General features: G+C 45.4%; 1 protein-coding gene across 1 annotated transcript; it reads left to right on the forward strand.

Moving 5' to 3' along the window:
- Positions 1-31,512: 31,512 nt before the first annotated feature.
- LOC123058896 (heat shock protein 81-3-like) lies at positions 31,513-33,604 on the forward strand. The gene is made up of 3 exons (XM_044481567.1): positions 31,513-31,559; positions 32,389-32,422; positions 33,347-33,604. The coding sequence occupies exons 1-3, from the start codon at positions 31,513-31,515 to the stop codon at positions 33,602-33,604; spliced, it is 339 nt and encodes a 112-aa protein (XP_044337502.1).
- The last annotated feature ends 38,485 nt before the right edge of the window (positions 33,605-72,089 follow it).

Below are 72,089 nucleotides of genomic sequence, written 5' to 3' on the forward strand. Positions count from 1 at the left end.
GCTCAAGAACACCTCTCGCGAGACTGTTCTTCCCTTGTACTATTCATCATCAGCCCCTGAGGCAATCCACCACACCACACACTGGAGTAGGGTATTACACCACAACGGTGGCCCGAACTAGTATAAACCTCATGTCCCTTGTGTTGTTCGTTGTCTCCAGCTTAGATCACGCGAGGAGATTGGACGTAGATCGGTAGGGGAGAGATCTCTGCACGCACCCCAGTGTTCGAACCTCAAGGGTCTGCTGGAACCCAGAATCCGACATTTGGCGCACCAAGTAGGGGTGCGCCGGAATCCTTCTTCCTCCGCATCACGTTCCATCGCCTCGCCGTTCAGATGCCAGGCGACCCGACTGCCAACGCCGACCGCTGGGCAGCGTGGCCCGCCCACGCCGTGGCACCAGCCCAGGGCGACCTCAACCTTGCGCCTCAGGCAGCCCGCACTCCGCAGGGTGCTGCGGGGCGCGGGCGACGCGGCTAGATGCCGCCTGCCCTCACGCCACGACAGGTGCGGGTCGCAGCAAGGGCCTCAGACCACGCCGCGGACACAGCACCGTACACCCGACAGGAGCAAGCGAATTCCAGGGCCGCGCTCATGGTGGCCCGAGACCTGCTACGGTGCCGACTGCTGGAGGGCGGCCGCGACATGTTGTTGGAGTGAGTAGCCGAGCTCTTGGACGCCGCCGCCTCAGGAATACCTCCTTTCTGCGTCCAGCTGCCACCCCAGACCCAAGGCGGGCCGCATGGTGGCATCGTGCGCACGCGCGCAACTTCCAGCGGACTCCAGGGCCCGTCCAGCGCCAACACCTCTGCCGGCACCGGGCGACAAGTCACGTTGGCCCCCTCTCAGGCCAGCGAAGGGGTGCATGCCGTGGCCTTCAGCTTCGGCGGACCGCCGCACCATCACCCCCAAGACGGCACTCCAAGCCAGGCTGCATGGCATACGGGATGCTACGGCGAGGCGCACAGGGCGGTGGCCCCAGAAGCTTATGTGCCCCGCATGGTGGATCAGGGGTGCGCACTGGAAGAAGATCATGACTCATTCCTCGGGCCAGGCTGGGGCAAGGAGACGCCAAGAGCTGAGCTCTTTCAGGAACCCCAGGAGAACCTCGACGACCGCACCGTCGGCGGTAACTATCGGGTACCACTCATCCCTCAGGAGCAAGCTTATGCTAACCATGGGTCGTAGGATATACAGGTCGCCGCAGAAGGTGGCTGCCCCAATTCTGCAGCCTCATACCCCTCGAGAGGAGGGCGCATGGGGCTGCAGGAAAGGGGACAAAATTCGGGTTCGTCCCCGAGGCGGTCAGAGCAAGGCGTTCTCAGGAGGTAGGCCCCCTGCCGGGGAGGTGCCCCAGGGCCTGCCCCCGGCAGGGGACCTGTGGTCGTCGGGGGAACCGCTGTCGACCGCTCTGCCTCATTGGCGCCGTCCTGGTTTCCGGTCACCGTCGATGGCGGCAGAGTGAGGCGCAAGGCGGGGCCCTCGTCTGGCGATATGAAGCAAGGCCAATACCTGTGAAGAAGGCCCACTGCCTGTGAAGCTCGCCGCCCGTGACACTCTCACGTAATAATGAGTGGGGCTGTACACGCCCCAGAGTCTCCGGAGAGCCGCCCTCGGGCCTCAGGGGCTCCCGCCCACGTGTAGTGGCAGCACTTAGCTCCGCGCTGGTGAGAAGACGTCGAAGACTAGACTAGGTGCCAGACGCGGCCTTTTGCTTTTGCCTTTACTTGTTGACAAAGTTCTTCGATTTGGATTTAAGTTGGATTTGAGCTCGATGCTTGCGTGTGTTTGGGGGAAGGGGTGTTTAGTCTCGTTCGAGCAATCTCTCGCGTTCTGGTTTTGGCTTTGCATCCAAAGTTAGCATCGACTGCCCCCCCCCCTCGCGAGCCCCTCACGAGCCGGGCCGGGCCAGGCACGTTTTATAGCCGGGACCGCTGTTGCTGCACCCTCTCTGGAGGTCCTCGTCGCGGAATCTACAAATTAATCAGGCGACAGCCGAGGTACGGCGGCCCCCGCAGGCCCGCTCAGGACTCGTCGGGGTCGGAAGGTACACAAGTCAGCTGACTCATCACCAGGCCAGCTGCTAAGCTCACAGGCAACGTTATACTTACTAGGGTACTAATTGTAAACATTTACATGAGGGGCTACCCCTCCCAAAATGCTCTTACATTCTTCAGGGCCAAGCCCGAACCTTCTTCGTGCAGGATAAACAGTAGTGACATGCGGTCAGTCGGACATATCACTCACCGCGTCTTCTTGGGCATCCTCGGAGGCATCGCTGGCGTCGTTGACATTGCCGCCGCCGCCAGCGTTTCCGTCAGCGCCAGGATCGTCCACAACACCGCCTTCATTGCGGCCACGACCTCCTATCATCATCAGACGCAAAGGCCCTGACGAGGGCGTCCACATTGTCCTCCACCCATCGCGCCAGGGCACCCCGGACGGCTATGGGCACGAGTGCGATGGCAGCGTCGAAGTCAAAGTGGGGGTCCTATCAAGGGAGGCATGGGATGCAGGCCAGACCGTGGTCCTGCCACACTCGTTGAAGATAGTGGCAAGGGCGGAGTGGACCTTGTTCAAAGCTTCTGGATTGAGTATGATCGACCGGGCGATGGCGGGGGTCGCCGCCAGAGGTGTGCGGGGCGAAGGCGCGGGCTTCTTTCCCCTTCCTTTCTTCGTCGGCGCCATGGCGGTGAAGAGGAGGAAGAACTCGAGCCAGATTGGCGGCGGAGGCTGGAGCTCAAAGAAGAAGTAAAGGTAGGAGGCAAGCGAGCAGCGGAAAGGAGGAACAACTGTGTGCAACTACGGGTCCGCTTAGCCGGGCGTGTAACAAGGCGTCATGGGGAAGCGCAGACGTCCACGTCGAATCAATCACCACACGGCGCCCGAGGCCGCAGGCTTTTTCGGCCCGCGGCGCTTCGCGCTTACCTCTTCGCTCCCCAGCTAGGCCAAGCCCGGGCGCGCCTTGGGCCCGGGGGCTACTGTCAGTGTTTTGGGAACGGGGGTCCCCAGACTTGCCTGCCTGCGGCCTGCGGCGTGGCTCAAGTGGGGGCCCAGCGCGGCCCATCTTCATTAGGTCAAGCTCAAGACCCTCGCGAGGGGCGAAGCCTCGCGGGGCGGACGACCGAAAGCTTCCTCAGAGGCAGCCTCATCTGGCAGGCTCGCGGGGAGGCGGAGAGATCAAGGCGGGGTACCTCGCGAGGAGCCCGTGACGCAAGCCATGACGTTCGAGACCAGGCGGGCGCCGACCTGCGCAGTGTCCTTGTTTCCCCTTTGGTGCAAAGGGGGCAAGCACAGGCCAAGGCATCGGGCAAAGGTTACCATTCCGGTGCAACGAGACCAAGACCAGCAGAGCGGCTGGACAGAGGTCACCGTGGAGCCCAAGACAGGATCATCACTAGTACATTTGTCAGCCGAAGACCACCTTTGGTCAGGATAACTTGTACTAGATGACCCCCTTCAAAATGGCCAATTGTTGGCACCCTCCCCGCTCATTTTTGGGAGAGGACCAGGGCCTCTATAAATAGAGCTAGCCACCACAGAGTAGAGGGACGGCAAGAGATCTGGTAGGACCCCAGCAGAGAGAGAGAGGCGACTGAACTCACCCTAGCAGTTCATCGCACCAGCTCAAGAACACCTCTCGTGAGACTGTTCTTCCCTTGTACTATTCATCATCAGCCCCTGAGGCAATCCACCACACCACACACTGGAGTAGGGTATTACACCACAACGGTGGCCCGAACCAGTATAAACCTCGTGTCCCTTGTGTTGTTCGTTGTTTCTAGCTTAGATCGTGCGAGGAGATTGGACGTAGATCGGTAGGGGAGAGATCTCCATGTGCACCCCAGTGGTCGAACCTCAAGGGTCTGCCGGAACCCGAAATCCGACAGTGGTCGTTCCCGCTTCTCCGGTTTTCAGGCAAAAGAGATATAGCATTAAAACAGATTCAATTTTGTCTCTGTGTCTTCTGCTTAGAGAAGACAATTGATAGATTCAATAGAATGCATATGATTTGGATAGATATAATCTGAGGTAGAAGCATAGAGGGGGTTAGGGTCCGATCACATTCACTAAGGTCAAAATATTCGAACTTGAAGTAGCTATAAGTGAATGTTGTAGAGGACAGAACACTAATATAAGTATATACCAATATGATACCAAATCAACATTGTGAAGATAAACACGAAGACGAATAAATGTTGAAGACAAACCAAATGTGAAGACTATGCAAATGAGACGTCAAATGAAAAACACTTCAAATGGGAGTTTGGTGGTGGCGTTACCCATCGTATAGGAAGTCTTAGACCCAGACACGGCGCACAATTATTGTGGCGCTCCGAATTCAATTTCTGCATTAATGTATTCACACTTAGAGTGTATGTTACTTCGTGTGTTGCACATCTAAGTCATCACATGCATAAGCGTTAGGATGTGTGTCCTATTACAGGACATTTGAGGATTCTAAGATATTTAGCTCGCACCGCAACTTGCAAAACCTTTTCTCATCCAAGGGCTTTGTGAAGATATCTGCCAATTGCTCTTCAGTGTTGACGTGAATGATATCAATATCTTCCTTCATGACATGATCTCTGAGAAAGTGATGACGGATCTGAATGTGCTTTGTCTTTGAATGCTAAACTAGGTTGTTGGAAATCTTGATGGCGCTTTCATTGTCGCAATAGAGTGGCACATGCTTCAGATGGATGCCATAGTCCTTGAGAGTTTGCTTCATCCACAGAAGTTGAGCGCAGCAAGATCCAGTAGCAATGTATTCAGATTCAACAGTGCAGAGAGAAACATAGTTTTGCTTCTTTGAAGACCAACAGACAAGAGATCGTCCAAGAAAGTGACATGTGCCTGATGTAGACTTGTGATCAACCTTGTCACCAGCATAATCAGCATCTGAGAATCAGACTAGATCAAACTTTGAGCCCTTTGGATACCATAATCCTAGTGTTGGGGTGTAAGCCAAATATCAAAGAATTCGCTTCACGGCTAAGTGATGCGACTCCTTTGGTGCCGCTTGGAATCGGGCACACATGCAAACACTAAGCATGATATCTGGCCTAGATGCACATAAATAGAGTAAAGAACCAATCATGGAGCGGTATACCTTTTGATCGAACTCTTTACCATTGTCGTCAGGGCCCAGATGACTTTTTGTTGGCATTGGCGTCATGTATCCCTTGCAGTCTTGCATTCTGATGACCCACAAGTATAGGGGATCTATCGTAGTCCTTCCGATAAGTAAGAGTGTCGAACCCAACGAGGAGCAGAAGGAAATGATAAGCGGTTTCCAGCAAGGTATTCTCTGCAAGTACTGAAATAAGTGGTAACATATAGTTTTGTGATAGGATAATTTGTAACGAGCAACAAGTAACAAAAGTAAATAAAGTGCAGCAAGGTGGCCCAATCCTTTTGTAGCAAAGGACAAGCCTGGACAAACTCTTATATGATGTGAAGCTCTCCCGAGGACACATGGGAATATCGTCAAGCTAGGTTTCATCACGTTCATATGATTCGCGTTCGGTACTTTGATAATTTGGTATGTGGGTGGACCGGTGCTTGGGTGCTGCCCTTACTTGGACAAGCATCCCACTTATGATTAACCTCTATTGCAAGTATCCGCAACTACAACAAAAGTATTAAGGTAAACCTAACCATAGCATGAAACATATGGATCCAAATCAGCCCCTTACGAAGCAACGCATAAACTAGGGTTGAAGCTTCTGTCACTCTAGCAACCCATCATCTACTTATTACCTCCCAATGCCTTCCTCTAGGCCCAACTAATGGTGAAGTGTCAAGTAGTTGACGTATACATAATACCACTAGAGGGGAGACAACATACATCTCATCAAAATATCGAACGAATACCAAATTCACATGACTACTAATAGCAAGACTTCTCCCATGTCCTCAAGAACAAAAGTAACTACTCACAAAGCATAAACATGTTCATAATTAGAGGGGTATTAATATGCATATAGGATCTGAACATATGATCTTCCACCAATTAAACGAACTAGCATCAACTACAAGGAGTAATTAACACTACTAGCAACCTACTAGCACCAATCCCGGACTTAGAGACAAGAATTGGATACAAGAGATGAACTAGGGTTTTGAGATGAGATGGTGCTGATGAAGATGTTGATGGAGATCGCCCTCTCCTGATGAGAGGAGCGTTGCTGATGATGATGGCAATGATTTCCCCCTCCGGGAGGGAAGTTACCCTGGCAGAACAGCTCCGCCAGAGCCCTAGATTGGTTCCGCCAAGGTTCCGCCTCGTGGCGGCGGAGTTTCATCCGAGAAGATGGCTTGTGATTTTTTCCCATCGAAAGACTCCATATAGCAGAAGATGGCCACCGGAGGGCCACCAGGGGGCCCACGAGGTAGGGGGTGTGCCCAGGGGGGTAGGGCGCGCCCCCCACCCTCGTGGGCAGGGTGTGCCCCCCTGGTGAAGTTCTTGCTCTCAGTATTTTTTATATATTTGGAAAACATCTTCCATGAAGTTTCAGGAATTTTGGGGCTGTGCAGAATAGGTCTCTAATATTTGCTCCTTTTCCAGCCCAGAATCCCAGCTGCCAGCATTCTCCCTCTTTATGTAAACCTTGTAAAATAAGAGAGAATAGGCATAAGTATTGTGACATAATGTGTAATAACAGCCCATAATGCAATAAATATTGATATAAAAGCATGATGCAAAATGGACGTATCAACTCCCCCAAGCTTAGACCTCGCTTGTCCTCAAGCGGAAAGCCGAAATCGAAAAATATGTCCACATGTTTAGAGATAGAGGTGTCGATAAAAATAAAATACGGACACGAGGGCATCATGATCATTCTTAGAACAGCAACTCGTATAATTCTTTATCATATAATCTCTAATGCTAGAGTAATAAATCAATCACAATATTAAGTATGGATCGTAAACTTCATTGAAAACTAACAAACTACAATCTCAGTCATTGAAGCAATTGCAATTTATCATAACATAGGAAAGAGTCAATGTATAAGAGCTTTTCAGCAAGTCCACATACTCAACTATCATATAGTCTTTCACAATTGCTGACACTCATGTGATACTTATGGGTATGGAGTTTTAATCGGACACAGAGAAAGATAGGGGCTTATAGTTTTGCCTCCCAATGTTTTACCTCAAGGGTAATGTCAACAGTAATATTTCATGAAAACTCACATCCAATTAGCCATATATACCAGGATCTTTCCAACATATTGTGCTTGCCAAAGGATAAAGTGTAAAAAGGAAGGGTGAAAATCACCATGACTCTGATGCAATGTAGGAGATAAAAGTAAAAGATAGGCCCTTCGCAGAGGGAAGCATAGGTTGTCATGCGCTTTTATGGTTGGATGCACAAAATCTTAATGCGAAAGAACGTCACTTTATATTGCCCCTTGCGATATGGACCTTTATTATGCAGTCTGTCGCTTTTATTACTTCCATATCACACAATCGTATAAAGCTTATTTCCTCCACACCAATCAATCATACATATTTAAAGAGCAATTTTTATTGCTTTGCACCGATGACAACTTACTTGAAGGATCTTATTCAATCCATAGGTAGATATGGTGGACTCGTATGGCAAGATCGGTTTAAGGGTATTTGAAAGCACACGTAGTATCTCTACTTGGTGCAATGAATTTGGCTAGCATGAGGGGGAAAGGCAAGCTCATCATGTTGGAAGATCCAAGACAATATAATTTATTTCAGATGTAAGAAAACATAACCCATTACGTTGTCTTCCTTGTCCAATGTTAGCTCTTTAGCATGTCATATTTTAATGAGTGCTCACAATCATAAAAGATGTCCAAGATAGTATATTTATATGTGAATACCTCTCTTTCTTTATTACTTCCTATTAATTGCAACGATGACCAAAACTGTGTTTGTCAACCCTCAACAACTTTTATTCATCATACTCTTTCTATGTGAGCTCATTACTCTCCATAAGACTCATATGATCTCTTTGTTTCTTTTTACTTCTTCCTCTTTTCTTTTATTCACTTAGGATCATGGCAAAATAATCAAGCCCTTGACTCAACACTAATCTTCATTATATAGCTCATGGACTCGATTACATAGAAGGATAATAAAACAAAACTCACGACTAGATCATACTAAGAACTTTTATTCTACTAGATCAAGATATTACCAAAAGGATCGAACTAAGAAAAACGGTAAAGATAAAGTGATGGTGATACGATAACGGGGCACTCCCCTAAGCTTGGAAGTTGCCAAGTGGAGTGCCCATACTAGATACTCAATTCTTTTTTGTTGATGGAGACGGTGGTGATTTTGTTGATGGCGTAGGCTTGTCGTCCTTCTTCAAAGGCATAGGCTCACCATCATAGAAAGATGACCGAGTCTCAGGGATCCTCAAATCTGCAGCCAAACTCATCCTTTTAAATCTATATTCATACTCACAGTTTTGGTTTTGCAGGTCATAAATTTGAGCTTGAAGATGCTCAATTTTCTCGTGAAGCTTGAAGATGGTCTCCCCGATGTTGTGGGCATCCAGCTTGTGTTTGTTGGTGAATTCTGCGATCATCATGTGGTTGGAGTTGAGTCCACGCTCGACCATCCCCTGACACTTGAAAACTTGTTGCTCCATTGCTTCAAGCCTCGTCTCCACGCTTTCGGTCCCCTTTGGTCCCTCAGCATCATGGATGTGCAGCAACCCATCACGCATCTCAATGGTTTGAGGGTGTCGCTGCACCTCCGCGAGGTAAGGGTTGATGACCTTCTCAAAGAACTTGTCCTTGGGAGCACTTGGAGACGCCATGATAATATAGATCTGTCAGAAAAACAGTTCGAAACAAGGAAAGGAGATTTTTGCGTGATACGGGAGTCAAAACCCCCGGGAGATTATATAATGAATTTTTACCGACCAAAATACGCGTCGTGTACGAAAACGGAGTCCGGAGAGCACACGAGGTACCCACGAGGTAGGGGGGCGCGCCCAGTAGGGTAGGGCGCGCCCTCCACCCTCGTGGAGCCCTCGTGTCCTTCCTGGACTGCTGCTTATTTTTCTATTTTTCTAAATATTCCAAAACGGAGAAATATTGCCTTAAAACTGTTTTGGAGTCGGTTTACTTACCGTACCACATACCTATTCCTTTTCGGAGTCTGAAACGTTCCGGAAAGTGTCCCTTATGTATTCCTCCGGGGTTACGGTTTCAATAACATTGGTTTCAACATTTATGGGATTACCTGAGATATAATGTTTGATTCTTTGGCCGTTCACCACCTTCGGATTTGTGCCTTCGAAGTTGTTGATTTTTATGGCACCGGAACGGTAGACCCCTCGATAACGTAAGGACCTTCCCATTTAGAGAGAAGTTTTCCTGCAAAAAATCTTAAACGAGAGTTGTATAGCAATACATAATCACCTACATTAAACTCATGCTTTTGTATCCTTTTGTCATGCCATCTTTTAACTTTTTCTTTAAACAACTTGGCATTTTCGTAGGCTTGGGTTCTCCATTCATCAAGTGAGCTAATAACAAATAACCTCTTCTCACCGACAAGTTTAAAATCATAATTAAGTTCTTTAATAGCCCAATAAGCCTTGTGTTCTAGTTCGAGAGGTAAGTGACATGCTTTTCCATAGACCATTTTAAACGGAGACATACCCATAGGATTTTTATATGCAGTTCTATAGGCCCATAATGCATCATCAAGTTTCTTGGACCAATTCTTTCTAGACCTATTATCAGTCTTTTGCAAAATTAATTTGAGTTCTCTATTACTCAATTCTACTTCACCACTAGACTGAGGGTGATAAGGAGATGCAATTATATGATTAACATCATATTTAGCAAGCATTTTACGGAAAGCACCATGAATAAAATGTGAACCACCATAAGTCATTAAATATCTAGGGACTCCAAATCTTGGAAAAATAACTTCTTTAAGCATTTTAATAGAAGTGTTATGATCAGCACTACTAGTTGGAATAGCTTCTACCCACTTAGTAACATAATCAACATCAACTAAAATATGTGTATACCCATTAGAGGAAGGAAAATGTCCCATATAGTCAAAGCCCCAAACATCAAATGGTTCAATAACAAGTGAATAATTCATAGGCATTTCTTGACGTCTACTAATATTACCAATTCTTTGACATTCATCACAAGATAAGACAAACTTACGGGCATCCTTGAAGAGAGTAGGCCAATCAAAACTAGATTGCGGTACCTGATGTGTAGTTCTATCTCCAGCATGGTGTCCTCCATAAGCTTCGGAGTGACACTTGCGTAGGATCTGTTCCTGTTCATGCTCAGGTACACAACGTCTAATAACACCATCTACTCCTTCTTTATAAAGATGTGGGTCATCCCAAAAGTAATGCCTCAAATCATAGAAGAACTTTTTCTTTTGCGGGTATGTGAAACTAGGTGGTATAAACTTAGCAACAATGTAATTAGCATAATCAGCATACTATGGAGCAGTATGAGAAGCATTTGTGACATCTAATTGCTCATCAGGAAAGCTATCATCAATAGGTAGTGGGTCATCAAGCACATTTTCTAACCTAGACAAGTTGTCTGCAATGGGGTTCTTAGCTCCTTTTCTATCAACAATATGCAAATCAAATTCTTGTAGCAAGAGAACCCATCTAATAAGTCTAGGTTTAGCATCATTCTTTCCCATAAGATATTTAATAGCAGCATGATCAGTGTGAGTAGTTACTTTAGAATCAACAATATAAGGTCTAAACTTATCACAAGCAAATACAACTCCTAAGAATTCCTTTTCAGTGGTAGCATAATTTCTTTGAGCATTGTCAAGGGTTTTACTAGCATATTGAATAAAATTTAGTTTCTTATCAACTCTTTGTCCTAGAACATCACCTACAGCATAATCACTAGCATCACACATAATTTCAAAGGGTAAATTCCAATCAGGAGGTTGAACAATAGGTGCAGAAATCAATGCTTTCTTAAGTATTTCAAATGCTTCTCCACAATCATCATCAAAGACGGACGGTATATCTTTTTTGTAATAAATTAGTCAGAGGCCGAGAAATTTTTGAGAAGTCCTTAATGAACCTCCTATAAAAACTGGCATGACCAAGGACAATTCTTATACCTTTAATGTCCTTGGGACATGGCATCTTTTCAATAGCATCAACCTTGGCTTTGTCAACTTCAATACTTCTTTCAAAAACTTTATGCCCCAAGACAATACCTTCATTAACCATAAAGTGGCACTTTTCCCAATTCAAGACAAGATTAGTTTCTTCACATCTCTGCAAAACTCAATCAAGGTTGCTCAAGCAATCATCAAAAGAAGATCCATAGACGGAAAAGTCGTCCATGAAAACCTCACAAATCTTTTCACAAAAGTGAAAGAATATAGCCATCATGCATCTTTGAAAGGTAGCAGGTGCATTACATAAACCAAAAGGCATACGTCTATAAGCAAAAGTACCAAAAGGGCATGTATAAGTAGTCTTTGATTGATCTTTGGCTGACACAGGTATTTGAGAGAAACCAGAATAACCATCTAGAAAGCAAAAATGTGTATGTTTGGACAATCTTTCCAGCATTTGATCGATAAAAGGTAAGTGGTAATGATCTTTTTTAGTAGCCTTATTTAATTTGCGGAAATCAATTACCATCCTATAACCTGTAATAATTCTTTGAGGAATCAATTCATCTTTATCATTAGGAACAACAGTAATACCTCCCTTCTTAGGGACACAATGGACAGGGCTTACCCACTGACTATCAGCAAGGGGATAAATTATACCTGCCTCAAGGAGCTTTAGTATCTCCTTTCTTACCACTTCTTTCATTTTAGGATTCAGCCGACGTTGATGATCACGAACTGGTTTAGCATCTTCTTCCAAATTAATTTTATGTTGACATAGAGTGGGACTAATGCCCTTAAGATCATCAAGAGTATACCCAATAGCAGCGCGGTGCTTCTTCAGAGTTTTCAATAATCTCTCTTCCTCATGCTCTGAAAGGTTAGCACTAATAATAACAGGATATATCTTTTTCTCATCAAGATAAGCATATTTAAAAGTATCAGGCAACGGTTTAAGCTCGAACACGGGATCACCCTTGGGTGGAGGAGGATCCCCTAGGATTTCAACACGTAAATTGTTTTTTAGAATAGGTTCCTGTTTAAAGAATACTTCATCTAATTCCCTTCTTTCATTCATAAACATGTCATTTTCATGGTCTAGCAAATATTGTTCTAAAGGATCACTAGGAGGTACGGCAATAGAAGCAAGACCAATAATTTCATCCTTACTAGGAATCTTCTTCGCGGTGTTGTCTACTAAATTTAGAAAAATTAAATTCATGAGTCTTATCATCTAAACTGATAGTAACAACATCTCTTTTGCAATCTATGGTAGCATTAACAGTGTTCAAGAAGGGTCTACCAAATATAATGGGACAAAAGCTATCTTGTGGGGAACCAAGAACAAGAAAATCAGCAGGATAATTAGTTTTCCCACACAAGACTTCAACATCTCTAACAATTCCCATCAGTGAAATAGTATCTCTATTGGCAAGTTTAATTGTGACATCAATATCTTCCATCTCAGCAGGTGCAATATCATGCATAACTTCTTGGTATAAGGAATAAGGTATTGCACTAGCACTAGCACCCATATCACATAAGCCATGATAACAATGATCTCCTATTTTAACAGAAATAACATGCATGCCTACCACAGGTCTAGGTTTATCTTTATCACGGGGTTTAGCAATTCTAGTAGTTTCATTACAGAAATAAATAACATGCCATCTATATTATCAGACAAGAGATCTTTAACAATAGCAATATTAGTTTCAACTTTAACTTGCTCAGGAGGTGTATATGTCTTAATATTGCTTTTATGAACCACAATTGAAGTTTAGCATGATCCTTTATCCTAACAGGGAAAGGTGGTTTCTCAACATAAGAAGTAGGAACAACAGGATCATTATAAGTGATAGTCTTTTCTTCAACTTTAATAGGTGCAGCTACTTTTACTTCTATGGGAGGATGATATTTAAACCACTTCTCCTTGGGGAGATCAACATAGGTAGCAAAAGATTCATAGAAAGAAGCTACTATCTCAGAGTCAAGTCCATATTTAGTGCTAAATTTACGAAAAATATTGGTATCCATAAAAGATTTAACACAATCAAAACTAGGTGTCATACCCGACTCCTTACCATTGTCGAGGTCCCAATCTTCAGAGTTGCATTTAATTCTTTCCAATAAATCCCATTTGAATTCAATAGTCTTCATCATAAAAGAGCCGACACAAGAAGTATCAAGCATGGTGCGATTGTTACCAGAAAGCCGAGCATAAATTTTTTGAATAATCATTTCTCTTGAGAGCTCATGATTGGGCATGAATATAACATTGATTTAAGCCTCCCCCAAGCTTGAGCGATGCTTTCTCCTTCGCGAGGCCAAAAGTTATATATATAATTGCGATCACGATGAACAAGATGCATAGGATAAAACTTCTGATGAAATTCCAATTTCAATCGTTTGTAATTCCAAGACCTCATATCATCACATAGCCTATACCATGTCGATGCATCTCCCCTCAAAGATAAGGGGAAGACCTTCTTCTTAACAACATCTCCGGGTACACCTACAAGCTTAAATAATCCACAAACTTCATCCACATATATCAGATGTTCATCAGGATCTTTTGTTCCATCTCCTAAAAAAGTATTAGCTAGCAGTTTTTCTATCATACTCGCAGGAACTTCAAAGCAAGCATTTTCATTTTCATTTTCATTTTCAGTAGGTTCAGTAGGTTGAGGAGCAACTCTTTGCTCTACTGGTCGGGGTGAAGATACCCTGAACAAGCCCCTCAGAGGATTACTTTCCATAGTAGCAAGTGACAGTAAATTTCAGCACACTATATAAATTTTTCCTTACCAAATTCCACCTACCAAAGGCGCTTCACTCCCCGGCAACGGCGCCAGAAAAGAGTCTTGATGACCCACAAGTATAGGAGATCTATCGTAGTCCTTTCTATAAGTAAGAGTGTCAAACCCAACGAGGAGCAGAAGGAAATGATAAGCGGTTTCTAGCAAGGTATTCTCTACAAGTACTGAAATAAGTGGTAACAGATAGTTTTGTGATAGGATAATTTGTAACGAGCAACAAGTAACAAAAGTAAATAAAATGCAGCAAGGTGGCCCAATCCTTTTGTAGCAAAGTACAAGCCTAAACTCTTATATGATGTAAAGCGCTCCCGTGGACACATGGGAATATAGTCAAGCTAGGTTTCATCACGTTCATATGATTCGCGTTCGGTACTTTGATAATTTGGTATGTGGGTGGACCAGTGCTTGGGTGCTGCCCTTACTTGGACAAGCATCCCATTTATACCTCTATTGCAAGCATCCGCAACTACCACAAAAGTATTAAGGTAAACCTAACCATAGCATGAAACATATGGATACAAATCAGCCCCTTACGAAGCAATGCATAAACTAGGGTTTAAGCTTCTGTCACTCTAGCAACCCATCATCTACTTGTTACCTCCCAATGCCTTCCTCTAGGCCCAAATAATGGTGAAGTGTCATGTAGTCGATGTTCACATAACACCACTAGAGGGGAGACAACATACATCTCATCAAAATATCGAACGAATACCAAATTCACATGACTACTAATAGCAAGACTTCTCCCATGTCCTCAGGAACAAAAGTAACTACTCACAAAGCATAAACATGTTAATAATCAGAGGGGTATTAATATGCATATAGGATCTGAACATATGATCTTCCACCAATTAAACCAACTAGCATCAACTACAAGGAGTAATTAACACTACTAGCAACCTACTAGCACCAATCTCGGACTTAGAGACAAGAATTGGATACAAGAGATGAACTAGGGTTTTGAGATGAGATGGTGCTGATGAAGATGTTGATGGAGATTGCCCTCTCCCGATGAGAGGAGCGTTGGTGATGATGATGGCGATGATTTCCCCCTCCAGGAGGGATGTTTCCCCTGCAGAACAGCTCTGCCAAAGCCCTATATTGGTTCCTCCTCGTGGCCGTGGAGTTTCGTCCGAGAAGATGGCTTGTGATTTTTTTCCCATCGAAAGACTCCATATAGCAGAAGATGGCCACCGGAGGGCCACCAGGATGCCCACGAGGTAGGGGGCGTGCCCAGGGGGGTAGGGCGCACTCCCCACCCTTGTGGGCAGGGTGTCCCCCCTGGTGAAGTTCTTGCTCTCAGTATTTTTTATATATTTGGAAAACATCTTCCGTGAAGTTTCAGGACTTTTGGAGCTGTGCAGAATAGGTCTCTAATATTTTCTCCTTTTCCAGCCCAGAATCCCAGCTGCCGGCATTCTCCCTCTTTATGTAAACCTTGTAAAATAAGAGAGAATAGGCATAAGTATTGTGACATAATGTGTAATAACAGCCCATAATGTAATAAATATTGATATAAAAGCATGATGCAAAATGGACGTATCACATTCCAAACTTCTTCAGGCGGTCTTTGAGGTATTTCTCTTGAGATATGAAGATGCCATTGCTTTGCTGACGAATTTGAAGACCAAGAAAGAACTTCAGCTCACCCATCATGGACATCTGATATTGCTCTTGCATCATGTGTCCAAACTCCTCACTGTATCTTTTGTTAGTGCAGCCAAAGATAATGTCATCCACATAGATCTGGCACACAAACAGTCAACCATCGTATGTCTTCGTGAAGAGAGTGGGATCCAGTGAACCAGGTTTGAAGCCTTTGCTCTTCAGGAAGTCTTTGGGTGTGTCATACCAAGCACGAGGGGCTTGTTTGAGGCCATATAGTGCCTTGTTGAGCTTGTAAACCATGCAGGATGTTTTGGATCTTCAAAGCCAGGTGGTTGTGCAACATACACTTCTTCTTCAATCTTGCCATTGAGAAAAGCACTCTTCACATCCATTTGATACAGGAGGATGTTGTGATGGTTGGCATAGGCTACCAGAATGTGAATGGCTTCAAGCCTAGCCACCGGAGTGAATGTTTCATCGAAGTCAATTCCTTCCACTTGAGTATATCCTTGAGCAACGAGACGAGCCTTGTTTCTAACAACTTGACTATGCTCATCTTGTTTGTTGCGATAGATCCATTTTGTGCCTATGATATTGTGCTTGCAAGGATCAGGACGCTTGACCAATTCCCGCACATTGTTCAGTTCAAACTGTTGAAGCTCTTCTTGCATGGCTTGAATCCACTCAGGTTCCATGAAAGACTTCAACAACTTTCTTGGGTTCAGATATAGAGATAAATGCAAAGTGCCCACAGAAATTTGCTAGTTGCGTTGCTCTTGACCGAGTAAGGGGACTAGGTGCATTGATGCTATCAATTATCTTCTCAATTTGTACTTCATTCGCAACACAAGGATGAACTGCACGAAGACTTTGCTCTTGCTTCCTCTTCAGCCTGTGCCTCTGAAGGTATGATTTCTCCAGTACCCATGAGCTTGATGGATTCACTAGGTGGAACTTCATCTAGCACATTTGGCAGGTGCTCTCTTTGCGAGCCCTTAGTCTCACTGAATCGCACATCCACAGTTTCAACCACTTTATAGTGAAAGAGGTTGAATACTCTGTAGGAGTGTGAATCCTTCCTGTAACCAAGCATAAAACCTTCATGTGCTTTCGGTGCAAATTTTGAAGTGTGATGTGGATCATTGATCCAGCACCTTGCACCAAATACTCTGAAGTAGCTTACGTTTGGCTTCTTACCAGTCAGTAGTTCATATGATGTCTTCTTTAGAAGCTTGTGAAGATAAACACGGTTGATGACATGTCATGCAGTATCAATAGCTTCAGGCTAGAACTTCCTTGGAGTCTTATATTCATCAAGCATCGTACGAGCCATCTCAATGAGTGTTCTGTTCTTGCGCTCCATGATGCCATTATGGGGACCCCGACTCATAAGTCGTGATCACCGAATGCACGTGTATAGTGATCCCAGAGATCAATGCTCATTGAACACACAAAAGCTGAATAACAAGAGTCTTACATCCATACATATCGTCTTACACAAATTATGACCATTATGGTCAAGTCTTACATAGATAAAGCCACAAGGGCTGAATACCAAATAAACTTAAGCAGCGGAAATCTTCATCGATAAGTAGAACCCATGCCATCTGCCTTAACCCTACAGGCATTCTGGCTGGGAAACGTCCTAGTTCGCATGTTCGTCTCCAAAGAACTCTTCATCGAACTCCTATTCTTCCATGCCTGGCCAATTAAATAACCAGTGGCAAGCCAATGAGTACTTTGAATGTACTCGCAAGCAACCCATGTTTTGGCTCAAGATACAACAATGCATGACATAGGTAAATTTTTGCAGAAAGCAAATTTTGTTGCGTTATGACATGTCCAATAATTGGTAAATCATGCATCGTATGAATTCAAGTAACCATAGGGACTGGTTACATATATCAACATAAAGGGAGTGGGCTCCAACCCAACTCATCCATATCAAGTCCTTTGACTTGACCCAAGTAGTTCTTCCCACACACACTGGTTTGTAAACAAGTGGACGTAGCCCAAGAGCGGTTACCCAACTATCCTTGACCGTGGACACGGCTATTCGAATAGTTTTACACTCTGCAGAGGTTGCACACTTTACCCACAAGATCCGGGGAACTTCCGTGTCATCCACGACCCGCGGTACCTCAAGTACCCGGGGTAAGCACACGATCACTATCTTTCCCTAGACGACACTAACATAGAGTCCACTCGATTGGTAGTAACCCCCGTGCCCAACATTATCACATAACACTTCCGTGGAGCCATGCTCCATAATCATCTCACATCACAAGCACGGGGTACCAACGGTGTGTCCGGTGCCCTGTGAAAACAGTCATGGCCGCCCTACCTGGCACGACCCCATCCCGAGAGAGCGCAACAACAACTCTCCCGTCACTAGTAATGCAGGCTCCAAGCTAGTATCGACCTAGGTAATCAATAATGCTCTTTCCCATATAAGGGTAGAGTGGTTGCGCATGTAAGGTTGGAATAACGGTCGCAACTTAAACCAATCCGTTTTAGAAACAACACACACACTTGCCTCGGTACACCACTTCTTCATCAAGAGGTTACCCAACTCATTATCTCCTTCGGTCATAAGTTGCACCCGACAGGGTTTTCGAAAAGTCTTTTGAAAACAATCTTGCTCCCATCACCATGCATATTCCTGTCCCTTTTTGCGTAGCAACTACTTTAGCATCCTATCTACTCCCACCGGCATAACCCTCATAGGAAGGTAGGGTCATGCATAATGCAAGTATCAACAAGGAAGTAACAGAGGTAACCCATCAAGGTGGTTACAACCTCATCATGATTCCGTTGCAACAACAATATGGTGCTATATGACATGCATAAAAAGGGTTTCTTAGACATGGTCAAAGGGCTGCTTGCCTGGTTCATCAGAGTCTTCAAATCTTCTAGTCCATCTTCGAGTATTCCGTCTACTTTTCAACTAACGTCGGAAACAAACATAGTAAGCAACACAACAAGGCAGAAAATAAAAGTGCTCCAAAAATATTAATTGGACTTTTCTAGGATACCTTTGGTCATATGAGGAATGACCAAAGTGGTTTCATTGGGATTGGGTCAGTGGATATTTCTGAACATTTCAATATGATGGAATCAATGGATTTATGGATTTGCAAGAAGTGTACAGAAATATATTTTTGAAAAATGAGCAGAGGCACCCATTTAACAAAGGATTATTTTAGAAGCATCTAGGATTTGGTTTCACTAGATTTGGAGTCAAAATGAATATTCTATGGATTTGCAAAGTTGACAAACATGAAGAAATGGCTCATTATTTTGTAGGGCACATAAAGTATTAATAAAAATGTTCATAACCTAAGTTATGAACTTAGATATATCTGCAAATTTGAATCATGGCATTTAGATCAAATTTGAGCTCTCTGTGATTTTCTAAAGTTCATCACAGAAATGAAAAATGGGGTTTAAATAAATATTTCTGAAGAGAAAGTTTCTGAAAAAATGTGCAAATAGCACCATGTGATAGATCAGGATTTATGGATCCCCTAGAATTTTGAATCATCAAATTTGGAGTTAATTTGAATATTTGGGAGATTTTACAAATTTCTGGAAAAAGAAAAAGACAAAGGAAGTGGGGGTTATACCTATACCGCGCACCAAGCGCAGCATAGCACCTCAGCGCACTAGGCCGGCCCAGCGGCTCGGCCACGCGGACGACAGGGCAACATCGAAGGCGCCCAGGCGGAGTACGCCTTCGCTGCGGGGACCTGGGAGAAGCCGAACACGCCTCCACTTGCCAGCGTGGCCCGGTGGCTGGGCCACTGACGAGCGGGGCCTGCCTGCAGGTTCATCCTCAACCTCCCGCACAGGCGCGAAGGGAGACAGAGGAGGCGTTCGACACCGGCCGCTGGCGCTACAGGGCGTCTCCGGCGATGCTCCGCCCACCGGCGTGCTCAGCGGAGAGACACGAGCCAGGGAGACCCCACCACAGGTGCATACGTCACCGGATGGGAGTAGGGCTTCACCTGCGGCGGACAGTGGTGTCGGGCGAGAGGGGTTTTGGGGTTGCGGGGCACTAGAGGAGGTAAAAGGCGGAGGAGCCTCGCCGGTGTGTGGTGGCTCTTCCAAAGAAGGGGAGGGGAGGCTTCGGTTTGCGGGAATTTGGGCGGAGAGTGATGGCGGCACTCCGGCCATGGAGGGAGTAGGACGGCACGAGAGGAGGTGCAGGTTGGTCCAGGGGGTGCACGGGAGAGAGAGAGAGAGAGAGAGAGAGAGCAAAGGAGCTCCATAGGGATGTCAGGGGCGGCCTTATATGGTGGGGCCACGGCTCACCATGGACGCGGCCTACGGGCACCCGCGAAAATGGCCGTTGTGGCCACAGGAGGAGGCTCGGGTTTGTTTGTGGTGCTCGTAGGCGTGGTCCAAGTCAGGGAAGAAGCAAAGGGGGAGCGGGGCGTGCTCTAGGAGGGTCCCGAGCTCGTGCACCCATTGGCCGAGCCGGGCGGCGTTGAGCACGGGCAGCAGGGGGTGAGAGAGAGGGGAAGAGGAGGGGGCCTGCATGGCTGTTGTGTTGCGGACGTCGAGGACCTCGACTGGCGTGAGGGGGAGGCTCGAGGTGGTCGGGGGATGCGGCGTCAACAGTCGGGAGCGCGATGACGTACTCTAGAGCGCGTCTTTAGCCGGCGTCCGCGGCTTTTTCGCGCGCACCAGCGCGTCCACTTGTGTCTGGCAGCTGCATGGGGGAGTAAACAATGTTGAAATGGCATCGGATGCCCTGGGGATCCACTAGAGGAGAGAGGGGGTTGAGAGAGAGTGGGAATGATGATGTCCAGAGAAGAAAAATGGGTCTCTGCCCCCCCCCCCCAATCATTTCTCCTTGGGCAGCAAGGCATGCAGGAGGTAGGGGAGGAGCAGGTGAGGCCGTGGGAAAAGCTTCAGCTCATGTAGATTAGTGGAAGGGGTTGAAACTTGCATTTTGAAATTCTGCCAGAAGGTGTTTGATGTAGGTTTGGGCAAGAAATTTAATTTCACTTGACATGAAACTTAACAGGATGAAATGGTACATAGAAGTAGAGTGTTCCACCAAGTTTGAGCTCATTTGGGCAAAGTAGCCAATGTAGCTTTGGTAAAACCTGGAAATCAGCAGAAATGGCTTTACCAAGATTTAGTCATGCAAATCTATTCTCCTTGATGCACCGTTTGGTGTAGTGTCATCATTTGAGGACTTGAACATGTCCACAAAAATTCAGATCACAAGGACACACTTGGCAATGTAGAGTTGTTCAAATTTGGTTCTGGGCAGAAAGGGTTTTAGAACACTTTGATCATGATATCCTTCTCTCCAACTTGTGCCATTTGGTCTAGATGCATTATTACACCATTTGAGCATGTGCACCAAGTTTGAGAGCATTTGGACATGTTTGGTAGTGCAAAGTTGTTCAAACTTGAAAAAGGACGGAAATGGTTTTGAGAGGGTTTGGTGGGGCTATATTGTTCTACATGACATGAGACTTTGTAGGATCCTCAAGTAGGTCATTTTGGATATGATAGAATTTTCCTGTATGTAATGGAGAATATTTTCTTTGTAAACATTTCAAAAGCTTGAAATGTCCAGAAATAGTTTTTGAGGGATTTGACCAATAATTTGAACATGACCATGTGTTGAAACTCTTATATATGGACACTATATGTCCACTGAGCTTCCCTAAATTTTCTCAAATATTTTTGAAACATTAAAATAATTTTAACCTATTAAAGACCATTTCTGGCCTTAAGAAAAAACCTTTAAATAAAATAGGAAAATAACTTATAAAATTATATTTTTGTGGTTTATGGCAGCCCTATACCTAATACGTTTCAAATATACTTTTTGAAAGATTTTTCAAACGCTTAATTAAGTACTTGTAGTTCAAGTCTCAATTCAGGGGTTTTTGGAAAACCTAATTTAGAAAATTCTTTTTGGCCAAAATATTTTTGCAAGAAACTGTTTTTGTGTCCTACACACATGGCATGATCATTGGGCAAGGTTTTGGATCAAGGAGAAGGAGTATAAGAGTTGGAGGATTTATTTGATTTTTAGAGCACTTGCAACCAGCACACAAAAATCAAATCAAGCAAAGACCTAAACACTCAAAAGTTTTTGACAAACCACATTTTATCATGATTTATTAGCTTAAGTGTTGTGGCATGAAAATTAGGGTGTGACAGCCATTCTGCTAAGGTGTGTATGGAGCTGAGAATTCATGAGTGATGCCCAATGTATGAAGATAAGTGTCGAGGCCAGTGTTCTTGAACTCTATGCTGTTGTCACTTCTTATGTGCTTGATCTTGATGCAATAGTTTGTCATGGCACGATTGGCAAATCGTCTGAAGACATCCTGCACTTCAATCTTGTAGAGAATTATATGCACCCAGGTATATCTAGAGTAATCATCAACAATAACGAAGCCATAGAGGCAAGCAGTAGTAGTAAGAGTGGAGTATTGAGTAGGGCCGAATAGGTCCATGTGAAGCAGCTCGAAGGGACGTGATGTAGTCATGATTGTCTTCGAAGGATGGTTGGGCCTAGGCATCTTCGAGGCTTCGCAGGCACCGCACAGACGATCCTTTTTTGAACTTGATGCCCTTGATGCCTACGACATGCTTCTTCTTCGCGAGAGTGTACAAGTTCCTCATGCCAGCATGCCCTAGCCTCCGATGCCAGAGCCAGCACTTTGAAGCTTTTGCTAGAAGACATACTGCCAACTTTGGTCCTACTGAGAAATCTACCATGTACAGATCACCTTTTCGGTACCCTTCAAAGACTAGAGACTTGCCAGATTCCATTAGCACAAGGCAACTATATTTTCCAAATATCACAATCATGTTCAAGTCACAAAGCATTGAGACAGACATTAAGTTGAAACCAAGGGATTCAACAAGCATTACTTTATCCATGTGCTAATCCTTTGAGATTGCAACTCTACCTAGACCCAATACCTTGCTTTTACCAGTGTCGGCAAATGTGATATGACTCTTGTCAGATGGACGTAAGGTTGAGTCCATGAGAAGACTTCGATCGCTAGTCATGTGGTTAGTGCATCCACTATCAATAATCCATTCCGAAGCAGCTGGTGTCATACCCTTGGCAACACGTGCCATGAAGCAGTAGGTGGGTGTAGAGTCATCTTCGTTAGCATCAGCGTTGGTGACACTACAAGAAATATGTCAACTTATGACCTTCTGTCAGTGACCCTCGAAGAATTGGTCATAAATTTATGACCATTTTAGATGAATTGGTCAAAAGCTGTCTGGGGGGCTCTAAACCCTAAACCATAACGACCATTTTGGTCAGAAAGGTCATAATTTCATTAGAGGAAATGGTCATAAAGCAAACAGCGCTAGTCCGCTGCCTTATTTCTAGTTGTTAACGACCAATATAGATGGTCATAGCCTTGTAAATTGTGGTGGGTTGCTATGACTAGGCGCCACCTCATCAGTTTTGCCTATGTGTCATGTCCATGTGGCAGTTTTTGCCCTAGGTTGTGAAGCAACCTATATTTCTGTCATTCCCAAAATTCCCAAAAAAATCTCATAAATTCTTTGGGTCATATCTTCATCAAATATGTAAAAGTCCTTCCTTGCCTAGTTCAAAACTAATTCAACAATATTCATTTTCCTATTCTGTTCACAACAACACTTTATGAAGGAAGTGCTATTTATATATTCTTGATTTCCCTAGGAATTTTTGGGCACTCTTTTCTATCGAAATCATTATCGCATGACAATATTCAGCTCCATTTGCCTAGCAAATCTTCCTCGACAAATTTCCAAAGTTTTTGTCCACCTAAAAGCATTGTGAAGGAAGTACCTTTTTTATATCTCGAAATGACATGAAATTTATACAGTTCCTTCATATGCCCAAATTATCACCCTCCTCCAAATTGCAGCTGAGTCAAATCATCTATGTGAGCCCAGGTTCAATTTATATTTTATGGCCAAATTGGCACGTTGCAAAGCAAGTGTTATATAGACCCCTCCTATTACCCTCAAACTTTTTGGGCACTCTTCCATACCCAAATCATCGCCACATGATAATATTCAGCTCAATTTTCCTAGTAAATCTTTCTCAGGAAATTTCCAAAGTTTCTACCTCGAGAGAAGCTTTGTGAAGTAAGTACTAGCTAGGCTTACCCAAATGATCTAAAAATTTACCAGCGCATGACCATACCTATGTAACTTACCTACACCAATTTTTAGCTCCTTTAATTCATCCAATCTCTCTCACTAGTTTTCCCAAGTTTTTGTCCATAGAAGAGCATTGTGAAGGAAGTACTAATTTGGCATGTCCAAATGGTATCAATTTTCTATAATGCTTTCATATGCCCAAATAACCATCCTCCACTAAATTTCAGCTCAATCCATTCATTATTTTGAGCCCAGCTTCAACATTCATATTTTTGTCTAGTGTGATACTTTGCAAAGCAAGTACCACCTAGGATCCTCCTTTTGAGCTAAAAATTTGTGAAGAAATTCTCCTTAGTAGATGATCATCCTCAGCCAAAACTCACGCCCATTGGCCATGTGCATTTTCCGTACCGCTAATCAAACACTTGGCTGCTTATTCATGTTTGAGCATCGATCGGTCTCCTCGTGAGAATCTTATGTTGTGATTTTCTTCCTATCACCTACCTGGGGAGTGCCCAACCCACTAGACATGCCTAGGCTGCGCAGAACACATGGCAACGCCACGGTCACGCGGTGACCACGCGGCGGGCATGCGAGTTTACGTGCTCTAGAGTTGGGGGCCTCGGCCACCGCCCAAACCTCGACGTATCGCCACCAAACCATGTATTTATGATTAAATAGGTACTTATGTAACTAGAAATGATTTTTGGACAAAATAAATAGCAAACTATGAGGCAGCTGCAGTTCAAATTTGACCCGCTTCCTACTGAATCGGCGGGAATTTGTCTTTTTCACCAGAGGTGGATCAAAACTTTTGACACCCAACCATTTTGTCAATTGTGCATTATATATGGCCTAGTATTTTATAAAATTGATTAGGTCCAATTTTGCAACAAATATATGGTAGGTCCTTCACAAAAAAACTCATTTTGGGCACTCAGAAAAATGGAAAATGAATTTTTCGTGCAAAGAAAATGAAAACTTCCTTAGGCAACATTGTTTGGAATTCCAAGATGCACCCTTGTGCACAATATGAGATCATTTTAATAAACTATGCCATGAATGTGGCCATAAGATTGATCATTTGGCTTGAAAGTCATGAATCTTCACGCATGATAGCTCATTTCTGAGAACACTTTTTCAAAAGAATTGATGTATTACAAGTTTATTATTTTTCCTGGGAACTTGGCCATATATAATGACACAATGCGAAGGTCTCCCAATTTTTTGATTTTTTTGAACTTTTTATGCCCGTTTCAAAATGCGGTCAAAACGGCGGGAATGACCGTTCCTAGCTAGTGGTTGAATCTTGAATTTTTTTGGTGTTTCTCTGATTAAATAGATACTTATGTACCTAGAAATGATTTTTGGAAAAAATAAAGAGCAAACTACGAGGTAGCTACAGTTTAAATTTGACCCGCTTCCTACTGAATCGGCGGGAATTTGTCTTTTTCACGAGAGGTGGATCAAAACTTTTGACACCCAAACATTTGGTCAATTGTGCATTAAATATGTCCTAATATTTTATAAAATTGATTTGGTGCAATTTTGCAACAATTATTTGGGAGGTCCTTCACAAAAAAACCTCCTTTTGGGCACTTGAAAAATGGAAAATGGTTTTTTCGTCCAAAGAAAATGGAAACTTCCTTAGGCAACATTGTTTGCCATTCCAATATGCACCCTTGTGCACAATATGATATCATTTGAACAAACTATGCCATGAATGTGGCCATAAGATTGATCATTTGGCTTGAAAGCCATGAATCTTCACGCATGATAGCTCATTTCTGAGAACACTTTTTTAAAAGAATTGCCGTATTACAAGTTTATTATTTTTCCTGGGAACTTGGCCATATATAATGACACAATGCGAAAGTTTCCCAATTTGTTGATTTTTTTTGAACTTTTTATGCCCGTTTCAAAATGCGGTCAAAACAACGGGAATGACCGTTCCTAGCTAGTGGTTGAATCTTGAATTTTTTTGGTGTTTCTCTGATTAAATAGATACTTATGTACCTAGAAATTATTTTTGGAAAAAATAAAGAGCAAACTACGAGGTAGCTACAGTTCAAATTTGACCCGCTTCCTACTGAATCGGCAGGAATTTGTCTTTTTCACGAGAGGTGGATCAAAACTATTGACACCCAAACATTTGGTCAATTGTGCATTAAATATGTCCTAATATTTTATAAAATTGATTTGATGCAATTTTGCAACAATTATTTGGGAGGTCCTTCACAAAAAAACCTCCTTTGGGGCACTCGAAAAATGGAAAATGTTTTTTTCGTCCAAAGAAAATGGGAACTTTCTTAGGCAACATTGTTTGCCATTCCAATATGCACCCTTGTGCACAATATGAGATCATTTGAACAAACTATGCCATGAATGTGGCCATAAGATTGATCATTTGGCTTGAAAGCCATTGATCTCCATACGTGATAGCTCGTTTCTGAGAACACTTTTTTAAAATAATTGCCGTATTACAAGTTTGTTATTTTTCCTGAGAACTTAGCCACATATAATGACACAATGCGAAGGTTTCCCAATTTTTTGATTTTTTTTGAAATTTTTATGCCCGTTTCAAAATGCGGTCAAAACAGCGGGAATGACCGTTCCTAGCTACAGGTTGAATCTTGGAATTTTTTTAGTGTTTCTCTGATTAAATAGATACTTATGTACCTAGAAATGATTTTTGGAAAAAATAAAGAGCAAACTATGAGGCAGGTGCAGTTCAAATTTGACCTGCTTCCAGCTGAATCGGCGGGAATTTGTCTTTTTAACGAGAGGTGGATCAAAGCTTCTGACACTCAACCATTTGGTCAATTGTGCATTAAATATGTCCTAGTATTTTAGAAAAATAATTCGGTCCGCTTTTGCAACAAATATATGGTAGGTAACAAAGCCGATGAGACTCTGAATGGGCCCTCCATTCATCGATCTTGTCTGCCGTTGGAGGGTAATCCAGGAGCAGTTGAGCTCGCGCCAAAGCTTCTGCTCGAGTGGTGGGTGGCAGTGGCGAACGGTGCGAGGAGCGGGATATGCTTGGACTTCTAACTATGTTAGAAGGAGCAGTATCCTGTCCAGGTGACCGTGTTTCGCTCGTGCCAGCATGTTGGCGTGCATGATGGTCTTGAGCACCCCGAGATCCACCAGCTCGATCTTGGCCCAACAAACGTATGGCACTGCGAGTACCATGATGCTGTCGGTCCTGCGCCTCCTGAGATGGGCGCGATGCATGTATGGACGCCGAGGTCTGTGCAGCCTTGTCGTTGGACCTGGCAGCACCGTGAGCCCCTCGTCGATGTCCGTTCTTTCGCCGGCGTCTACCCCACCACCCGTTCGCTCCAGTGGTGGTGGGATCGACGTGGACGGAACAGCTGCCGCTGAAGTCTTCTTCTTCGATGGCATGTCGATGAAGAAGATGAAGATCTAGCTCGTGTGAACGCCGGATCAGGTTCACACAACCTCGACGCCCCCTACCTGGCGCGCCAAAGATGTTGGGGAAGCTGATCCACGAACACCTATGGGACCGCCGGACCGAGGCCCTTTCGGTTCGGCAGGGGGCGGAGATCGCACGAAGAGCGGATCGAGGCGAAGCACACAAGCAGTTTACCCAGCTTCGGAGCTCTCCGGAGAGATAATACTCCTACTGCTGCTTGTCTGATTGTATTGAGTTCTTGCTCGGGAGCGCTGGGTGCTACAGTACACTCTAGCTACTAACGAGACCGAGCGTGAGTGTTTTTCTACCTCCGAACCCCCCTCTACGTTGCGCATGGGCCTCCTTTTATATGCTCAAGGGGTCTCCGACAGGTGGCAACGTAGGCAAGGGCAAAAATGAAAAAGGAATTGCGGTTGGTACAACCACCTGTACAGTTACCGTACCTAACCCTGACGGCAGGGGAAAAGGCATTAAATGCCCGTCTGCGTTGCCCAAATAGTGCAAAAAGGACCGTCACGGACGCCACCGCTCGCCACGATGGCAATCTTGTCAGCGTCGCTTGCCACCGCGCACCGCTGGCTGCACAGCCTCTTGCCACGCGCGCCTGGAAAGGCCCCAGGGTGACATGTTGGTGGATGTGCTGGAGTGCGGGCACAGAGTGGTATCTTGCCGCGGCAAGCGCCTTGCCGCGGTCATTGTCTTGTCGCGTCCGGAAGCTTGTCGCTCACCGGGCCTTGCCGGGACGCGTGGCGCGTCACGGCGAGTTCCTTGAAATGCCTTGGTTGGCCTTCCCGGCAAGCTCCTCTTGCCGGGGCCTTGTCTCCTTTGCTTGAATACTTTGTTCTTGAATGGCTCCAAAGGAAACATGGAGGACCTTGGCGGTCACCCGGCAAGCCTTGCCGCGGGGTGCTGCAACTGCCCGTGCACAAGTTCGGGATACTAGGGTACCCCTACTCTAGTACACCGACACGGAGCCGCCGCCAAGCCCTAATCTCTCTTGGGAGGGCTGATCTGGAGTCCGTTCGGGGCTCAGGAGAGGGGATTCGTCGCCGTCATCATCATCAACCATCCTCCATCACCAATCTCATGATGCTCACCGCCGTGCGTGAGTAATTCCATCGTAGGCTTGTTGGACGGTGATGGGTTGGATGAGATTTACCATCTAATCAAGTTAGTTTTGTTAGGGTTTGATCCCTAGCATCCACTATGTTCTGAGATTGATGTTGCTATGACTTTGCTATGCTTAAGGCTTGTCACTAGGGCCCGAGTGCCATGATTTCATATCTGAACCTATTATGTTTTCATGAATATATGTGAGTTCTTGATCCAACTTGCAAGTCTATATTAGGAATACATGCCTACATTACATTGATGAACTAGAGCTAGTTCTGTGTCACCCCATGTTATAACTATTACATGAGGAATCGCATCCGATAAAATTATCCATCATTGGTCCAATGCCTACGAGCTTTTCACATATTGTTCTTTGCTTATTTACTTTACCGTTGTCGCTGTCACAATTACTACAAAACTGCTGCTGTTACTTTTACTACTGTTACCGTTACTTCCATACTACTTTGCTACTAAATACTTTCCTGCAGATACTAAGTTATCTAGGTGTGGTTGAATTGACAACTCAACTGCTAATACTTGGGAATATTCTTTGGCTCCCCTTGTGTCGAATCAATAAATTTGGGTTGAATACTCTACCCTCGAAAACTGTTGCGATCCCCTATACTTGTGGGTTATCACTCCATATCGTAAAACGCGATGAATCTTTTTCTCTGATTTTTTCTCCGCGAACGTGAATATATGGAGTTGGAGTTGAGATCGATGGAGATTCAGGGGGCCCATGAGGCAGGGGGCGCGCCCTAGGGGGGAGCGCGCCCCCACCCTCGTGGACAGGGTGTGGGCCCCCTGACATTGATTCTTTCGCCAATATTTTTTTATTAATTCCAAAAAGTTGCTCCGTGGATTTTCAGGTCATTCTGAGAACTTTTATTTCTGCACAAAAATAACACCATGGCAGTTCTGCTGAAAACAACGTCAGTCCGGGTTAGTTTCATTCAAATCATGCAAGTTAGAGTCCAAAACAAGGGCAAAAGTGTTTGGAAAAGTAGATACGACGGAGACGTATCACCCCCCCCCCCCCCTGACGTGAAACCAACGCCAACCCCTCCTATAAATCGAGAAAACCCCATAACAGAAGAGAGATTGGAAGTTCCGCCGCCGCAAGCCTCTGTAGCCACGAGAAATCAATCTAGGCCCTCTCTGGCACCCTGCCGAAGGGGGCCATTATCATCGGAGGCCATGAGGGAGGATCTCGGAGGGGCTATCATCGCCATGAAAGCCAAGAACCAGAGGGGCAACCTCTCCCCATATAGGGGGAGGCCATGGAGGAGGAAGCATAAGGGGGAGAATCTCTCCTCCTCTCTCTCGGTGGCATCGGAGTGCCATTGGGAGGGGAATCATCGTCGCGGTGATCGTCTTCATCAACATCACCATCCTCATCTCTTTTACGCGGTCCACTCTCCCGCACCCCGCTGTAATCCCTACTTGAACATGGTGCTTTATGCCACATATTATGATCCAATGATGTGTTTCCATCCTATAATGTCGTCGTTGGCGAAGCCGATGAGACTCTGAATGGTTGAAATGTTTGTGCCATGGATCGATGAATGCTTTGTTCTCATTGGTTGAAATGTTTGTGCCATGGATTGATGACATGGCATCAATCCATCCATCCACCCATCCCATTTATCTAAAGAAAAAAAGAGAGAGAAAGAAAAAGAACCCTATCCCCTCCCACCCTCGGGCAGCCCAACCACCCAAACCCTATCGCCTCCCACTCCATCGCCGCCGCCCTCTTCTCCCCAGATCCATCGCCGCCGCCCCCTTCTCCCCCCTCATCGCGCACGCTCAAGCCGCTCGCCGCCACCACGCTCCTCCACCTCCAGGCGACGCCGAGCCCGTGTTCTCCCTCCCCAAGATCGCGCCGGAGCCCGCGGTCCTCTTGCACCTACAGCTCGGCTCTTCTCCTCCCCTTCCAGATCGTGCCGCCACCATCACCCCGCCTTCCAGATCCGACGCCATCCCCACCCACCACCGCCACGCCACCCACCATCGACCTCTTCTCCTCCATCCCCCTCCCCTCACCTTCCCCATATCCACTAGTCCAGGCAGGGCCATGGCGTTCCCCCTCCTCCTCTCTGCTAGGGTTAGGATTTCCACTTAACCCTCCCTTGATCTGGCAGCCACCGGCGACCTCCCTGCCCGTCTCCGGTCTCCCCCACCGATGTTGTCCCCACCCTCGATGCCCTCGCCCCGGGCGGCGCAACACCCTCTTCCCCTCCCCCACTCTCTTCCCTTGGCGCGCCCCACCCCAAACCCTACCCACAACCGCCGCCGTGCTCCATCACCAGCGACCTTGCCGCCGCCGCCCCTATCCCCTCGCCCTATCTCCATACCCGCGACGCCAAGCCGGACGGGAGGAGCTACCGCCCCGCAGCACACTCGCGCCAGTACGTACAGGCGGTGCCCCGCCGGATCTGAACAAGAACACCGAGTGGTTCATGTACCTGGCATTCCTAGATCCATCCGCCCCACCCTCTGCTTGCCCTATCTCCCTCGGTGTTGGGGCATCCAGATCGAGCAGGTTAGGTGTCGGCGCTCCACGATCTCCATGCGATGCGCCGGCGAGGCGACGATGATGCTTGTGGTGGACGCCTCCGCCGTCTTCCACCGACACACAGTCGCGCCCTCCGACGCCGCTCTTCCATGCGACGAGAGGGCTGGGTGCCGCTCGGCTGGGACAGAACCCCGCGCTCGACGATGCCATGGACATGGAGGTCTTCAAGGTACCCTCTTCCTCTCCTTCTCTGTCCCTCACCTCCAATACTTGCCACTGAGCTCGTGACAACGCCATGTCTCACTTGGGCCCTCTGATGCTTGCTCGCTACGGTCTCTCGATGAACACAATTGCTTACTCCTAAAATCCCTAATTCCTAGGGTTTACTCTTGCTGTTCTACATACTTTCATGTACCACTATCATACTCCAGGCTTGCTTAGAATTGCAATTCCACGCTTAGAATCATGACACCATCGAGTCATAGGGACATCTCAACTTCTGAACGAAAAAAAACATTATTGTTTGCTGCATTGCACATACCATTACAGTTCTTGATTGAGTTTTGGACTTGCGTAATTCCATCATCAGGGGAAGCTGATACCCACACCGCCAGCTCGTGCTCACTGTGTTTGACCGCCAGCTCGTGCTCTACTGCGACGAGTACCGATGCCCACATAGGTATGACCTGCGTGCCCCCCATGACCTTGCACCGGTGCTATGTGCGTGAGCGCGCGCGCTTGCTGCAATGTCGGGTGCGGTGGTGTGCTGCAAACTTGCGATGGGGGCGGCCAGGTGGTGCGTGGCCGTGTGTGTGGTGATATATGGAGCTCCGAAGATTCCTATTGGATTGCCGAGACTTGGTCTTGGTTCTGCCGTTGGCGTGTTGTCTTTGCTCTAATCTGGTTAAAACTGTGTGATTAGACTAGTAGCATCAACTCTTTATCTGGAAAAAGAATACTATCAAGTCCTTAGCTAGCTAGCTAACTAGTACAAGCTGCAACCCAATAGGAACAGTAGCTTTCATGCACACATCTAGCTAGCTAATTAGTAATTACACTACTAGTATTCAGAAACAACTTCGCTTTGAAACTCTGAATCACTTCTCCCTGACAGACACTTCACCAAAATGTATCCTGTTCCAAACTCTTATTTGTATCATTATTTACCGAATGTTATTTTATTATTTTTGTTGAACTAATCTTGTCTGAATCATCCCTCTTCTGTAGGTCTTTATGAAGCTTTGGAGCTGAGGGACGATGGATCTGACTACTTGGGAAAGGGTGTTTCCAAGGTTCCATTTGAGCGAATTTTATATTAGCATGAATAACGAATTCCCGGGCTACAGTCTTAAAGTAATTTTGTTACCTAGTTAGTGTTTGGAAGCAGCTGGAGTGAATGTGAGAAAAGTTGAACAGCTTACACATTTTCCTAAAATGGTATAGCTTAATTTGTTTTTTAGCTACTGCAACATTTCTTGAAATGATTTTTATTCTAAGCATTTTTGTCATACTCAATAAGCTAGTTCCTGAATCAAATTTGATAACGAAATGTTTCTGTAGCAAGCTATAGTTAATTAGTTGGCAAGTGTGATGTCCATTCACGCCTCCTCTGTTTTTTGCAGGTCTGGCAGCACCGCCGTGTCGACGACGAAGGTGGTGACCGTGGCAGCGAGCGGCGCGAGTTGGTGGCTGCGGGACTCGACGGCACGGCTCATATATGCGCGAGCTGGGCATTACTTTGAGTTCATATATGTGCTTGTCACTCCATAGGTTATAGTGATTCCCTCTGTTTCCTTATATGTTCTTGTAGTTTGGTTGCTTTCCTGTTCATGCATGTTTGTACAGCAATATATAGTTATGCTGTGAATCTGTCATGCATGTATTGAAATGCAGGAAATGTTTAATACATGTTCACTCTCAGTTGGGATATTGAATTGTACATAGTTATGTGATTCATGTCTGCTTCTTATCTTATTAAGTGATTATCTTTATGTCCTTGCTACCAGTAGGATGGTTAATAGCTTGTTTTGTAGTTCTCTACTTTATGCAAATAGCTTCTTATAAGGCAATATAATTGGTTGTTTTGTGCTGCTGGCCTAATTAAACATGATCAGTATGTATACTTGTTTGAGATAGACATTTCATGCATGTTTATGAGGTATGAATTCTACAGATGTCACAAAATATTGGTGGCAAAGTGTCTTCTTATCTTTATATTTACTTAGCTAAAATCTTAGAGTAACAATAACTGTACTTGACAAGTAAACATTAGCATCTTAAATGATCATCTTAAATGATTAGCTAAAATGATGTAGGAGTAGTAGAAACTTCATGGTTGATCCTGATTGCTGAACATGGGAGATGCATCTTCTTTTGCATATCAATTACATAGTAGTACTATATAATGCTTGCCGATGTGGTACATTCAATACTAGCAGCACTGGCCATTAATTACACTGGCCATTTTACGCCAGGCTTTAGATTCTGTCGAGCCAGATCCGTTGACTCGTGGTTTGATTTGTGGCGTGCGAGATTTGTTCCTGGGCTGACGTGGTGTGTTTGTCGGTGTGATTTTCGCAGGCCTTGGACAAGATCAGTACGGTGTCGATGGAGGCCCTCGCCGCCGGCGCCAATGTGTCCATGATTGGGCAGTTTGGTGTTGGCTTCTACTCCGCCTACCTTGTTGCCGAGAGGGTTGTCGTCACCATGAAGCACAACAACGACGGGCAGTACGTGTGGGAGTCCCAGGCCGGTAGCTCCTTCACCGTCACTCGTGATACGTTTGGGGAGCAGCTCGGCAGGGGTACCAAGATGGTCCTCTACCTCAAGGACGACTAGGTATGCAGTCCAATCCTCCTATACTGTGATGGCTTACTCTTCATGTCTTGATGTGGTTCTCTGCTTAGTGTAGCTGTATTAGACTCACTATGAGATGTCCACTCTTGTTTTGTTAAAAAACATGAACTGTTAAGTCATCTATTCATGGCCGTTGCTTTTGTTCAGTATATATGTGTGCTTTCTGATTTGTATGCGTAGGTGGTTATAGGTTGCTGTGATGAATATAAATATTAACAAGTGCTCATGCATGCCGGTATAATAGAGCTAGTTGTATGTGCTCATTACCTTCCTGTTGTCACTTTGTCAGCATCAATCCAATCCAACCCAGCCCAATGAATCTAACCTGCTCGTTTAGTTCTCGCCATCGGTGGTAGCCAACAACTAACCGATCTTAGCTGCTGCCGGCTGTTTGGCATCCTATGTATTTTTTGCTGCTAGTCTCAGAAATAATGCATAAAATGGCATCAAAACTGCTTCATGCTATCTCTCCGGCAAAGTAGATGCTAGTTTGGTTACTATCTGTACATCATCAGGTCTACTTGATGCAAGTCTCTATTTTTTGTTTGTTCTATTTTTTGTTTGTCTCTCTTTGATATATTGCTTTTTCTTTTTGAATTTGCAGGTTATTTGCATCTTGATTAGGAGATGATGGTGATCATCTTTTGTTGCGGGGAACATGTTAGATAAAGTTTATGTGATTTGAACCTGCAAGATACAGTTCTGTATAATGTTGTGTGAGATAAAAGTTATGTACTTGTGAACATAGGAGATAAGTTATTGATATGTGTTGGTCTGTCTAATGTTATGCGAGATAAAGTTGTGTGAGAAAGTTTTCTATACTTGTGTTATTACTGTGGGAAAGAAGTACTGTTACTATACTGATTTGAGAATATTGGCTGTAAATAAAAGAGGGCTTGGCCCACTATTGGACTGTAAAAAGGCCCTGTCCAGAATTTACATTGCACTCAATACTTGGGCTCTAAAAAGGCCATGGCCCAAAGTATGTTGGACTTGTTTCTAAAAAGAGCAATATAAATTTCAGATTCTAAAAGGGTTGAGGCCCCAAAAAATGGATTGTAAAAGACTGCATCTTAGAAAAAAAAGTCCTAATTGTTGGGCCAGGCCTATTTAGCTAATCAAAGCACAGGGAAAAAATAAATTAAATGGGCTGAATTAATGGGCTTGGCCCATGTAAAGCGCCGAATTGGATAGGGCTGAATCTTGTGCCACATCAGCTTGCCACGCTGGATGCCTACGTGGCCTGGGGAGGTTGCTAGAGACCAAAACTCCACTGTAGACGTATTTTGGTCATAAACGTCTTCGACCATTCCAGAAGAAAGGTCGCTATAGTCAGTTTATGACGGCCAGCTTTTGACCTTATGTTTTTGGTCACAAAAAGGTCACAAATGGAAATTTGTGACCATTCAGTGACCAATAGTGGTGGTCACAAGTTGACATATTTCTTGTAGTGTGAAGAGGCCATCGGCTTCAGTGTTGAAGATGGACTTGGCGACGTATGCTGAAGCTAAAGCCAGGCTTGCCACGCCTGAATCAGATTCCTCTTCATACTCCATCTCCACCTCCTCAGATGCAGACGACTCCTCTGAATCCATTTCCTTACCAACAAATGCACGACCCTTGCTAGATGAGCTCTTCTTGTGTGATGAAGACTTTGACGAAGACTTAGAAGAAGACTTTGAGGATTTCTTCTTTTTCTTGTCATCAGAATCATATTCCTTGCTCTTCTTCTTATTCTTGTTCTCATTGTCCCATTGAGGACATTCAGAGATGTAGTGACCAGGTTTCTTGCACTTGTGACATGTTCTCTTCTTGTAGTCACGGGAGGAAGCTTCATCATTTCATGAGCTGGATCTTGAAGACTGTCTGGAGCCTTTCTTCCTAGTGAACCTTTGGAACTTCTTGACAAGCATGGCAAGCTCCTTTCCAATGTCTTCAGGATCCTCAGAACTGCAGTCAGATTCTTCTTCAGATGAGGAAACAGCCTTTGCCTTCAAGGCGCGAGCTCGGCCATAGTTGGGACCATAGATGTCTCGTTTCTCAGATAGATGGAATTCATGCGTGTTGAGCCTCTCAAGTATGTCATACGGATCGAGAGTCTTGAAATCAGGGCATTCTTGAATCATCAAGGCCAAGGTGTCAAATGAGTTGTTGAGTGATCTTAAGAGTGTCTTGACGATTTCATGCTTGGTGATTTCAATGGCGCCGAGTGCATGAAGCTCATTTGTGATATCAGTGAGGCGATCAAACGTCAGCTGAACATTCTCATTGTCATTTCTCTTGAAGCGGTTGAAGAGATTGCGAAGAACACTGATCCTTGAGTCTCTTTGGGTTGAGACGCCTTCATTGACCTTGGAGAGCTAGTCCCAGACTAGCTTTGCAGTTTCCAGAGCACTCACACGGCCATACTGTCCTTTGGTCAAATGAACACAGATGGTGTTCTTTGCAGTAGAATCCAGTTGAATGAACTTCTTGACATCAGCTGCGGTGACACCTTCACCAGCCTTGGGAGCGCCATTCTTGATGACATACCAGAGGTCAACATCAATGGCTTCAAGATGCATGCGCATCTTATTCTTCCAGTAAGGGTAATCAGTGTCATCGAAGACAGGGCACGCAACGGAGACCTTGATTATCCCTGCAGTCGACATAGCTAAAACTCCAGGTGGTTAAACCGAATCACACAGAACAAGGGAGCACCTTTCTCTGATACCAATTGAAAGTGCTAGTTGTCGACTAGAGGGGGGTGAATAGGCGATTTTTATGGAAGTCTTCAAAACACGGGGGCTTTGAAGACAAACAGAAGAAATGAACCTATTGGTATGCAACGGAAGGTAGACTACACTAGACAGTCCATAGTCAAGTAAGCAAATGAAGTGAAAGCACGAAGACTATCAGCAACTAGGTAGTATGGATCAAGATGGAAGAATGTATGAAACCAATCAACAACAGTCTTCATATAGTGAAGTCAATCATATCATGCAGGCAGACAATGACTTCATGAAGACAAACTATAAGTAAAGAGAGAGGTAAGAGTTGCTTGGTGAGGACAGGTGTTTGTTGGACCAGTGTTGTGACAACTGTACGTCTGGTTAGGGAGGCTGAGATTAAACTCAGAAGACCACGTCTTCACCTTATTCCCCTTGAGCTAAGGACACACATTCCTCGCCCAATCACTCTGGTAAGTCTTCAAGGTAGACTTCCAAACCTCCATAGACTTCGTTCACCGTGATCCACAATGACTCTAGGATGCTCAGAACGCGACGTCTAACCGGCTGGAGGATTCACAGTCCTCAAGTGTAACAAGTCTTCAGATCACGCAGACAGAAAGACTTCAGTGATGTCTAACACTCTCTGGCTCTTGGTGTTTAGGGCCTCTGGGTGTTTAGGGCTTTGTCCTCGCAAGGATTTCTCTCTCAAAGGCTTCGAGGTGGGTGATACGTCCATTTTGCATCATGCATTTATATCGATATTTATTGCATTATGGGATGTTATTACACATTATATCGCAATACTTATGCCTATTCTCTCTTATTTTGCAAGGTTTACATGAAGAGGGAGAATGCCGGCAGCTGGGATTCTGGGCTGGAAAAGGAGCAAATATTAGAGACCTATTCTGCACAGCTCCAAAAGTCTTGAAGCTTCACGGAAGACGTTTTCAGAATATATAAAAAATACTCAGCGGAAGAGATTCACCAGGGGGGCCACACCCTGTCCACGAGGGTGGGGGGGGGCGCCCTACCCCTTGGCGCGCCCCCTACCTCGTGGGCCCCCTGGTGGCCCTCTGGCGGCCATCTTCTGCTATATGAAGTCTTTCGATGGGAAAAAAATAAAAAGCCTTCTTCTCGGATGAAACTCCGCCGCCACGAGGCGGAACCTTGGCAGATCCAGTCTAGGGCTCCGGCAGAGCTGTTCTGCCGGGGAAACTTCCCTCCTGGAGGGGGAAATCATCACCATCGTCATCACCAACGCTCCTCTCATCAGGAGAGGGAAATATCCATCAACATCTTCATCAGCACCATCTCCTCTCAAAACCCTAGTTCATACCTTGTATCCAATTCTTGTCTCCAAGTCCGGGATTGGTGCTAGTAGGTTGCTAGTAGTGTTAATTACTCCTTGTAGTTGATGCTAGTTGGTTTAATTGGTGGAAGATCATATGTTCAGATCCTATATGCATATTAATACCCCTATGATTATGAACATGAATATGCTTTGTGAGTAGTTACATTTGTTCCTGAGGACATGGGAGAAGTCTTGCTATTAGTAGTCATGTGAATTTGGTATTTGTTCGATATTTTGACGAGATGTATGTTGTCTCTCCTCTAGTGGTGTTATGTGAATGTCGACTACATGACACTTCACCATTATTTGGGCCTAGAGGAAGGCATTGGGAAGTAATAAGTAGATGATGGGTTGCTAGAGTAACAGAAGCTTAAACCCTAGTTTATGCGTTGCTTCGTAAGGGGCTGATTTGGATCCATATGTTTCATGCTATGGTTAGGTTTACCTTAATACTTTTGTTGTAGTTGCGGATGCTTGCAATAGAGGTTAATCATAAGTGGGATGCTTGTCCAAGTAAGGACAGTACCCAAGCACCGGTCCACCCACATACCAAATTATCAAAGTACCGAACGCGAATCATATGAACATGATGAAAACTAGCTTGATGATATTCCCATGTGTCCTCGGGAGTGCTTTTCCCTATATAAGAATTTGTCCAGGCTTGTCCTTTGCTACAAAAAGGATTGGGCCACCTTGCTGCACCTTATTTACTTTTGTTACTTGTTGCCCGTTACAAATTATCCTATCACAAAACTATCTGTTACCACTTGTTTCAGTACTTGCAGTGAATACCTTGCTGGAAACCGCTTATCATTTCCTTATGCTCCTCGTTGGGTTCGACACTCTTACTTATTGAAAGGACTACGATATATCCCATATACTTGTGGGTTATCAAGACTCTTTTTTGGCGCCGTGGCCAGGGAGTGAAGCGCCTTTGGTAGGTGGAATTTGGTAAGGAAAATTTTATATAGTGTGCTGAAAATTTACTGTCACTTGTTACTATGGAAAGTAATCCTCTGAGGGGCATGTTCGGGGTATCTTTAACCCGACCAGTAGAGCAAAGAGTTGCTCCTCAACCTACTGAACCTAAATGAAAATGTTTGCTTTGAAATTCCTTCGGGTATGATAGAAAAATTGCTAGCTAATCCCTTTTCAGGAGATGGAACAAAGCATCCTGATGAGCATCTAATATATGTGGATGAAGTTTGTGGATTATTTAAGCTTGCAGGTGTACCCAGAGATGTTTTTAAGAAGAAGGTCTTCCCTTTATCTTTGAAGGGAAATGCATCGACATGGTGTAGGCTATGTGATGATGTCAGGTCTTGGAATTGCAAATGACTGAAATTGGAATTTCATCAGAAGTTTTATCCTATGCATCTTGTTCATCGTGATCGCAATTATATATACATATATACATACATATATATATATATATATATATATATATATATACAATTTTTGGCCTCGCGAAGGAGAAAGCATCGCTCAAGCTTGGGGGAGGCTTAAATCAATGTTATATTCATGCCTCAATCATGAACTCTCAAGAGAAATGATTATTCAAAAAATTTATGCTCGGCTTTCTGATAACAATCGCACCATGCTTGATACTTCTTGTGCTGGCTCTTTTATGATGAAGACTATTGAATTCAAGTGGGATTTATTGGAAAGAATTAAACGCAACTCTGAAGATTGGGACCTCAACAAAGGTAAGGAGTCAGGTATGACACCTAGTTTTGATTGAGTTAAATCTTTTATGGATACCGATATTTTTCATAAATTTAGCACTAAATATGGACTTGACTCCGATATAGTAGCTTCTTTCTGTGAATCTTTTGCTACTTATGTTGATCTCCCCAAGGAGAAGTGGATTAAATATCATCCTCCCATAGAAGTAAAAGTAGCTGCACCTATTAAAGTTGAAGAATGATCCTATTGTTCCTACTACTTATGTTGAGAAACCACCTTTCCCTGTTAGGATAAAGGATCATGCTAAAGCTTCGAGTGTGGTTCGTAAAAGTAATATTAAAACTTATACACCTCATGAGCAAATTAAAGTTTAACCTGATATTGCTATTGTTAAAGATCTCTTATCTGACAATATTGATGGGCATATTATTCATTTCCGTGATGAGACTGCTAGAATTGCTAAACCTTGTGCTAAATATAAACCTAGATCTTTGGTAGGCATGCCTGTTATTTCTGTTAAAATAGGAGATCATTGTTATCATGGCTTATGTGATATGGGTGCTAGTGCTAGTCCAATACCTTATTCCTTATACAAAGAAATTATGCATGATATTGCACCTGCTGAGATAGAAGATATTGATGTCACAATTAAACTTGCCAATAGAGATACTATTTCACCAATGGGAATTGTTAGAGATGTTGAAGTCTTGTGTGGGAAAACTAAATATCCTGCTGATTTTATTGTTCTTGGTTCCCCACAAGATAGCTTTTGTCCAATTATATTTGGTAGACCCTTCTTGAACACTGTTAATGCTACCATAGATTGCAAAAGGGATATTGTTACTATCGGTTTAGATGATATGACTCATGAATTTAAATTTTCTAAATTTAGTGGACAACACCGTGAAGAAGAATTGCCTAGTAAGGATGAAATTATTGGTCTTTCTTCTATTGCCGTACCTCCTAGTGATCCTTTAGAACAATATTTGCTATACCATGAAAATGATATGTTTATGAATGAAAGAAGGGAAATAGATGAAATATTCTTTAAACAGGAACCTATTCTGAAACATAATTTGCCTGTTGAAATCCCAGGGGATCCTCCTCCACCCAAGGGTGATCCCATGTTTGTGCTTAAACCGTTACCTGATACTCTTAAATATGCTTATCCTGATGAGAAAAAGATATATCATGTTATTATTAGTGCTAACCTTTTAGAGCATGAGGAAGAGAGATTACTGAAAACTCTGAAGAAGCACCGTGCTGCTATTGGGTATACTCTTGATGATCTTAAGGGCATTAGTCCCACTCTATGTCAACATAAAATTAATTTGGAAGAAGATGCTAAACCAGTTCGTGATCATCAACGCCGGCTGAATCCTAAAATGAAAGAAGTGGTAAGAAAGGAAATACTAAAGCTCCTTGAGGTAGGTATAATCTATCCCGTTGCTGATAGTCAGTGGGTAAGTCATGTCCATTGTGTCCCTAAGAAGGGAGGTATTACTGTCGTTCCTAATGATAAAGATGAATTGATTCCTCAAAAAATTATTATAGGTTATAGGATGGTAATTGATTTCTGTAAATTAAATAAGGCCACTAAAAAGGATCATTACCCCTTACCTTTTATCAATCAAATGCTAGAAAGATTATCCAAACATACACATTTTTGCTTTCTAGATGGTTATTCTGGTTTCTCTCAAATACATGTGTCAGCCAAAGATCAATCAAAGACTACTTTTACATGCCCTTTTGGTACTTTTGCTTATAGACGTATGCCTTTTGGTTTATGTAATGCACCCGCTACCTTTCAAAGATGCATGATGGCTATATTCTCTGACTTTTGTGAAAAGATTTGTGAGGTTTTCATGGACGATTTCTCCGTCTATGGATCTTCTTTTGATGACTGCTTGAGCAATCTTGATCGAGTTTTACAGAGATGTGAAGAAACTAATCTTGTCTTGAATTGGGAAAAGTGCCACTTTATGGTTAATGAAGGTATTGTCTTGGGGCACAAAGTTTCTGAAAGGGGTATTGAGGTTGATAAAGCCAAGGTTGATGCTATTGAGAAGATACCATGTCCCAAGGACATCAAAGGTATAAGAAGTTTCCTTGGTCATGGCGGATTTTATAGGAGGTTCATTAAGGACTTCTCAAAAATTTCTCGGCCTCCGACTATTTTATTACAAAAACATATACCATTTGTCTTTGATGATGATTGTGTAGAAGAATTTGAAATACTTAAGAAAGCATTGATCTCCACACCTATTGTTCAGCCACCTGATTGGAATTTACCCTTTGAAATTATGTGTGATGCTAGTGATTATGCTGTAGGTGCTATTCTAGGGTAAAGAGTTGATAAGAAATTAAATTTTATTCAATATGCTAGTAAAACCCTAGACAATGCTCAAAGAAATTATGCTACCACCGAAAAGGAATTCTTAGCAGTTGTATTTGCTTGTGATAAGTTCAGACCTTATATTATTGGTTCTAAAGTAACTATTCACACTGATCATGCTGCTATTAAATATCTTATGGAAAAGAAAGATGCTAAACCTAGACTTATTAGATGGGTTCTCTTGCTACAAGAATTTGATTTACATATTGTTGATAGAAAGGGAGCTGAGAACTCCGTTGCAGACAACTTGTCTAGGTTAGAAAATGTGCTTGATGACCCACTACCTATTGATGATAGCTTTCCTGATGAGCAATTAAGTGTCATAAATGCTTCTCATACTACTCCATGGTATGCTGATTATGCTAATTACATTGTTGCTAAGTGAGGGAGTCCTGGATTAGGGGGTGTCCTGATGACCGGACTATACCTTCAGCCGGACTCTTGGACTATGAAGATACAAGATTGAAGACTTCGTCCCGTGTCCGGAAGGGACTTTCCTTCTCGTGGAAGGCAAGCTTGGCGATACAGATATGTAGATCTCCTACCATTGTAACCGACTTTGTGTAACCCTAACCCTCTCCGGCGCCTATATAAACCGGAGGGTTTTAGTCCGTAGGACAACATACACAACAATAATCATACCATAGGCTAGCTTCTAGGGTTTAGCCTCTCCGATCTCGTGGTAGATCTACTCTTGTACTACCCATATCATCAATATTAATCAAGTAGGACATAGGGTTTTACCTCCATCGAGAGGGCCCGAACCTGGGTAAAACTTCGTGTCCCTTGCCTCCTGTTACCATCCGTCCTAGACGCACAGTTCGGGACCCCCTACCCGAGATCCGCCGGTTTTGACAGCGACATTGGTGCTTTTATTGAGAGTTCCTCTGTGTCGTCGCCATCAGGAAGGATGCCTCACCCCGTCTTTAAAGACGGCACCGTTGCTAAGGGAGCTTTGGCTGTCGGTCAAACCCTCCAGCTAAGTGGTTTTCTTATGACCGCCTGTTCGGCTTCTGCGCCGACGATGACCTCTCGAGCTATCGAAAACAATCTTCATGTCAGCTCGGAACTTGCCGAGCAGTTAGATCCAATGGAGCTCTCCTCCATAAACGAGCTCTTGGATCGCATCGCCGCCCTGGGAGTTGCTACGGATTACGACCAGATTGGGCCTAAACCCGATCTGAGAGAGATTAACTCTCCCCAAGTCACCCATCACGTTGCCGTGGTAGAGGGACAGTGCGGCGACCCTTCATCTATCTTAAGGACTAGCTACGTCTGGATTCCCGATCCCTCCAAGCCGGATACCCGCAGAGGGGAGGATATCACTCAAGACCTGAACTTAGAGTCAGGCGATGGGCTGGATTCATTGGACAACATCCAGGAATCCAAATTTTTGAGTTCGGAAATTCCTCAGCCTCTGAGCCTCAGATGGGGTGAGGCTTCGGATTTAATTCCGCCCACCCACCCGAACATAAGCGATCTATCCCAAATTAGGCAAGAGCCCGATGAAATAGTACATCATTACTGGGCCAGATTCTTCCTGGTTAAGAACAGGATAAAGGACTGCCGCGAGGAAGACGCAATCTCAATCTTTTGCAATAATTGCACGGACAAGGGAATCCTCAACGCCATAAGTCGCCGTGATATTGCACGCTTCGCTGACTCGGCGTCCATCGTACGAAAGTACTGTGTGATGGAAAGCGCCTGGAAAACCGAAATAAAATTTTGGGACGATCCGGCCCTGAATACAAACCCAGTCCGAAATAAAAGGGTGCATCATCGCCAGACACCCAGGTCAAACACCAAAAAGCAAAAACCCTCTACAGGGCATGGAACCGTACTGGAAGGATGGCTTAATGGACCCTTTAAAATTCACAGTACAGAGGACGCCACACCAACTCACAGCCTTAGGGCATGTTGGACACTCCGGCAGGTGGCCAAAATTGGCGAAAATCTCCTAATTCCGGAGGCCACAGAAAGCCACCCCAGAGACACCAATACGGTATTAACAGTCTTCGAGACTTTCGCATCAAATAATATGCGAAAAAGGACACTCCGCAGCCTTGCCGAAGTCTACCAAGTAGCAACAATAAACCCATGGAGGGACACGGCTATTACCTTTAACGCCAGTGATGAACCTAAATTCCGAACAGCCTTGCCGAAGTCTACCAAGTAGCAACAATAAACCCATGGAGTGACACGGCTATTACCTTTAACGCCAGGAAAAATCACACTAGATGTGGTGTTCGGCACGTCGGATAATTACAGGTCCGAAGAGGTCACGTTCCATGTGGCTCCGTTCAGCAGCGGTTATCACGCTCTGCTAGGGCAGGAAGCGTTTACAATCTTCCAAGCAATACCCCATTACGGGTACATGAAGCTCAAGATGCCCGGGCCTAACGGGATCATCACTCTCGCTAGTGATCCGGACATAGCACTCCGCGCTGAAAACAAGACAGCCGCACGGGCCCTCGAGGCACTATCCAAAGCCCTAGCGGCTGAGGAACTGACTGCGCTGCACTCTACGGTGAATAGGGACGATGTGGTACTCGACAAAAGATCCAAGTCCACCTCCTTTAAACCGGCGGACGAAATAGTGAAATTCCAAGTCCATCCAGCGGACCCCAATAAAACAGCTTCCATCGGGGCACAGTTAAACCCTGATGTAGACGCCGCGCTGCGAGAGTTCCTACGAGAGAACTGGGACATTTTCGCCTGGCACCCTTCAGACATGCCAGGAATCCCACGTAGGCTGGCCGAGCACAACTTAAATATCCAAATAGGATTCAAACCTGTCAAACAGGCTCTTCGGCATTTTTCTGAACCTAAGAGACAGGCCATGGGAGAGGAGCTAGCAAAGCTATTGGAGGCCGGATTCATCAGAGATATAAAACATCCGGACTGGCTAGCAAACCTGGTGATGGTACCAAAGAAGGACAAATCCTGGCACCTGTGCGTTGATTTTAAAGACCTTAACAAGGCTTGCCCAAAGGATCCCTTCCCCCTCCCCCGCATCGATCAAATTATCGATGCTACCGCAGGAAACGATTCGTTGTGTTTCCTCGACGCATATTCCGGCTACCATCAAATCAAGATGGCAGAACCAGACCAAGCCACAACGGCATTTATCACACCATACAACCCATTCTGCTTCAACGCGATGCCCTTCGGGCTCAAAAACGCCGTCGCAACATATCAACGCATGATTCAGACATGTCTAGCAAACCAGATCGGCAAAACAGTGGAGGCATATGTAGATGATGTGGTCGTCAAAACAAGACATGTCGAATCTCTAGTAGACGACTTGAGGCTCACATTTGATAACCTCCGAACATACGACATCAAGCTCAACCCGGAAAAATGCGTTTTCGGCGTTCCAGCCGGAAAGCTCTTGGGCTTCATTGTATCCGATAGAGGAACTGAAGCAAATCCAGCCAAGATCCGAGCTCTATCACAACTGGATATCCCAAAGGACCTCAAACAAATACAAAAGTTAACCGGATGCGTGGCGGCTCTAAGCCGCTTTATCTCCCGCTTGTGAGAAAAGGCCCTACCCCTTTCCCGCCTCCTTCGGTGCACCGAACACTTCGAATGGACGGATGCAGCCACGGCCGGACTGGACGAAATAAAAGCCATACTGGCAAAAAACCCAGTCCTGGCCGCGCCAAACATTGGCGAACCAATGCTATTATACATTGCAGCAACACATCAGGTTGTAAGCGCAGTGCTCGTCGTCGAATGAGAAATGGACGGACACAAATTCCCCTTCAAAAGCCGGTCTATTATGTGTCCACTGTCCTCACTCCCTGCAAATCACGATACCCGCATTATCAAAAGATTGCGTACGCGGTATTCATGGCATCCCGGAAGCTACGACACTACTTTCAAGAGTGTTCAATAACAGTAGCCTCGGAAGTACCACTTAACGATATTATAAACAACCGTGACGCAACGGGCCGGATTGCAAAATGGGCCATTGAGCTCCTCCCGTTCGACATAACTTATAAGCCACGGCGAGCCATCAAGTCGCAAGTCTTGGCCGACTTCGTCGCAGAATGGACGGAGGCCGAACTCCCTAAAGAGTACGGCACATATTCAAATTGGATCATGCATTTCGACGGCTCCAAGATGTTGGCCGGACTGGGGGCTGGCGTCGTTTTGATGTCCCCCATAGGAGACACAGTTCAATACGTACTCCAGATTATGTACACGGACTCCAACAATGCAGCCGAATATGAGGCCCTTTTACATGGCAGTATCCATGGGCATTCAACGCCTAGAGGTGCGCGGGGACTCGAACCTCGCAATATCCCAAATAAATGGAGACTTTGATGCCAAGGATCCAAAAATGGCAGCTTACCGCAACGCCGTCCTAAAAATGTCAGCTCGGTTCGAAGGGCTTGAATTCCACCATGTAGCCTGGGAAAATAATCAGGCGGCGGATGTCCTGGCACGCATCGGCGCAAAAACGCGATGTAGTCCCCCCCCCCCAACATCTTCTTGGAAAGGTTGTTCAAGCCATCCATAGTATGGGAAGGGGAGCCGAACAATAACAACCCGGACCCAACCGCACTGCCCGACACCGAACATTCTGACACAATCGGAGGCTCTGCCAATGAAATAACACCTTCAGCCCACATAATAATGGTCGTTATCGCCCCGTGGACGGAACCATTCCTCGCCTACCTTACTAGGCAGGAACTCCCCGAGTACCAAAACGAGGCACGCTGCATAGTGTGGCGATCCAAAGCCTACAAAGTCCACGAGGAAGAGCTTTATAAGAAAAGCACTACCGAAGTCCTTCAAAGGTGCATCTCCGAAGAGGAAGGACGGAACCTCTTGGCTGAAATTCATGCCGAACTCGGCGGTCATCACGCGGCAGCTCGGTCCCTTGTAAGAAAGGCCTTCCGTACAGGCTTTTATTGGCCGACGGCCCGGGCAGACGCCCAGGACTTAGTCCAACGATGCACCGGTTGCCAGCTCTTCACAAACCAAAGCCATATGCCACCCACCGCCCTCCAAACTATCCCCATCACTTGGCCCTTCGCGGTCTGGGGGCTTGACATGGTTGGACCCCTTAAAGGCGGAACCCACAAGCAAAAATACTTACTGGTCATGGTGGATAAGTTCACCAAATGGATAGAAGCCAAGCCTGTTAAGACGGCCGAATCCGGACCGGTGATAGACTTTATATCCGGGGTTGTACACCATTACGGCGTCCCCCACAGCATCATCACGGATAACGGCACGAACTTTACGGCCGACGAGGTAAAACTCTGGTGCAAAAACATGGGCATCAAGCTCGATTATGCTTCCGTCTATCACCCACAAACTAATGGCCAGGTCGAACGTGCAAATGGTCTTATCATGAGCGGCATCAAACTCAGATTAGTGCGATCCCTCAAGGAATCTAACACGCACTGGGTAGAGGAGCTCGACTCCGTACTCTGGGGGCTGCAGACCACGCCGAATCGCACCACCGGATACACACCATTCTTTATGGTGTACGGCGCAGAGGCAGTTTTGCCTTGCGACATAATTCATGACTCACCTCGAGTGCGCATGTATGAAGAAAGAGAAGCCGAGCTCGATCGGTAGGACAGCTTGGACGCATTGGAGGAGGAGCATGACGTGGCAAAAGCCCGTTCCGCATTCTATCAACAGCAGGCTCGAAGATACCAAAGCAGAGAAGTACGGGCCAAAAATTACAACATTGGCGAATTAGTTCTACAACTACCGGACAAGAAAAAGGACAAACTCAAGCCCAAGTGGGAAGGTCCCTTCATAATTGACCAAGTCCTGACTAGTGGAGCATACCGCCTGCGAGATGCATCGAATAACTGACTCGAGCCGAACCCATGGAACGCAGCCCGTCTCCGAAGATTCTATGCCTAGCGCCGGACTCTGTGTTCATCTCCTTCCTCTGTCCATTTTTTATATACTTTCTGTCTTACATTCCTATTCTTCTCTCTCTCTCTCTTATAGCCTTTAAAGGCTCATAAAGTGACGCGCTATCCGCGCTCATTAAACCTGGGGGCTTCTTTAAACAGAAGCTTATTTATACGGGCTTCATGCCCAACACATGTGTCACACTTCCGCATGTACCTTTTATTCACCATTATATGCATCGATATGACTTAAGTTTTGGAAAAGCTGGGTTGCCTGGCTCCTGTGCTTACCCCTACGTTCCCGATTGTTCGGCTAGGTGGTAAAGGGAGCACCTCTGTGATTTTTACTGCCGGGTCAGCCGGACATGTACCTCAGACCGGGTGAAGCCGAAAGCTAGCGTTCTTAAGGGAATATTCGGTCGGTGAACTAAAGATGATCTTTTTTATTTTATTTATCTATACGCCCCCAGATGTTTTTCCTGCGTTTCTTTTCGCAGCATGGACATGCACTTTAGGGCATGCCTCCCAGGGAAAGGAACCCCTAACGGAACTATTCTCCCTGGAAGATGTTTCTTACTAACCATGTAATATAACATAACTAGTCGGGCACTTGTCTGTTCACGCACTAATGACCCCTACGCCTGGTCTCCATGCATTCCCCGGTTCCTATATAACCGCATGGGAATTCGGACACACTCTGGACCGTCAGGTCCCGAGGCTGAAGCGAAAAGGTCGGCCATGACAAATGATCTACAATCCGGCTAGAAGGCATTATAAATGTCAATTAAATTACATAGTCATTTTGACTGATTGTATTCCTCTTCAATACCATCTAACAGGCTGTCTAATTTACAGTCCTACTGGGAATACTTTGCGGCCAACTCTACTTGGCCGTATACTAAGCTTACAGGGATCTCCTTCCCATCGGCCTCGGCCATGTGGTTGGGGTCAGCCTTTGTGTACCGCGTCTTCACCATGGCCCAGGCCTCCCTAGCGCCTTGACGGCATGCCGATATCTTCCACAATCGGAAGCGCCGCCGTGCTCCCTTTATCTTCTCCGCAAGCTCTCCAAGACCTTCGGGCATGGAGATGGATGGCCACAGGGCCTGGGCGACACCTTGCATCGCCTGCCGAACTCGATCACGCAGTTGCGAGAGCTCGGGAAGGAGGTCACCCGTAGAACCGGGCATCTCCTCTGCAGGACGACCTGTTAGCACACCTACAGACATTGCTCTGTTAGTCGACTTCCCCGCCTAACTTTCTTTCAAAGGTTCATTCAAGCACTTACTAAATATGCCGCACCGAAGCCGTTGATTCTCCTTAACGGAGTCTGACAGCTGGGCATGAACATCTTTCAGCTCGACGCCTAGCTTGGTGTTGGCATCTTGGAGATCGTTCTTCTCCCGCCTCACCTTTGTCAGCACCTTCTCACCAGCCTTTAGCTGGCGTAGGAGGTGTTGCCTTTCCGGATTCAATCCGGCGCCATCTGCAATTTCATTTGTCAGATTCGCACCCATGCCGTGCTCCACAAAATACTTATCTTTCGAAGTGTATATTACCAGAGGGGGTCTCCTTGGGCTCCCCTGCCGTGGCTAGTGCGGCCTCAAGTTGGGCTTTGCACTCTTCCAGCTCCTTGGACAGTAGGGAATTCTTTTCTGTAAGAACCCGCATAACAAATGATCCTTAAATCAGTTATTCTAACTGTTTCAAGTCTCGGGGGCTACTGGTATATATATATATATAATTACCAAAATTTTCTTACCCGTATATCTTTTACATATTGCTCCGTGGCTCTGGCTAGACCATTTTGAGCGGCACGGAGGTACGCATCTCCCGAATTAAAGGCATCTAATGCCTCTTGGGAGAAACAAGCGTCGCGAAGAATTGTCCGGCGACGCCTGTGGTTCATGGACTCTCCATCTCAGAGTTGGTGGTAGACAACCTGTCCACATCCTCCATCGAAGGAGCGTCTAGTGCGCGCCTTGTGTTTGCCTCCGCCTCCGGACCAGGCTTTGGAGCCTGGCTAGTGGAGGCGCGGTTGGAAGCCTCTCCGGGTATAGTCCGGCGAGGTCTCTTTGTCCTGAAGAGAGCACGAGTGTTAATATGCCTCGCAGGTGTAACACCTGGGATAAGGGGGCGCGCCATACCTTTGCGTTGATGCCTCGGTCCGGACTGCGCCTCTTTTCTGCCCACGGGGCCCTGCGGCCCCTTGTGGGCTTGCCGCCGTAGGTTCGGCCTCCCGTCTCAAAAACCTCCCCTGCAAAGCTCGGTTGTAATCAGGAAACTGAAAGCACGAGAGGGCGGACACCTATTCGGGGTACTGGGACTTCGATATCAGTTACCTGGGAGGCCGGGATTAGCCCTGGGTAATTGGCCGTAATGGCCACCAAGGCATTATCCTTGCTCAATTGATGGAACACTCCATCAATCAGCTCCACAGATATGTCCGGATCCTCTTGAGAGGCCGGGTCGAGGGACCGTCCTGGGTCCTCGGGTTGTGGAGGAGGGTTGTTTATTTCCTTAACAGCCCGGTGCAGTTCCTGCGTTGAAGTCGTTAGACTGAATATTTAACAATGGGAATACAAAACGGATGGGCAAAGTAAATGCGACCGCTTACCCAGCTTGGGGGATTGTGCATAGAGAATCCACCCTGTGGGTTGACGCCGAGAAATTCCTCCTCTTCTCCCTTGTACAAAGTGGACAAGATCTTCAGTAGAGCGGCAGCTGAATCCGGCCCCTTACGGGCGTAGCGGGTGGCGTCGTCCTCCCCGTTGAAGTCCCACATGGGGTGGCTTCTATACTGAAGCAGATGCACCCCCCGCATGATGCATTCAGCCATAACCCCGATCATGGTCAGTCCGGAATGGGCTAACAATCTTATCCGGCCCAAGGTAAATGATGTCCCTGTCACTTTCCCTCTGAGGGCTCCATGGACGCCAACTTAGGCGCTTCTTTAGGGGGCACTGTTGAACTCAGGGTGGCCGATCCGGACAGCGGGACATCCTCTATATAAAACCATTCCGAAGGCCAGTCTTCGGACGCCTTCTTTGGGGTTCCGGATAGATATCCGGTCCCGGCGATGCGCCACACTTCGGCTCCGCCCACTTGATATATTGACCCCTCCTTAGAGCAGGGCACAAGGCAGAATAACCTTTTCCATAGCCCGAAATGAGCCTCGACACCCAAAAACAGCTCGCAGAGGGCTACGAAGCCCGCGATATGCAATACGGAGGCAGGTGTGAGATTGTGTAGCTGGAGGCCGTAGAACTCCAGCAGCCCTCGGAGAAATGGATGGATTGGAAACCCGAGCCCCCTTATTAAATAAGGGACGAGGCATACCCGCTCTCCTTTGGAGGGATTAGGGGCACTCTCCGCTTGCTTTCCGCCGTTATAGACGGCAAGACCGGCTCGAACCGGGATCATATAGGCCGGGGGAGAAATCCCTTGGTCTGGAGCGTCACTAGCTCGCTATGCGGGATGGAGCATCTCTCCCAATATCCAGGCTGAGGGCTGGAAGGGCGAAAGGAGGAGTTGCGATGGCTGGCCATGGTGGAATGGACCTTTGTCGGATGCGCTCTGATGAACACTCGCGAAGGGGGGAAGATGTGGCTTGCATCTAAATCCTCGTCCCCTTAAATGGGCAGCTCATTTACGCGGCTAGGGGTGTGAATGAAAAAACACTCAGACTTTTCATATTCGTTTGACACGTGGGAGACGGCCATTATTGGGCGTAGAAGCCAAGTAGCGCAACATTTACAAGAAGCCGGACTTTATTCAACAGGTACACAGAATTTGGAGGAGAACCCGCCTTGCAATGCCGAAGACAATATGCGCGTCGGACTCATCGTCATTGAAGCCTGGTTCGGGGGCTACTGAGGGAGTCCTAGATTAGGGGGTGTCCGGATGACCGGACTATACCTTCAGCCGGACTCTTGGACTATGAAGATACAAGATTGAAGACTTCGTCCCGTGTCCGGAAGGGACTTTCCTTGGCGTGGAAGGCAAGCTTGGCGATACGGATATGTAGATCTCCTACCATTGTAACCGACTTTGTGTAACCCTAACCCTCTCCGGTGTCTATATAAACCGGAGGGTTTTAGTCCGTAGGACAACATACATAACAACAATCATACCATAGGCTAGCTTCTAGGGTTTAGCCTCTCCGATCTCGTGGTAGATCTACTCTTGTACTACCCATATCATCAATATTAATCAAGCAGGACGTAGGGTTTTACCTCCATCGAGAGGGCCCGAACCTGGGTAAAACTTTGTGTCCCTTGCCTCCTGTTACCATCCGGCCTAGACGCACAGTTCGGGACCCCCTACCCGAGATCCGCCGGTTTTGACACCGACACTAAGTTTATACCACCTAGTTTCACATACCAGCAAAAGAAAAAGTTCTTCTATGATTTGAGGCATTACTTTTGGGATGATCCACATCTTCATAAAGAAGGAGTAGATGGTATTATTAGACGTTGTGTACCTGAGCATGAACAGGAACAGTTCCTACGCAAGTGTCACTCCGAAGCTTATGGAGGACACCATGCTGGAGATAGAACTGCACATAAGGTATTGCAATTTGGTTTTTATTGGCCTACTCTCTTCAAGGATGCCTGTAAATTTGTCTTATCTTGTGATGAATGTCAAAGAATTGGTAATATTAGTAGACGTCAAGAAATGCCTATGAACTATTCACTCGTAATTGAACCATTTGATGTTTGGGGCTTTGACTATATGGGACCCTTTCCTTCCTCTAATGGATATACAAATATTTTAGTTGCTGTTGATTACGTTACTAAGTGAGTAGAAGCTATTCCAACTAGTAGTGCTAATCATAACACTTCTATTAAAATGCTTAAAGAAGTTATTTTTCCAAGATTTGGAGCCTAGATATTTAATGATTGATGGTGTTTCACATTTTATTCATGGTGCTTTCCGTAAAATGCCTGCTAAATATGATGTTAATCATAGAATCACATCTCCTTATCACCCACAGTCTAGTGGTCAAGTAGAATTGAGTAATAGAGAGCTCAAACTAATTTTGCAAAAGACTGTTAATAGATCTAGAAAGAATTGGTTCAAGAAACTTGATGATGCATTATGGGCTTATAGAACTGCATATAAAAATCCTATGGGTATGTCTCCGTATAAAATGGTTTATGGAAAAGCATGTCACTTACCTCTCGAACTAGAACACAAGGCATATTGGGCTATTAAAGAACTCAATTATGATTTCAAACTTGCTGGTGAGAAGAGGTTATTTGATATTAGCTCACTTGACGAATGGAGAACCCAAGACTATGAAAATGCCAAGTTGTTTAAAGAAAAAGTTAAGAGATGGCATGACAAAAGAATACAAAAGCGTGAGTTTAATATAGGTGATTATGTATTGCTATACAACTCCCGTTTAAGATTTTTTGTAGGAAAACTTCTCTCTAAATGGGAAGGTCCTGACGTTATCGAGGAGGTCTATCATTCTGGTGCCATAAAAATCAACAACTTCGAAGGCACAAATCCGAAGGTGGTGAACGGTCAAAGAATCAAACATTATATCTCAGGTAATCCCATAAATGTTGAAACCAATGTTATTGAAACCGTAACCCCAGAGGAATACATAAGGGACACTTTCCGGAATGCTCCAGACTCCGAAAAGGGATAGGTATGTGGTACGGTAAGTAAACCGACTCCAAAACAGTTTTTAAGGCAATATTTCTCCGTTTTGGAATATTTAGAAAAATAGAAAAATAAGAAGCAGTCCGGGAAGGACACGAGGGTGGAGGGCACGCTCTACCCCCCTGGGCGCGCGCCCCTACCTCGTGGGCACCTCGTGCGCTTTACGGACTCCATTTTTTTACATGACATGTATTTTGGTCAGTAAAAATCCATTATATAATCTCCCGGAGGTTTTGACTCCCGTATCACGCAAAAATCTCCTGTCTTTGTTTCGAATTGTTTTCTGTCAGGGTTGTCAAGGCCAGGCACTATGTCGTCTCCCTCCTCCTCCAACCATGAGGGCAATGATGCTTGGCTAATGAAGATAGAGCTGAAGAGAGAAGAACCCGTGGAGATCAGCAAGGATGAAGGGATCAAGAAGACCATGGAGGACCAAGTTCCGGCAACAGAAGACACCCTTCAACTTGGTCACAATCTTCTTACCGCAACAGAAATCGAAGCTTTCAAGATGATTGAGTTAGCTCGTATACAAAATAAGTATCTCACACGTGAAAATATTTTGTTGAAGGAGCATATCATCGCACTCAAGGGCATTATCCGCAAGTTAGAAGACCTCCTACGCTGGATGTGCGACTATCCATCATCAACAACTCCACCTTCTTCACCAACAAAGGAGACATAATCACATGGGTATGGGCACTCCCCTTGGCAACTACCAAGCTTGGGGGAGTGCCCTGGTATCGTATCACCATCACTTTTATCTTTATCGTTTTTCTTAGTTCAATCCTTTTGGTAATATCTTGATCTAGTAGAATAAAAGTTCTTAGTATGTGTTGGGGATATTACTATTGGGTGTAAACCGGCCAGGAAAGGCCGGGTTAGCTTCATCCATAGTGGATTATGCTTGAAGCCCATGTAAAGAGAAGAGGAAAGGCCCAGGGCCTAGAAACCGGTTTAAAGCCTGTAGCCGTGAACCGGAATTAGTATGTAACTTGCATTGTAAGATAGAAAGAGTGGAGACCGAACCGGACATGTTTATGAGCCAGTTACGGGACTCTGTAAACCGACGGGCACCACCCATGTATATAAGGGGATGATCCGGCAGCGGTTCAAGGGACAGACAACAACTCGAGAGCCGGACAAAGCGGATTCGCTCCCTGGCCTTTGAAACCCAAGCAATACCAATCACAACTAGATGTAGGCTTTTACCTTCATCGAAGGGGCCGAACTAGTATAAACTCTCCGTGTCCCCTTGTCCGGTTTAACCCCTTTAAGCTAACTCATTGCGATGGCTCCACGACTAAGTCCTTTCACAAGGACATCTGCCATGACAAACCCACGACAGTTGGCACCCACCGTGGGGCTATCGCACGATGGTTTCGAGTTCTTGAAGGGCAGCTTTGATGGACTCAAGGGATAAGCTGTGGGCCGGATGACGAAGAGTCATCACGGCAAGCTCTACATCGACAACGCGGGATGGGGTCCTGAGGCCGATTCAATCGAATATGGGTACCAGGTCCCCTTTGGTGGGATTCACGTCTTCATCGGCAAGATTGGCGAACCGGCCCCTGAGCCAGACATCTGCACTAACATCATCAAAACGGCTCAGCGTGCAAGTTCTTCGCCGGTTCAGCCCGTGACGAAGCATGTTTTCGTAGGTGTCATCCATGGAGCAGAATACGAGGATGGACCAGCGTTCGATGGAGAAACCGTTGTCTGTTCTAATGATGAGTCTTCTGGAGAGACCGAAACGCTCTATCAGTTGCAGGATGGCCGGATTGGTGGAGCATCCGAGGGCAACAGTATTCCGGACCCCCCTGATCTGCCAAACCGGGCCGCTATCTTCATGGCCGGTACATAGTCAGTGCCTCACTCATCAACTATTGCAGCAATACTCTCTGGTTCAACAACGGCCACGCCGGCGGGGGCAGGAAGCTCTGCGCCGCCTCCGGTTCAAGTCATGTCTGACCTGTTCGACGCTTTGGCAACATTGATGGCCGCAGAGGTGGATGCAGCAGCCCGGGATCAGCACAAGCGGAGATTGCGAAGGTGAAGGATCAAATAGCTCAGGCTAAAGCGGACCTAGCGGTAGAGAACGCTAGGATGGCTACAGAACGGGCCGAGCTGGAAGCTCAGGCCTACCGGATTAGACTAGATCAGAACGCTTCCGAAGAAGTCATGAGAAGAAGGTATCGATCGCATCTCCCGTCGGGTTATGAGCCACGAAATCTCTTCAACACACCAGGAGCAGGAGCTAGTCACCAGCCAATACTGAACCGGGCGGAGGCACCAGGAACAGGAGCGCCGGTTCAACCGCGCACGATGGACCCGCCTCATCAGAACAACATTGTGCCACAGTATGTACCAACACCTCCCGAGCATTATTCCAACCCGTTGGACAATATCGTGGCCGCCGCTTCATGCCTGGCAGCCCTCCCAACCGATGGCGAATCACCAGTTGCGATTGAGGCACGTCGGGCCAGAGATCTCCTTCAAACGGCGCTAAATCAGCAGCAGGCATATTCACACAATCGTGAGAGGATTCATTCCACTCCCCGTCCGAGCAGGAGCTATAGCAGACATGTTGAGGATGAGCCGGCCGTGTCAAGCAGTGCACGCCGCCGTAATTCGCCGCGAGGACACAACCCAGCAGGGGGAGATACTAATGCACAGGATGTTGTGGATCACGGCCGCGCGCGTCGGGAGGCCAAGTTAGCAGCTCGACACGGAGCGCATCAACATACTCTGGTTCACCCTACCACTTCAGTAGAACCAGGTGTGGTATTCAGTTCCTTAGGGGTGCCGTGTCTCACCCCCACTTTGCGTAATGTGAGATTGCCCAAGGACTTCAAGGGGCCTCGTAAGGTACCAAATTACACCGCCGATTTACAACCAGAGGCATGGGTTGAAAGCTATGAGATGGCAATGGAGATGTTAGATGTGGATGAGGCAGTGTGTGCTAAATACTTCACCATGATGTTGGAAGGAACATCTCGTACTTGGTTGAAGAGCTTACCAACTAACTCCGTGGATCATGGGCCGAGTTGAAGCACCGGTTTATTCAGAACTTCAAACATACTTGTAAGCAGCCCATGTCAATCGTAGATCTGGCCGCTTGTGTCCAAGAGGAGGGGGAGTCCACGACCCGTTGGGTCAAGCAGGTCTCAGCGATTTTACATTCATCGGATTGTATCAATGCAGATACCGCAGTACTAACATTGGAGGGCAATTGCCTTTTTCTGCCGCTCAAACAGAAGTTAGGAAGGCTCAAACATCACTGCAATGATATGTCAACGCTCATGGCCGCTTTGGTTAAGTACGCCGATTCAGATAATACCAAGGACCCGGACTCAGAGGAGGACAAACCGCGGAAAGGGAAGAAGAACGGCAACGCCAAGGGTCAGCAGCATAATCCGGTAGGCCACGGGAATAGTGGTAAGTGCAAGGCCGACAGCAGCTTGGACTTTGTCACTAACACCAATGCTCAGGAGAATGGCCAGCGCCGCAAGGGCAAGCAGCCCCAGAGGGGCGGAGGTTCAAGCCCCAATTTGGAGCGCCTGCTAAATCAGCCCTGTCCAAAGCATGGATGAAAGGAGAAGCCAGCATCGCATCTTTGGAAGGACTGTTACATCATGCGGGATTTTAAGAACTCCAATATCTTCCAGTATGATAATGGCCCACCCGGCGGTTCAGGAGGTGGTTTCCACGGGCCGGGTTACGGAGGTGGCAGTTCCGATTCAGGATTTCAAGGCAATCAAACTGGACACATCAATCAAGGGCACCAAGGCAACCAGGGAGGCTACAACCATCAGGGGAACCAGCAGCAGCACCAGCCGTCAGGTTATCAGAGCCATCCTAAGCAGTTAAATAGTGGCAATATCATGTCTTCACTACTAGCTTGTGTAAGCGTGATTAGAAGCTTCACAAGAGGGCAGTAAACTCTGTTGAACCGGCAGTGCCTCAGTATCTACGCTGGTCTGAGCAACCCATTTTGTGGAGTAGAGAGGATCACCCACCTCGGGTTGACAATCCGGGTCACTTGGCCCTAGTAGTCGCCCCTCAAGTTGGGGGATATAAGTTCACTAAAGTGCTCATGGATGGGGGAAGTAGTATCAACATTCTATATTATGATACATTCCGCCGAATGGGTTTGACAGATAAGAATCTTAAACCGTCAAATAACGTTTTTCATGGTGTGGTGCCTGGTAAGTCTGCATATCCAGTGGGCAAGATAGCCTTAGAGGTGGCTTTTGGAGATGATTATGATTCAAGGTCAGAAACATTGATTTTTGAGGTGGTAAAAATCAAACGTATCACGCCCTGTTTGGACGGCCGGCTTATGCTAAGTTCATGGCGAGGCCGTGTTATGTTTATCTACAGCTTAAAATGCCAGGTCATAAGGGGACTATCACAGTACATGGAAGCAGAAAGATCGCTTTGGAGTGTGAGGAAGGTGATGCGGCTTATGCTGAGTCGGTTTGTGCCACGGAGGAGTTGAAATTCTATAAGGAGCAAGTTGATCCGGCAGATATGACCTCTTTGAAAAAGACGACTATGGAACATGATCCGGCTTTGAAGTTCAAATCGGCTACAGACACTAAGATGATTGATTTTGTTCCTGGCGACTCATCCAAGCAATTCAGCATCAGCGCTAACCTGGATCGCAAATAGGAAAGCGCGCTCATCGAGTTCATCCGTGAGAACCGGGACATCTTTGCATGGAAACCTTCTGACATGCCAGGTGTACCGAGGGAACTCGCTGAGCACACACATAACATTGATCCTAAGTTTAAACCGGTCCGACAGTTTCTCCGCCGCTTCAATGAAGAAAGGCATAAGGCTATCGGTGAAGAGGTAGCTTGGTTGCTGGCCGCAGGGTTTATCCTGGAGGTCTTTCATCCAGAGTGGTTGGTGATACGTCTCCAACGTATCTATAATTTTTGATTGCTCCATGCTATATTATCTACTGTTTTGGACTATATTGGGCTTCATTTTCCACTTTTATATTATTTTTGGGACTAACCTATTAACCGGAGGCCCAACCCAGAATTGTTGTTTTTTTTGCCTATTTCAGTGTTTTAAAGAAACGGAATATCAAACGGAGTCCAAACGGAATGAAACCTTCGGAAACGTGATTTTCTCATCGAACGTGATCCAGGAGACTTGGACCCTACGCCAAGGCATCAGAGAGGCGGTTATGAGGGTGGGGGGCACCCCCCCTAGGGCGCGCCCCCTGCCTCGTGGGCCCCTAGATGCTCCACCGACGTACTTCTTCCTCCTATATATACCTACATACCCCCAAACAATCAGAGAAGGAGCCAAAAACCTAATTCCACCGCCGCAACTTTCTGTATCCATGAGATCCCATCTTGGGGCCTATTCCGGAGCTCCGCCGGAGAGGGCCGTCATCACGGAGGGCTTCTACATCATCATAGCCTCTTCGATGAAGTGTGAGTAGTTTACCTCAGACCTTTGGGTCCATAGTTAGTAGCTAGATGGCTTCTTCTCTCTTTTTGGATCTCAATACAAAGTTCCCCCCCTCTCTTGTGGAGATCTATTCGATGTAATCTTCTTTTTGCGGTGTGTTTGTTGAGACCGATGAATTGTGGGTTTATGATCAAGTCTATCTATGAATAATATTTGAATCTTCTCTGAATTCTTTCATGTGTGATTGGTTATCTTTGCAAGTCTCTTCGAATTATCCGTTTGGTTTGGCCAACTAGATTGGTAGTTCTTGCCATGGGAGAAGTGCTTAGCTTTGGGTTCGATCTTGCGGTGTCCTTTCCCAGTGACAGAAGGGGCAGCAAGGCACGTATTGTATCGTTGCCATCAAGGATAACAAGATGGGGTTTATTTCATATTGCATGAATTTATCTCTCTACATCATGTCATCTTGCTTAGGGCATTACTCTGTTTTTAACTTAATACTCTAGATGCATGATGGATAGCGGTCGATGAGTGGAGTAATAGTAGTAGATGCATAATCGTTTCAGTCTACTTGTCACGGACATGATGCCTATATACATGATCATGCCTACATATTATCATAACTATGCTCGGTTCTGTCAATTGCTCAACAGTAATTTGTTCACCCACCATAGAATACTTATGCTCTTGAGAGAAGCCACTAGTGAAACCTATGGCCCCTGGGTCTATTCTCATCATATCAATCTCCATCACTTTAATCTTGCTTTGCTTTTTTACTTTGCCTTTACTTTTTACTTTGCATCTTTATACCAAAAATACCAAAAATATTATATCTATCAGATCTCACTCTCGTAAGTGACCGTGAAGGGATTGACAACCCCTAATCGTGTTGGTTGCGAGTAGCTATTGTTTTGTGCAGGTACGAGGGACTTGAGCTTGGCCTCCTACTGGATTGATACCTTGGTTCTCAAAAACTGAGGGAAATACTTACGCTACTTTGCTGCATCATCCCTTCCTCTTCGGGGAAAACCAAAGCAAGCTCAAGAGGTAGCAGTTGGCTAATCCGGTGCTGGTTCTTAAGAAAAATGGTACTTGGCATATGTGTGTGGATTGCACAGATTTAAACAAGGCTTGCCCTACAGACCCCTTTGCCCTCCCTCGTATTGATCAGATAATTGATGCTACGGCAGGTTGTGACCATTTGTGTTTTCTGGATGCTTATTCTGGTTATCATCAGATCAAAATGGCGGTTAAGGACCAGGAGAAAACAGCTTTCATAACTCCCTTTGGAGCCTTCTGCTATGTCTCCATGCCCTTTGGACTCAAGAGTGCCCAGGCAACTTATCAGCGATGTGTTCAGAATTGCCTTCATAAGCAGATTGGGCGCAATGTTCATGCATATGTGGACGATATTGTGATAAAGTCCAGAAAGGAGGAAACATTGATAGATGATTTGAGAGAAACCTTTGATAATCTCCGAGTTTACAAGATGATGCTCAATCCGGAGAAGTGTGTCTTCGGTGTCCCAGCAGGCAAGCTCTTGGGTTTTCTGGTGTCAAACAGAGGTATTGAGGCTAATCCGGAAAAAAAAATTCAGTGATCACATCTTTGGCTAAACCGGCGTGTATCAATGGCGTTCAACGTCTGGCCGGCCGGATTACAGCTTTGAGCCGTTTTATCAATCGTCTCAGGGAGAAGGCCATCCCTTTATATCAGATGCTCAAGAAAACAGATAATTTTGTCTCGAGCGAGGCAGCGGATAAAGCGTTTGAGGATCTGAAGAGGCAGTTAGCTGAACCGCCCGTGCTTGCAGCACCGAACGATAAGGAGCCGTTATTGCTATATGTGGCTGCTAATGCCCGAGCTGTTAGCGTGGCTATCGTGGTGGAGCGTAAGGAAGTTGGCAAGGAATATCCAGTTCAACGGCCAGTTTATTATATCAGTGAGGTGCTCATTGAGTCAAAGCAGAGGTATCCACATTGGCAGAAGCTGGTGTATGGAGTGTTTATGGCAAGCCGGAAGCTTAAACACTATTTTCAGGGCCATCCCATCATAGTGGTCACTTCAGCCCCTCTGGGAGATATCATCCAAAACAGAGAAGCAACTGGCCGGATTGCCAAGTGGGCTATCGAGCTTGGACCTCATGGGCTCAAATATATACCCCGCACAGCGATCAAATCCCAGGCACTCGTGGACTTCATCAATGATTGGACGGAGTTACAGGCACCAGAAGAGAAACCAGATAATACGTATTGGACTATTCATTTTGATGGATCCAGGCAGTTGGAGGGCTCGGGGGCTGGAGTCATACTAACTTCCCTACGAGGTGACAAGTTTTGTTATGTCCTCCATTTAATGTTCCCTTGTACTAACAATGTAGCTGAATATGAGGCTTTGCTCCACGGTCTTCGGATGGCTAAGGAGATGAACTTAAGCCGGGTTAAGTGCTTCGGCGATTCAGATCTGGTCCTCAATAGGTGTCTGGCACTTGGGATTCTAAAGACCCACTCATGGCTGCATATCGGCGAGAGGTGGATACAGTGGTTGGTCACTTCAAGGGTTATCAGGTGAACCATATAGACCCGCGCAAGAATGAAGCGGCAGATGCTTTAAGTCGTCTTGGTTCTCAGCGTAAACCGGTTCCACCAAATGTCTTTCTTGACGTATTGCATAATCCGTCAGTCAAGGTACCAACAGAAGAAGAGTTGGCTATTCCTGATCCATAGGCTCAATTAGTGGCAGCTTTGCACGTCATACCAGATTGGACAATCCCATATCTAGCTTACATGAACCGGGGCAAGTTACCAGACGATGAAACATTGGCCCGACAAATAATCCGGCATTCCAAGTCCATGACCATACTCAACGGGGAGTTACATCGTTACAGCGTTTCAGGAGCAATTCAGCGTTGTGTTTCTCCTCAAGAGGGTTGTGAAATTTTGTGAGAAATCCATGAAGGGGATTACGTCACCACGCCGGTTCAAAGTCTTTGGTTGCTAAATCTTTTCGCCACGGTTTTTACTGGTTAACAGCACATGCCGATGCAGAGGAATTAGTCAAAAGATGTGACGGCTGTCAAAAATTTGCACGCCGTGCTCACGTTCCGGCTCAGGAGTTGAGGATGATTCCAATAACTTGGCCGTTTGCGACTTGGGGGCTTGATATGGTTGGACCCTTCAAGCGATCCAAGGATAAAAAGACCCACTTATTAGTGGCAGTTGATAAATTCACCAAATGGGGAGAAGCAGAGCCAGTCAGTAAGTGTGATGCAGCCACGGCGGTTCAATTCATCAAAAAGGTGATATTCCAGTTTGGTTTTCCACACAGCATTATAACTGATAATGGTACTAATTTGTCAAAGGGAGAGATGGAGGAATTTTGTCAATGTGAGCACATCCGGCTGGATATAGCATCAGTGGCTCACCCCCAATCTAATGGTCAAGCGGAAACGGCAAATCAAGAAATTTTGAGAGGTATTAAACCCCGGCTTATGGTTCCTTTGAAGCGGACACCAGGTTGTTGGGTGGAGGAATTACCTTCTGTGTTATGGAGCATCAACACCACACCTAACAGATCGACAGGTTACACGCCTTTCTTCATGGTTTATGGAGCGGAGGTTGTTCTCCCTAGTGACAGCCGTCACGATTCGCCCCGGGTGGCAGCTTATGTTGAAGCGGATAATGAGACAACATGTCAAGATTCTCTGGACCTATTAGATGAAGAACGTGACCTCGCAGCAGCACGTTCGGCGATTTATCAACAGGATCTCCGACGATATCATAGCCGCCGGGTTAAGACTAGAACCTTTCAAGAGGGCGATTTGGTGCTCCGGCTCATTCAGGATCAAACTGATATGCACAAATTATCCCCACCTTGGGAAGGACCTTTTGTGGTCACCAAGAATTTGCACAACGAGTCATACTACCTCATTGATGTTCGAGAGCACCAAGACTCACGTAAATCAGAGGAGGAGACCAAGCGGCCGTGGAACATAGCTCTTCTTCGGCCTTACTATACTTGAGCCATAGGCTCTTCATATGTACATATTTATGATGATGTATATATTATATAATAAACCGGAGCCTCCATTAAAGCGGGGTATCTGTTCTTTTTACATCATGTGTGTGCTTACAAGAGTTTTCTACTGCTGAAGTGGAGTTTTTTGTTAATCCGGTCTCTACAGGCGCACAGATATAAAGAAAATCACTAGGGGGCTTAGTCATATCTGAACCATAGCTACACCTCTTGATCGGTTTGAAATCACGAAGGGATATCACTATGGGGCTTGGTTGTTATCGCACCATAGCTACACCTCTTGATAGGCGTTTAAGCCACAAAGGAAATTATGTGGGGCCCAAAGAGAGTGTTGCATAAAGCACAAACTCAAACATGGGCACCCACCGAGCACAGCTCGCAAAGTTACTTGGGGGCTCTTTTTGCAAAAGCAACAAAGAGTTTCAAAGGACCCTTGTAATTGGCTATCAAGCCACGGCTTGGAAGCCTGGTGTATTCACCTAAAACCCCGGGTTAACCTGCCTTCATCAAGTAAGCCACTCCTGTCTAGGTAATCCTGGTATGACCCACCGAACGTTTGACAAGTCAATCTTTTACAGACCATGAATTTGTCAAAGTTAAAACGACGATTGGTTAATTGGAGGCCCATCTTAAAAGGCTTTGTTAAATGGTTTAACTCAGAGGCTTGGCAGCCCATGAAAAGCCTCGATTTGGAGCCTGGCAGCTCGTAAAAAGCCTTTCATATTTCCTCTTTGACTCTTATTTGTTAAGGTTTTTTACTTTATAAAAGTTCATAAATGTCTTCTGATAAACCGGCGTCCTTGACCCGGCTTGCCTTTCAATTACAAGTTGTCACTACGTGATCAGTTATAAACCGGTGTTCGTTGTCTCGGTCTGGTTTGACTAAATCGCTAGTGCTATAAAGAAAACCCAGTGATTATTATATCCCGGTACGGTTTACTATCATAATCTGACACTATAAGGATGGAGTTATTATTACTCCAGATTGGTGTTAACACCTTTACTAAATAGTTGGTCAACCAACGAGGTATGTTGCACATATTACTTTTTATACAACAACTTTGATCATTCATCTAAGTATTGTATATATGTTGAGCATCATAACCCGTCCAGTGGTAAACCACTAGGACACTTTGAAAGTTTTTGTATTCAGGAACGAAACTATTCCTGGGTTAAGGATAAATCAATCCCAAAAGGTAGAGCAAGTTTTCACATCAGCAAAGTGTCACAAAACATGCTCGATGGCATGACAGATAAAGGAGTTTTCTGCTATCCTATTACATGAAGCTTTCAAACGGTTCCAGTTGAATAGTTTTTTTAAGCATTGGCACACAATAGCTGGTAAACCGGCGGCCGGTTTAAGATGCTTTGTCTGGACGATTTGATGGTTGAGGGTCAGTTGGTGCGACCACTTCTTCTTCATCCCTCCCCAGACGCTGGAAATCAACCGTCGACCAATCGATTCCAGTTAACGCTTGAAACACAGCCTCTTCATGGATAAGGCTAGAAGGGTTAATATCAGGAGCGTAGGTATGCTTACGAATTGGAGGTACAAGTTCTTCAACTTCATGGATTTCGGCAGGCTGTCTCTTCCCTTCAGCGCCATAAGCCGGTTGGAAATGAGACAAGTCTGTGTCCTCTACCAGTTTCTTTGGTCAGCTTTCAGAGGTCATCATTGTCGAAGTTTGAACTGTCCTCCTTTACACCTGGGTATCCTTTGATAATATCCTCCGCTTCAAGATCGGGGATCCACGCCTTCACTCTGATTAGTGTAGTTAATGCGCCTCCTCTTGCGGCTGCTTTCTTCAATTCAGCAATCCGGGCTGGTAACATGGCCAGCTTCTCAAGAGTTTCCTTTATCAGCGTTGGCACCGGTTTATTATACGCCACTGTGCAAATAGCCTGCTGCGACCCAGAGTACAGCTGTTCAATCAAAGTATATGCCGCTTTAAGCTTCATCCGCATATCGGTGCCGAGATGAGTGATGCGAGTGCCTGTCACGGTTTAACGTCAGCATTCTGATCAATGATAAGGTTCCATGAATTGCACAACACACATAAGGAGATACTTACCAAAGATGGCAGAAGTCATAGCGTTGATTTTCCGTTTCAAGCCAGCTAGTTCATCTACAACTGGTTTCAGGGCTGCCTCAGCGTCTTCCGCTCTTTTTGTTAAACCGGATTTTTCGGTTTCCCAGTCAGCACGATCTTTGTTGAAAGATTCTTTCAGCTTTTCCATTGCGGCAAGGGCTTTGGTCAGCTCCTCTTCGGCTTTTGCAGCTTCTGCCTGTTGTGACTTCACATTCTCTTGCAAGTCAGCGTTTCGAGCATCTCTATTACTCAGTTCAGCCTGCAACATTGAAGATATGCCAAACAACAGGATATATATATATATATATATATATATATATATGTTCTAAAGTACAAAGTGTATAACAAGTTATGCACTTCGTACTTGGGGGCTAATGCCTATTTGCTCTAAATCACTACATTTTATACAAGTCTCTAGAACAATGCAAGCATTATCCTTGACACTTGGGGGCTAATGTACGTCTGTTCAAAACGGACGCATGGATTAAAACCCGGATTAACTTGCCAAGTTAAACCGGCCTTTGGGGGCTACACTGCGGAAAGTTCTATAATTGCTAAAGGATGGATCTTGGTTTTTATTAGAGACCTGACATTTTGAAGTTCAATAAAGAGAGCCTTAAAGTGCTACAAAGACCTGGTTTATGATTAACATCATAAAACGACCCTTGGGGCTACTTGGATTAGTATTTCAACTTTGAATCAACAAGCAAAGGGAGATGAAAATACCTCATATCGTTCCTTCATCAAATTCACCAAACCGGCTTCATAGTCACGGTTTGAGCGCAAACGATTTAAAAAACCGGAGTGAAGCTCTTTAGCATTGAGATGGGCATAACTTGATAGATCACTACTCCATTTGCCTTTTTCCCTAGCAGCCCGCTCTTCTTTGGCACTATGTTGAGCCAAGACTACGGGATGGCCAGGAGAGCTGTGTCCCATTCCAGTAATGATAACGTCGTCTCCTTGGCCTTCTGTGTTTTTGGCTGGTGATAATGGAGTCTCAGCATCACTCATCGGACTAGCCCGGTTTGGCGCTGCCGGTTCAGTATCAGGCGCGGTAGGCTCAGCGTCCGTTGGTTCATCAGTGTTTGGACCTTGAAGGGGCGGGTCGTCAGAGGCGCTTCAGGATGAGGGCCCTCCGGTTCACAAGTTTGGTCCGGTTCACCTCTTGGTTCTTCTTCAAAAGTGGCTGGATCTTCGGGCGGATTGTTGACCCGAGCTTTTTTGTTGGGTCTGGCTTTGGCTCTGCAGACAAAATTAAAATAGGGTTAACATTTTATTCCAGATTTACAACACATTGAAAGGAAAGGTTTTAAAGCTTACCCAGCCACAGTTTTCAGAGGAGGGGGTTGAGTTGTTGTCGGCTCGCCAGAGGATGAGGGAGGTGTCACCTAATAATTTGAATCGGACGGGTTAAGAGGTTGTCTGAAATAACCTGCCTTGGGGTAAGAATTGTCAGAAGTGGGAGAGACCTCAGACCGGCGCTTCCGAACCTAGGTATCAGGTAAACCGGCCAAAGTGACTTGTTGGCCACTGTGTCGGGTTGTCTGGTGAGCTTCATGCTGCTGAGTCTTCAAAATAAATGTTTGGGTCCAAGTAAGCAAGAGGATGAGAAAAGCTTACTTTCTGGACTGCTTGACGGGTTTTTTGTGTTGGCATAGAGTCTGAACCAGAGGAAAGGGTAATTACCTCTACATCATCAGCTTGGCTGCCTTCTACGTCCTCCTGATAAAGATCATTGTTAATTAGGTGCATGAAAAGGGAGCCAAGTGAGTCAAGTTCTACCTCAACTTCCGGATCATCAGCATCGTCATCAAGTTCCATGTTGATCCGGTCAGCCGATTTCCGTTTTGACGTTCGTTTGACAGCTTTGGTTTTGGGGCGACATGGTTTGACCGCTTTATCCCCGATTGGCTTTACTGCTTTCTCTACGAATTTCCGTTTCCAGAAAGGATCATCACCCTATACATACATACACAGAAGAAGGATTACAAGTTGAACAAATTAAAGATATCAAATATGAAAAGGAAGTATAGTGCTTACAGCAGGCGGTTTGTTCTTGGTATAGAAGGGGTTCAAGCCGGTTTGACTACAGACTAATTCTGATTCATTCAAAATTTTCTTTACACCTTCAGTGACTTCTTCATCGGTCACCTGAATGTTGCAATGGCGTTGAGGGTCTTCAACCTCACCGGTGTACTCACACATTAAACCGGGGCGCCGGCTTAGCGGCAAGATGCTCCAAGATATCCAACAGTGCACGAAATCAACGTCTGTTAAACCGTTGGCCATAAAAGCCCGGAGTTTGGCGAGTTGAGGGGCATATTTGGCCCTTTCTATAGAACTTAAGCGTTGCGGCATTGGATGGGTGTTGGAAAGATGGTGATCATGAAAGCCTGGGAGGGGATTCTCATCTTTAGGAGACGTGTCTCTGCAGTAAAACCAAGTCTGGTTCCATTCCTTAGGGTGGCTATGCAGTTTGGCATGAGGAAATTCAACTTCCTTCCGCTTCTGAATTGAGACACCACCAAGTTCAGTGTTGGGGCCATTTACAAATTATGTGCGCCGGTACAAATGAAAGAAGTCCCAGAACAGCTCCGCAGTTTGGTTCTTCATGTAAGTACACTTCACATAAGACATGGAAGTTGCATAGATTGGATACTGAGTTGGGCCCGATGTCTTGAGGATGGAGTTGGAAACTGGCAAGCACATCTCGGTAAAACTTTGACCCTAGCGGTTTGAAGCCATGGCCTATGTGGTCAACAAAGACCACCACCTCACCCTGCCTCGGGGTTGGAGGATTTTCTGCTCCTGGAACTCGCCATTTAATTTCAGTCTTCTTAGGCAAAGTACCAATGCTAACCATATCATTCAATTGTTCCCCGGTGACCCAGGAACGAGCCCAGTTGCAAGTGGTAAATTGCTTGGCCACCATAGAGCAAAAAGGCTGCAGAAGAAAGGCCGGTTTAAAAATCACTCAGGATGACATACAAGATGTAATGAAATCAACATATACCGGTACATAAAATTGCATAAATCGGAGACTGATATAATAGTGAAGGACAAGGTCATATCAAGGATATAAGCATATTGCTAAACCAGAGTTGGCAATTCTATGCCAGAATTTACTAAATAAAGGCTATAAGTGGAAATACATTGGCGGTTCAACAAGGGGACTAATGGTGTATACCGGATTATCATTCTTGCAAAGTTAAACCGCCTATATTGGTGGCAGGAGTACAGATCTAAAAATACCTAAGTAAGGGGAAACAGATTTCACAGAGTTATATGAAAATTTCGGATCTAAGGTATGACAGAAACTGGAATATATTCAGGTTCAAGCTTCAGGTATTTAAACAGTTCAGCAGATTCAAATAAGTTGTTCTTGATATAAAGGGGGAGTCTAATGAGGAGAATACGATTATGGCTACGGTCGTGCAAGAATAACAGGTCCAACCTAGCCTTGTATGCTACAGAGAAGAAAAGAGAAGAATAGCACGGAGGTTTTCGATGAACTCTGACGAACAGTGAAACCCTAAAAAACAAGATCTAGGGTGGAAGTAAAAAAGGGTTACCAGTGTCACAGGAACGGCGGAGAGATGCCGCAGTATTTTGGTGCGTTCAGGGTGATGCGGCGGCCAGGATCAGAGCAGAGGCGACGGTCAACGGAGGCGGCGGAGCTTTGGAGGCTGAGCAGCGCAAGGAAGACGACGCGAAGAGGCATTAGGGGGAAAAGGTGAAAATGACCCCTCGGTCTTATTTATAAAGGCAAGGGATAAGTGTCAGGCGCAAAAATTGAGGAGCTAAATATTTGGAAGTGAGGCGGAGCTGTCGCCTCGATTGTCGGAGACCCATTAATGAAGAGGTGTCATACGCAGTTTTACAGGTGACGTCATGACGGTTTACCACGACCCGAGAAGATGACGTCACGGCAGTTTACCAAATTATGAGAAGATGTTGAAGACGAAGTTTTTACTAAGGATTGACATGAAACCTGTTCAAATCAATCTGGGGCCTAATGTTGGGGATATTACTATTGGGTGTAAACCGGCCAGGAAAGGCCGGGTTAGCTTCATCCGTAGTGGATTATGCTTGAAGCCCATGTAGACAAAAGAGGAAAGGCCCAGGGCCCAGAAACCGGTTTAAAGCCTATAGCCGTGAACCGGAATTAGTATGTAACTTGCGTTGTAAGATAGAAAGAGTGGATACCGAACCGGACACGTTTATCAGCCAGTTACGGGACTCTGTAAACCGACGGGCACCACCCATGTATATAAGGGGACGACCCGGCAGCGGTTCAAGGGGCAGACAACAACTCGAGAGCCAGACAAAGCGGATTCGCTCCCTGGCCTTCGAAACCCAAGCAATACCAATCACAACTAGACGTAGGCTTTTACCTTCATCGAAGGGGCCGAACTAGTATAAACTCTCTGTGTCCCCTTGTCCGGTTTAACCCCTTTAAGCTAACCCGTTGCAATGGCTCCACGACTAAGTCCTTTCACAAGGACATCTGCCGTGACAAAACCACGACAATATGATCTAGCCGTGAGTTTTGCTTTATAATTCTTCTATGTAATCGAGTCCGTGAGCTATATAATAAAGATTAGTGTTGAGTCAAGGGCTTGATTATTTTGCCATGATCCTAAGGGAATAAAAGAAAAGAGAAAGAAATAAAAGGAAACAAAGAGATCGTGTGAGTCTTATGGAGAGTAATGAGCTCACATAGAAAAAGTATGATGAATAAAAGTTGCTGAGGGTCGACAAACATAGTTTTGGTCATCGTTGCAATTAATAGGAAGTAATAAAGAAAGAGAGGTCTTAACATATAAATATACTATCTTGGACGTCTTTTATGATTGTGAGCACTCATTAAAATATGACATGCTAAAAGAGTTGACGTTGGACAAGGAAGACAACGTAATGGGTTATGTTTTCTTACATCTGAGATAAATTATATTATCATGGATCTTCCAACATGGTTGAGATTGCCTTTCCCCCTCGTGCTAGCCAAATTCATCGCACCAAGTAGAGATACTACTTGTGCTTCCAAATACCCTTAAACCAGTTTTGCCATGAGAGTCCACCATACCTACCTATGGATTGAGTAAGATCCTCTAAGTAAGTTGTCATCGGTGCAAGCAATAAAAATTGTTCTCTAAATATGTATGACTTATTAGTGTGGGAGAAAATAAACTTTATATGATTGTGTGATATGGAAGAAATAAAAGCGACAAACTGCATAATAAAGGTCCATATCACAAGTGGCAATATAAAGTGACGTTCTTTCGCATTAAGATTTTGTGCATCCAACCATAAAAGCGCATGACAACCTCTGCTTCCCTCTACGAAGGGCTTATCTTTTACTTTTATCTCCTACATTGCATAAGAGTCATGGTGATCTTCACCCTACCTTTTTACATTTTATCCTTTGGCAAGCACATTATGTTGGAAAGATCCTGGTATATAAGGCTAATTGGATGTGAGTTTTCATGAACTATTATTGTTGACATTACCCTTGAGGTAAAACGTTGGGAGGCAAAACTATAAGCCCCTATCTTTCTCTGTGTTCGATTAAAACTCCATACCCATAAGTATTGCGTGAGTGTCAGCAATTGTGAAAGACTATACGATAGTTGAGTATGTGGACCTGCTGAAAAGCTCTTATACATTGACTCTTTCCTATGTTATGATAAATTGCAATTGCTCCAATGACTGAGATTATAGTTTTTTAGTTTTCAATGAAATTTACGATTCATACTTGAAATTGTGATTGAATTATTACTCTAGCATAAGAAATTATATGACAAGAATTATGTAAGTTGCTGTTCTAAGAATGATCATGATGCCCTCATGTCCGTATTTTATTTTTATCGACACCTCTACCTCTAAACATGTGGACATATTTTTCGATTTCGGCTTTCGCTTGAGGACAAGCGAGGTCTAAGCTTGGGGGAGTTGATACGTCCATTTTGCATCATGCTTTTATATCGATATTTATTGAATTATGGGCTGTTATTACACATTATGTCACAATAGTTATGCCTATTCTCTCTTATTTTACAAGGTTTACATGAAGAGGGAGAATGTCGGTGATACGTCTCCAATGTGTCTATAATTTTTGATTGCTCCATGCTATATTATCTACTGTTTTGGACTATATTGGGCTTTATTTTCCACTTTTATATTATTTTTGGGACTAACCAATTAACCGGAGGCCCAGCCCAGAATTGATGTTTTTTGCCTGTTTTAGGGTTTCGAAGAAAAGGAATATCAAACGGAGTCCAAATGGAATGAAACCTTCGGGAACGTGATTTTCTCATCAGATAAGACCACTTGGACCCTCCATCAAGAAAGCCACGAGGCAGTCACGAAGGTGGAGGGCGCGCCCCCCTAGGGCGCGCCCCCCTGCCTCGTGGGCCCCACGAAGCTCCACTGACGTACTTCTTCCTCCTAGATATATCCACATACCCCCAAACGATCAGAACAGGAGCCAAAAACCTAATTCCACCGCCCCAACTTTCTGTATCCACGAGATCCCATCTTGGGGCCTGTTACGGAGCTCCGCCGGAGGAGGCATCGATCACGGAGGGCTTCTACATCATCATCCAAGCCTCTCCGATGAAGTGTGAGTAGTTTACTTCAGACCTACGGGTCCATAGTTAGTAGCTAGATGGCTTCTTCTCTCTTTTTGGATCTCAATACAATGTTCTCCCCCTCTCTTGTGTAGATCTATTCGATGTAATCTTCTTTTTGCGGTGTGTTTGTTGAGATCGATGAATTGTGGGTTTATGATTCAGTCTATCTATGAATAATATTTGAATCTTCTCTGAATTCTTTTATGTATGATTGGTTATCTTTGCATGTCTCTTTGAATTATCAGTTTGGTTTGGCCTACTAGATTGGTTGTTCTTGCCATGGGAGAAGTGCTTAGCTTTGGGTTCGATCTTGCAGTGTCCTTTTCCAGTGACAGAAGGAGCAGCAAGGCACGTATTGTATCGTTGCCATCGAGGATAACAAGATGGGGTTTTATCATATTGCATGAAACTATCCCTCTACATCATGTCATCGTGCTTAAGGCGTTACTCTGTTTTTAATACTCTAGATGCATGCTGCATAGCGGTCGGTGAGTGGAGTGATAGTAGTAGATGCAGAATCGTTTCGGTCTACTTGTCTCGGACGTGATGCCTATATACATGATCATACCTAGATAT

Source organism: Triticum aestivum, chromosome 3A (genome assembly GCF_018294505.1).
Source record: "Triticum aestivum cultivar Chinese Spring chromosome 3A, IWGSC CS RefSeq v2.1, whole genome shotgun sequence".
Classification (NCBI taxonomy): domain Eukaryota; kingdom Viridiplantae; phylum Streptophyta; class Magnoliopsida; order Poales; family Poaceae; genus Triticum; species Triticum aestivum.

Excerpts from the sequence above, each read along its gene's own strand:
- LOC123058896 (XM_044481567.1), top strand. The coding sequence starts at position 31,513 with ATGTCGGGTGCGGTGGTGTGCTGCAAACTTGCGATGGGGGCGGCCAG. Across the intron at positions 31,560-32,388 it reads CTTGCGATGGGGGCGGCCAG|GTCTGGCAGCACCGCCGTGT; the intron begins GTGGTGCGTGGC and ends TGTTTTTTGCAG. Across the intron at positions 32,423-33,346 it reads CCGTGTCGACGACGAAGGTG|GCCTTGGACAAGATCAGTAC; the intron begins GTGACCGTGGCA and ends TGATTTTCGCAG.